This window comes from Scyliorhinus torazame, chromosome 29 (assembly GCF_047496885.1).
Source record: "Scyliorhinus torazame isolate Kashiwa2021f chromosome 29, sScyTor2.1, whole genome shotgun sequence".
Taxonomy (NCBI): Eukaryota; Metazoa; Chordata; class Chondrichthyes; order Carcharhiniformes; family Scyliorhinidae; genus Scyliorhinus; species Scyliorhinus torazame.
In genome coordinates this window covers 31,314,448-31,386,341 of record NC_092735.1, presented here as the reverse complement: position 1 = coordinate 31,386,341, position 71,894 = coordinate 31,314,448, and the positions used below count along the sequence as shown (strand labels likewise).

General features: G+C 49.6%; 2 protein-coding genes across 2 annotated transcripts; both read right to left on the bottom strand.

Annotated features, from left to right (window-relative positions):
* Positions 1–22,509: 22,509 nt before the first annotated feature.
* lin7b (lin-7 homolog B (C. elegans)) lies at positions 22,510–41,344 on the bottom strand. The gene is made up of 6 exons (XM_072492329.1): positions 41,262–41,344; positions 36,779–36,897; positions 35,234–35,305; positions 33,314–33,523; positions 30,959–31,122; positions 22,510–29,317 (listed from the first exon to the last, which is right to left on the bottom strand). The coding sequence occupies exons 1-6, from the start codon at positions 41,296–41,298 to the stop codon at positions 29,296–29,298; spliced, it is 624 nt and encodes a 207-aa protein (XP_072348430.1). The 5' UTR covers positions 41,299–41,344; the 3' UTR covers positions 22,510–29,295.
* An 8,037-nt stretch (positions 41,345–49,381) lies between these two features.
* LOC140403767 (neurotrophin-4-like) lies at positions 49,382–50,350 on the bottom strand. Its single transcript, XM_072491927.1, has one exon. The coding sequence runs from the start codon at positions 50,323–50,325 to the stop codon at positions 49,606–49,608; it is 720 nt and encodes a 239-aa protein (XP_072348028.1). The 5' UTR covers positions 50,326–50,350; the 3' UTR covers positions 49,382–49,605.
* Positions 50,351–71,894: the final 21,544 nt, after the last annotated feature.

Here is a 71,894-nt window from a genome sequence, read left to right as displayed (position 1 = left end):
TCTTTTTATTTACCCTTCCATATTCCTGTTTCAGACCCACCAGTCAAATCATGGAAATATGACAGGCGAGTGTAAAAGGTGGCGAGCAGTTCTAACTGATTCATCCACCTAATTAGCACCACCTTTTTAAAAAATATAACTAATTTTGACACTGTTAGGAGCTGTCGTCCGGTTACACATCGCTGGGTTCCCAATCGCGTTAGGCTTGATTTTGCAATTGACTAAACAACTCCCAGCCGTTCTGGAGTTGACGCACAAACACAAACTGATATTTCTGAATAAAAGAGACTTGCTGTTGGAAGTCTCCTTTGCTGTCTTGCATTCATCGGGACAGATACATGAATGCCAAATTTCAAAGGGAACAACAATTTATACTGCACCAGAAAAGGATGCAGTATAAATTGTTGCTCACTTTGAAATTTGACATTCTGGCATCTGCCCTGATCAGTACACTATCAGAGGGGCAGGATTGAGGGAATGCTGCACTGTCAGAGGGGCAGGATTGAGGGAATGCTGCACTGCCAGAGGGGCAGGATTGAGGGAATGCTGCACTGCCAGAGGGGCAGGATTGAGGGAATGCTGCACTGCCAGAGGGCAGGATTGAGGGAATGCTGCACTGCCAGAGGGGCAGGATTGAGGGAATGCTGCACTGCCAGAGGGCAGGATTGCGGGAATGCTGCACTGCCAGAGGGCAGGATTGAGGGAATGCTGCACTGTCAGAGGGGCAGAATAGAGGGAGTGCTGCATTGTCAGAGGGGCGGGATTGAGGGAGTGCTGCACTGTCAGAGGGGCAGTATCGAGAGAGCGCTGCACTGTTGTAGAGGGAGTACGTTGGATGCACTGCAAGATCAGAGGGGGTTTGAGGGAGTGCTGCACTGTCAGAGGTGCAGGACAGAGGGAGTGCTGCACTGTCAGAGAGGTAGGACTGAGGGAGCACAGCACTGTCAAAGGGGCAAGATGAGGGAGTGCTGCACTGCCAGAGGGGCAGGATTGAGGGCGTGCCTTACTGTCAGTGGGGCAGGACTGAGGGAATGCTGCACTGCCAGAGGGGCAGGATTGAGGGTGTGCCTTACTGTCAGTGGGGCAGGACTGAGGGAGTGCTGCACTGCCAGAGGGATAGGACTGAGGGATCACTGCACTGTCAGAGAAGCAGGACTGAGGGAGTGCTGCATCATTGGAGGGGCAGTACTGAAGGAATGTTGCCCTATTGGAGGGGCAGTACTGAGGGAGTGTTGTCCTATGGGAGGGGTAGTACTGAGGAAAAGCTACACAGTCGGAGGTGCAATACTGAGGAACGAGGTGCTATTGGAGGGCAATCCTAAGTGTGTGCTGCACTGTCAAAATGGCAGTACTGAGGGAGTGCTGCACTGTCAAAGTGGCAGTAATGAGGGAGTGCTGCACTATCACAGGGTCAGTACTGAGGGAGTGCTGCACTGTCAGCGAGGCCACCTTTCAGATGAGACATTAAACCAAGCCCCTGCCTGCCCTTACGAGTGGACCTGACAGATTGCACAGCATTTTTTCAAAGCAGAGCAAGGGGGTCCTCCCAGTTTCCTGGGACAATACTTATTCCCAATCACCATCTGCACAAAACAGGTCATTATTGCATTGCTGACTTTGGGGGCAGTTTGGTCTGCACAAATTGGCTGCTTCATTTCTGACATTATAACAATGGCAATGCTTCAAATGTACGTCACTGGCTGTAATGTGCCTTGAGACACCCCCTGGTTGTGGCAGGCGCTACAGAAATGCTAGTCTTTCTTTCGGGTCATTGGGGGAAGGATCGTACCACACGTGCAATGTTTCGAGGCAGCAAAGGATCAAGAGAAACAGCACAGGATGCAAGGCTGCTATGACAGAGGGCATGGGTGCTGTGCAATATGGTACTCTCGCCATCAGCCGGGCATTAGAAAAACGCCCCAACTCCATGCCGCCCGAGTCACCATTCTGTGGGGCCCAAAATCGGCAGTGCGTGGCAACAACAACTGGTACTTTTGCTAATGCATTAAACCCACGCTGCACAGGAGCACCATCGAGCAGAGGTTACCAGTCACAAGAGGAGGAATTATGACAGGTGAAGCTTGGGCAAGGCTGCAGGTTTCATCGCTGCGTCTTGAATTAAAAAACATTTTTTAGCGCACCCAATTCATTTTTTCCAATTAAGGGGCAATTTAGCGTGGCCTATCCACCTACCCTGCACATCTTTGGGTTGTGGAGGCAAAACCCACGCAGACACGGGGAGAATGTGCAAACTCCACACGGACAGTGACCCAGAGCCGGGATCGAACCCGGGACCTCGGCGCCGTGAGGCAGCAGTGCTAACGCCTGCACCAGCGAGCCGCCCCTTGCGTCTTGAATAAGGAGAGGCGGGCACGTCGAGGGAAGGGAATCTCAGAGCCAGCTGACGGTGCAGCCAACAATGGCGCAGCGGTCAAACATCCGGAGGGGCTCAGGCAGTTAGTAGGGTTGCCAACCCTCCAGGGATTGGCCTGGAGTCTCCAGGAATTGAAGGTCGATCTCCAGGACACAGCTGCGCGCAACCCTGATCATTGGGACATTAAGAAAGATTGCGTTTGTTTTGATCATTTTCTTTGAACATTTATTTTTACCAGATGTAAAGGTATTGAAAATGGGGGTTGGGGGGTTGTTTGGCTGGCAGTCAAGCCACATGCAAGTGGGTGATGAGGCTTTTGGCTGTGCGGTTGTTGTAGGAAGGCCATGGGTCACAAGGACGGATATGTCAGCTGACCAATAGATGGAGGGTGGGGGGCTGAAGGGGCATATCATGTGATAAAACCTCCAGGAATGCATTTAATCGCATTTGGGACGCATAGCAACCTGAATTTTAGGTGTGAAGGGAAGACTTCTTTTTTTAAATTATAAATTTTACAGTACCCAATTACTTTTTTCCAATTAAGGGGCAATTTAGCGTGGCCAATCCACCTACCCTGCATATCTTTGGGTGGTGGGGCCGAAACCCACGCAGACACGGGGAGAATGTGCAAACTCCACACACACAGTGACCCGGGGCCGGGATCGAAACCCAGGTCCTCAGCGGCGTGATGCAGCAGTGCTAACTACCGTGCCACCCAACAATGGAAAACTTCAGTGGGACGCTGTCTAATAGAATCAGTGGTGCAAAGAACGGCAGCCTCCCCTCAAGAGCTGGCACCATTTGTCACAACGTGAAAATGTTTAAGTCCTTCCTAGTAGTGCACAGAGTTATTAGTTACAAGTGTTTGTATGTTTAATAATGGGATTTCTGCATGGAATAGTCACTGTGCTTCCAACCCGTACCGTAGCTTGTTTATTCTTTCTTCATATGAATCAGAAGGCAGCATCATTCTAGTGTGGTGACACCACAATACCTTCCCACAAGTGTTCCCCTATGATTATGCCCCAGCATTCCCTATCATTAGCATGTTTTTGATTAATTAGACCACAATATTTGTGTAAAATTAAATACATAGATGGGGGGGGGAATGAGTAATAAGGGAATCAAAGTGAATGTGGCTTTCAAATTGTGTCTGCAATCCACTAGAGTGGTTTATAACATCAACTCAATGTCTTGACAATTACACACTCCCAACCAACCATTATTCACTGTCATACTGCAATCATATCCATCATGAAATAATTATTGCCCACTAAGACTTTCCTTAAAAGCCACCCGTTTGCCCAAATCTTTGGCCGCTCCTCTTAATCTCTCATTTGGCTCGGTGTCAGTTTAAAAAGAATTATCCCTGCAAAGTGCCTCGATATGTTTTTTTCTCTCGATCCTTGGCATCATACAGCACAGGCGGAGGCCACGTGACCTATCAGGCTCTTTGAAGGGGATAGATTCCACCGCCTCTGGGATAGAGAATTCCAAAGATTCTCTACCCTCTGCGTAAAGAAATTTCTCCTCATCTCAGTTCTAAGTGGCTTCCTCCTTATTTTGAATTTTTGCACCCTGGTTCTCGACTCCCCGACCAGGGGAAACATCTCACCAGCATCTATCCTGTCTAATCCTTTTAAGTATTTTGCAGGTTTCAATGCGATCACCTCTCCTTCTTTGAAACTCCAGAGAACCAGTTTGCCCGATCTCTGTTCATAAGGCAGTCTCGCCATTCCTGGAACCAGTCTGATGAACCTTCATTGCACTCCCTCTATGGCAAGAATATCCTTCCTGAAGTAAGGTGACCAAAACTGCACACAGGTGCGGTCTAACCAAGCTCCTGTACAATTGAAGCAGGACCTCACTGCTCCTGTACTCAAATCATCTTGTGCTAAAGGCTACCACATTCCATTAGTCTTCCGAATAGCTTGCTGCACCTGGATGGCCTACTCATGAACATAGAACATAGAGTGCAGAAGGAGGCCATTCGGCCCATCGAGTCTGCACCGACCCACTTAAGCCCTCACTTCCACCCCATCCCCGTAACCCAACAACCCCTCCCAACCGTTTTGGTCACTAAGGGCAATTTATCATGGCCAATCCACCTAACCTGCACGTCTTTGGACTGTGGGAGGAAACCGGAGCACCCGGCGGAAACCCACACACACACGGGGAGAACGTGCAGACTCCGCACAGACAGTGACCCAGTGGGGAATCAAACCTGGGACCCAGCGCTGTGAAGCCACAGTGATATCCACTTGTGCTACCGGGCTGCCCTAATCCTATTTCATGCTCCTTTATCCTGTTGTTCTGTTTTTCACAGACAAAATGAAAATAGATCCTAAGTTTGACCAATACCCAATGAAATTCTATTGAAAACAAATTAATCTGGTCCAACATTGCTTCTTGCAATCCTTCCTTTTACTTACTTGAAATATGTTGGTCTTTCTCTCCAGAACAACACAGATTGCAGTGGTGCAAGTGTTCAAAATTATGCAAGTTAGAATCAGTCTGTTGTCAGCAATTGGGAGGTTTGGACTCTAGAATGAGGTACAAGATTAAATAGAAGAGATTTAGAAAAGTGAATTTCTCCGTGACTCCTCCAGGATTATTTGAGCTCTTCGCCCTTTCAATCTAAGCGAGGATTGTATTTTGGACGTTAGATTGTCAGTAGATTTAAAATTCTCGCCGTTTTCAAATCCCTCCATGGCCTCGCATTGCACTACCCTCAGTTTTCCTCAGCTCCGCATCCCCCGGAGCTCGTCTAGCTAGACCCTCTTGGGCATCCTGGATTTTCATCGCTTGGATATTGGTGGCTGGCTATGCCTGCAGCTACCATGACCCTCTCCACCCTTTGCAATCCTCTCCTCTCAGACGCTCCTTCAAACCTCTCTGACCAGGTGGTTTTATTGGTAACCTCTCCTGATATTTCTGTAAGTTGCTCGGTGTTTTCTTTGATAGAGCTCGTTGGACATTTTACAATAAAGGTGTTATATAAAAGCAAATCGGCTTTGTTGTACACGGGGGAAGACGTTTAAGGAGCAGGAGTCGCAATACTTTGTCTGTGGCCGCCGAGGTGTTAAACCAGCCTAGATTCTGGACCTCATTTGAAACTCCTGGTGCTTCCTCACAATCCTCGAGCAGATTAAGAGCATCTGTACCACTGTCACATGTCAAAATAATATTGTCAATTTGACGTTCAAAGAATGTAAAGATATAAAAGAAGTTGATCTTGCGTAACCAGTGATCACTGAAGGATGTCCAGACTGCGAATTTGCTTTACATATTTCACAAGGAAGCCTATATCTAAACGATACAGCCGGAGATTATGGAATTTCAAGAGGCTGAAGTTAAACAAACACAAAACCTATCGTACAAGACAGCGCAAGATGCCTGCTCTAAGATAAGGTGCGAACAGAGATATATTGGCTTGTTTCCAATTTAGTTTGTGGAGCCTCACCGCTCACAGACTGATTTGAACTAGATAATAATGATCAAATGAATTATTCCAAAAGTCGCTCTCATTTGTTTTGAGAGTAATAGATATTTAAGGAGGGGCAGAAGCTGAATTTATTGGCAGGCGTACTAGTGAATCACTGAATGAGGGAGAGGTTTTGGGAGGTGGCAGGAGACCTGTGAATACAGAAAGGGCAAAAGACTACTTGTTAAAATCAGCCACTCCAATTGGGTCTAACAAGAGAGTGAGAGTAGCCTAACAACAAGGTTGCCAACTCTGATTAAATGTATCCCTGGAGGTTTTCGCAGGTGACCTACCCTCACCCTCCAGCCATTAGTCGGCCAACGCGGCCATCCTTGCGACACCACAGCCTTCCAACACCAAATCATAGAAGCCCTACAGTGCAGAAGGAGGCCATTCGGTCCGTCGAGTCTGTACCGACCTTCCGAAGGTACCAACCAGGCCCACACACACGCAACCCCACCCAACCTTTTTTGGACGCTAAGGGGCAATTTAGCATGGCCAATCCACCTAACCTGCACATCTTTTGGCTGTGGGAGGAAACCGGTGCACCCGGACGAAATCCACGTAAGATGCGAGAACGTACAAACTCCCACATGGTCAGAATTGAACCCGGTCCCTGGCGCTGCGAGGCAGCAGTGCCAACCACTGTGCCACCGTGCCGCCATTGGAAAGCAAAAGGACTCATTACCTAATTGGATAATGCTTGAATGCTAACCAACTGTCTCCTGCCCCCTGCCATTTCCAATACTTTTATCTCTGATGAAGGGAAATGTTCAAAGGAAATTACAAGAAAAAAGCAATCTTTTTTAATGTCCCGATGACCTTTCACCTGGGTCGCGCACACAAGTGTCCTGGAGATCGATCTTCAATTCCTGGGAACTCCAGGTCAATCCTGGAGGGTCGGCCGCCCTACCTAATAATGCTGAACCCGCTCATAATAAACCCGGTAAGGCTCAGAATCAAGGAGCTCAACTGCTAATGTCACATCATTTGGCAATGGTTTATATGTTTCCAATGGATATATAGCCAAGCGAGGTCGAGTAAAGTCCAAATCAATTACAGCTATACATTCACTTGCTGGTGTTGTTTCACTAAAGTGGATTAAATTCACTTGCGGAAAAGCTTAGCGAAGAGCATATGTCAAAGACACAATAGGCCATTAAATGCTGCGCCAGAACTTCATTGTCGGATGGACCAGGTATTGAGTGATACAAATTGAGCAGGAATCCTGCACGTTGGACAGCTAGCTAGTCAACACCTTACTGGACTGACCTGAGAGTTAAGAGCATCAAAGGCAGACACTGAGAATTGAACCACCAGAGTTTGAATCAGTGCCAAGGCATTGTTGCTGGGTGGGGCATTTGCTTGCTTCAACCTGATCATTTTGACAAAATCTGGAACTTGGGAATGATTCACGTGCTGCCCGTTTAAGAAGGATCCCCATTGAGACCATTCCAATCACTTTTGTCCCCCCAATAGATTCAGATTTAGATTTATTGTCACGTATACCGAGGCACAGTGAAAAGTATTGTTCTGCGTGCATTCCAGGCAGATGATGCTCCCTTCTACAAAAGCTTTACTTGGAAGCATGAAGTGGTCAGACATTTGGGACTGTGCTTTGCGGAGTCCTTTCAGGTCCGAGACAATGCTAAATCTCAAATCAATCCGTCCTCTGAGTTGGAGAAAATTAACGCACTGATCAAAAATGTTAGAGTGCATATTTGATTATCGAGCACCTCCAATTCTGACCTCCTGCAGGTTTCCATTGCTCCATCCTTGCCGGCCGTGCCTTCAGCTGTCTGGATCCTAAGCTCTGAAATTCCCTCCATAAACCTCTCTGCTTCTCCTTAGAATTGATCTCGAAGACAAAGCCTTAGATTAACCGTCTTAATATCTCGTGTGGCTCAGTGTCAAATTGTGTTTGATAACACTCCTGTGAAGCACCTGGAGATGATTTGCTCTCTTAAAGGTGCTTTGGAAATTAAAGTTGCTGGTGCCATATTGATGCCAACCCATGCTTTGAACATAGGAAGCTCACCCTGTGTCTATGCAATGGTCATACTGAATGGAGAATGAATGGGGCCGGTTTAGCTCACTTAGCTAGACAGCTGGTTCGTGATACAGAGCAAGGCCGGCAGCGCGGGTTCAATTCCCGCACTGGCTGAGGTTAGCAATGAAGGCCTCCCCGCCTTCTCAACCTTGCCCCCGCCTGAGGTGTGGTGACCCTCAGGTTAAATCACCACCAGTCACCTCACCCCCTCAAAGGGGAAAGCAGCCTATGGTCACCTGGGACTATGGCGACTTTACCTTCCCTTACTGAATGGAGACAACATTATTGCAGTCAGATACAGGGTCACCCATTTTCAGGAATACAAAATTGTTTACAATAAGTTTGAAGGCTACTTCCGTGTTTCCATGATAGTTGTACACTTTCTGAAGACATGCTAGCACAGGTTGCTGGGAGGAGCACATTTGCGGTGACGCACTTGCCTGAGGCCATATCAATACTCAGCGTTTATTGGAATGAAAACATCGAGAGCAGAGGAACAATGACATGTCCAAACATATTGAAATGTTGCTCTAACCCCAGAGTCACTAAGCTCTCAGGAGCACATTTTTCATCTTTATGAAATATTATGGGAGCCACATTTTGGAAAAGCCTGAATGTAAGTTTGTGAGGGTGGATTTTGGAGATACCAGTATTAAGCTGGAGGAAAACTCTCTCCTAACCCAAAGAAAACAGCAGGAAGAAAATAGAGAGGATAAGAGAGTGTGTAAGGATACGGAAGACGGCAATGATATAAAAAGAGGAAGCTAGGATTTGCAAGGCTGAGCAATAGAAAGACTGAGTGCAAGGGCACAAAATGACCAGGAATGAAGAAGAAATGCGAAATAGAACAACGTTGAATCATAGTATAGTTACAGCACAGAAGGAGGCCATTTGGCCAGTTGAGTCTGTGCCAGCTCTCTGCAAGAGCAATTCACCTGTCACTCCCCCACCTTTTCCCCATAGCCTTTTCTCTTCAGGAAACGATCCAATTCTCCTTTGAAAGCCACGATTGAGTCCGCCGCCACCGCACACTCGGGCAATGCATTGCTGACCCATCCAGGTGCATCTGCATTTCATTAGCGACTTTGTCATAGCAAACTAATCTCAGATCCTTTGTAGGCGCAATCAAACAGCAGGGGCTGGTTTAGCACAGGGCTAAATCGCTGGCTTTGAAAGCAGACCAAGGCAGGCCAGCAGCACGGTTCAATTCCCGTACCAGCCTCCCCGAACAGGCGCCGGAATGTGGTGGCTAGGGGCTTTTCACAGTAACTTCATTTGAAGCCTACTTGTGACAATAAGCGATTTTCATTTCATTTCATTTCAAGTAAAATCTGACGTTGAGCCGTATAAGAAGATATTAGGACAGCTGCAAGTGGGGGAAACATGGAGAAGAAAGGCATCAGTGAAGTCTCCCAAATCCCGCCCCCCCCCCCTTTATTGCAAAGGCGATGGTGTATAAAAATACAGAGAATTGGTGGGAACACTCACTCAAGGAGGAAGATACTTAACTTGCAGTGGGAGCAGTTCAAAGAGGGTTCACTAGATTGAGTCCGGGGATGAAGGGTTTGCCTTATAAGGAAAGACTGAGTAGGTGAGGCCTACACTCACTGCATTGGAGTTCAGAATAATTGGAGATTATCTTTCTGAAATTTGAGAGGGTGGATTCTGGGAGGATGCTTCCTCTTGTGGGGTAGATCAGAACTAGGGAGCACCATCCAAATAAATAAGGGGTCCCCTTTTAAGATGGAGATGAGGGGAAATTGAGTGGTTGGTCTGTAGTGGAATTCTCTTCCCTCAGAGGTAGAGGCTGGTCAATGAATATATTCAAGGCTGAGTTAGACGGATGTTTGATCTACAAGGGAGTCAAAGGAGCAGCCAGGAAAGTGAACTGATTCCTTAGGCCACCAATTATAATTGTTGCATTAGCTGTCAGGCAGAAAGGCTCTAAAAACAAGCAGTTGAGCACATTACATCAAGAACAATAAGAGGGCAACAGCAAAGGGAGCAGCTAGACAACACTGAAGACTGGCTTAACCAGAACGCCAACAACGATGTCTTCCATTGTTGCTTTGATCAGGAGGAAGTTTGGAATCGCAGTTGCCTACTCAACATGGGGAACAACACGGACTGTGATTTGAAGTGACGTTACAGCCTCTGGTGACTCAGCAACCGTTCCTTATTCTTTCAGGCGATGTGGGCGTTGCCAGCATTTGGTGCCCATCCTGACTCATCCTCGAACCGAGTGGCTCACCCGGTCCTTTCAGAGGGCAGTGGAGTCAACTACGTCGCTGTGGGTCTGGAGTCACGTGCAGGCCAGACCAGGTAAAAAAAAAAAAGGCAGATTTCCTGGCCCAAAGATTAATAGTCAACCGGATGAGTTTTCATAACAATCGACAATGATTTTACGGTCATTGTGACTGGAACAAAATTTTATTTTAAGGTTCTTTTTATTAATTAATTGAATTTAAATTCCACCAGCTGTTATAGTGGGATTCGAACCCCCATCCCCAGAGTATTTATCAGGGCCTCTGGATTATTAGCCCAGTGACAGGACCACTACACTGCCAGATCCCCACTAACTAATGTTTCGAGAGCATTTGTTACAACAATACATGATGTGATGCTGCAAAGATAGAAGGTTGGAAGGGGAAAGGCTGAGAAAAATTTATGAATTGTACTGAGGGAGTGCTGCACAGTCAGAGGTGCCAGGTGCCATCTTTTGGACGAGACATTGAGACGAGTAGCTATCTGCCTGCTCAGGCAGTTGTAAAAAATCAATGGCACTATTTTCAACAAGAGCAGGGATGTTTGCTCCACGGCCCTGGTCAATATTCATCCATGAATCAGAATCACAAGTAGATTATCATAGAATCTACAGTGCAGAAGGGGGCCATTCGGCCCATTGAGTCTGCACCGGCTCTTTTAAAGAGCACCCTACCCAAGCCCACACCTCATAACCCCGTAACCCTACCTAACCTAAGACAATTTATCTCTGTAAACCAGTAACTCCACCTAACCTAAGGACAATTTAGCGTGGCCAATCCACCTAACCTGCACATCTTTGCACATCATGGCACCATGAACTGAAACATTTGTGTGCCCCGAGTTCCACATTCAAAACCGTGAGGTCGACAACAGGGAAAAGCTTGGATGCCTTTTTCAACAAAGGGATGGTTACGCTAACTCTCATTGTTAAACCAGCGATTTCATGTAATAATGAACAGCCTACATATATACTCTAAACTCCAATCCATCTTGTACCACTGTTTCTGTGCTTTCTTCCCAAAATGTCATCCTTTCTTCCTGAAGACACCAACGACTTGCTGGACATAGCTCTACTTGTACCCTCAATATTTGATTCAAACATCTTCAATTGTCCTCTGGCAGGCTAGTTGACAACAAGGCCATAATTCTGTCCTCACCAGAGATCAACTGAGGGGCACTGCATACAGATCAGAACCAAATTTGATAGATTTATCTACGGTAAAAACTAGGGCTTACAGTTTAATAAGGTCTCCCTTTTAGCGAAGGGATGAGGAGAATTTTGTTTCTCAGGGTTGTTAGCCTGTGGAATTCTCTCCCCCAGAAAACAGTGGAGGCAGGGCCATTGAATTTATTCAAGGATGAGTTAGTTTTGATAGGGAAGGGAGTCAAGGGCGATGGGGTACAGGCAGGAAAGTAAAGTTGAGACCACAACCAAATCATCCGTCCACAATCTTATCGCAAGGCGAAGCAGGCTCAAAGGACCAAAAGGCCTACTCCTGCTCCCAAGTCCTGTGTTCCCTAACTTCAGAACTGAAATAACTCCTGGCTATGATCAGGTAACGCAGCACAGACCAGTGTTGTGATCTCTAAATAGACTGCAAACTTTTAAAGAAAAAAAATAAACTTCCAGGCAACTGAAAGAATGAAATGTCAAGATTTCACGTTTTACTGTAACAAATGATTTAATAGAACATGAATAAACACAATCTTCCTTTTATAGGCAACTTATTACTTTAAACTCAAAATAGACCCCCAACCCATTTAAGCGGTTAGCACAACTGAAAACCTCCTGCTATGGTTATATGCTATACTATACCTTAAGTGGATTGTTCATCCATGCATTAGTCTGAAATTCTCAACTTCTGCTGGCTTGCTTCCTTTTTACCCTCCCAGCTAGGTAACTTTCAAATCCAGAACTCACTTTCACTGTAACGTTACGCTGGAGATTCTTTCCCTCCAGCTATGCAAATCTTCCAGTTTCTCTCCAAATCCTCAAACAATCTCTTCAAACTGAGTGCTAGCTTCCATCCATGTGCTGCATGGCGAGCATCAGAATTTTCTCTGCTTAAAGCGCAGGGCTGGTTGCCTCTATCGCTGGTCTCCGCATCTCAGCTGGCTGCAGACCACTCCAAGATGCTGTTTCGCCTGTGATTGCTTCATTACCTTTATAGGGAAGCCTGTAACCTGATCCCCAAAATGCCCTCTTCCTCGCAGCAGTGTGAAACATATATCACAGTAGAAATGTTAATTAGCTATCTTTGATCCCAACTCCTTTTCATCTTGCATTTTAGTAAATAGACTATTTTCAGTACAATTGTTTATAACCCGGTACCTATAACACCTTCGACACTTTGGGAGACGCCAGGTCTACTGATTGATATGGGGCGGCACAGTGGTTAGCACTGCTGCCTCACGCGGCGAGGACTGGGTTCAATCCCGGGTCACTGTCCGTGTGGAGTTTGCACATTCTCCCCGTGTCTGTGTGGGTCTCACCCCCACAACTTAAAGATGTGCAGGCTCGGTGGGGTGGCCACGCTAAATTGCCCCTTACGTGGAAAACAAAATTGGGTACTCTAAAATTTAAAAATAAATAAATAAATGTTGAGGCATAGAGCTTATAGATTTAAACAGGATCATCAAATCTCGGGCTGTAGCAAAGAAGTAGTCAGGGTGCCTTTACAAGTGTTGAGAAAACTGTTGTTGTAATTTATAAATTGATGAATTGAACTTTTCTAGATGTGAACAGGAGCATAATGTATAATGAGGCAATTTGGTCTACTCTTGTCCTGTGAAATCTGCTCAGCCAGGTCATAAATATTCGTTCTGTTGAATCAGAAATGGATTCCAAAATGGATGCTGCACTTTCCCAAATAACTACCATTGCACTTCAAAGTAATTCACTGTACTTGAAGTGCTTGGAGGCATTTTGAGATGTGATAGAAATGCGACTTCCCTCTTCCTTGATCCAATTTCCTTCCAAATGCTTCAATGATGTTAGAATCCACTACATTAGGGGAGCTGCCTGTTTTCCAAATCAATGGCTGAAAGTTGATGACGTGTTTCTTAGCCCACAGATTCTCAGCAGTTTCAGAAAATGGTCCTTATGCCAGTTGGATTTGAAGGCTTTTTCCAAATGTGCTGCAGGCTGTTTAGTTACAAACTCGGCCATGGTCTTCTGTTATCTTTGCCTGGCACGGTGGCACAGTGGTTAGCATTGTTGCGTCACAGCGCCAGGGACCTGGGTTCAATTCTGGCCACAAGTGACTGACTGTGTGGAGTTTACGGGTCTCCCCGTGTCTGCGTGGGTTGCCTCCGGGTGCTAGGTTTCCTCCCACAGTCCAAAGACGTGCGGGTGAGGTGGATTGGCCATTCTCAATTGCCCCCTAGTGTCCAAAAGATTAGGTAGCCTTACTGGGTTTCGGGGATAGGGTGGGCTTGAGCAAGGTGCTCTTTCCAGGGGCTGGTGCCGACCCAATGGGCCTAGTGGCCTCCATCTGCACTGTGGGTTCTATGACTCCTGTCTTCAATCTATAAATCCTTTCATGTTAATTGCTACCTCCATCCCACTTTAAAAGGTTAATTTTTTCAAGCCCTCTGACTAACCCTTCTGGTCATCAATATCCATTTCGCTCTTAGAGTAGCTCAAGATGTTTTCTGTGTTCAAGCAGTACTCATCATATCCAAAGGGTTTTTGCTCCAAATTATTCATTGCATGGATGCAGTTCCCTTCATATATTAAAACCTTGTTGATATTCCCTTTTGTTTGTTCTCTCTCTCCATTCATTCCATAAGCTAAAGCTTGGGATAATCTTTATCTTTGGGGAGAAAAGGGTGCTAACGTTTCGAGTCTGGATGGTTCTTTGACAAGGAGTCATCCAAACTCGAAACGTTAGCTCTCTTCTCTCTCCACAGATGCTGCCAGACCTGCTGAGATTGCCCAGCATTTTGTTTCAGATTCCAGCATCCGCAGTAATGTGCTTTTATAATCTTTACCTACCTCCTCTGAATGCTTCCAACGGTTCCATATCTCTTTCCCAAGATTATTACTGAGGAGGTCTTGTGGTGCACTGGGTAGCATCCCTGCCCCGGAGCAGAAGCTCTGGTTTGAGTCTCGCTCCAGGACTTGATGGCCAAGGACGTTGCGGTCATCACATGGCGAAACAGGTTGAGTATCAAGCTATAAATTCTTCCAACACACACCAAAGACAGGTGAGTAAAGAGCAGGAGAGGTTCCTGGTCAATCATATGATGGACCCACATGGCAGATTGGTCAAAAAAGTAAAAGCCCATCGGATTCAGGGCAATGTTGTAAACTGGATATAAAGTTGGCTTAGTAACAGGAAACAAAGGGTGGTGGTCGATGGCTGCCCTTGCAAATTGAAGATTGTTTCAAGTGGTGCTCCACAGGATTCGGTGTTCGGACCCTTACTGTTTGTGTGATATATTAACGATTTGGATGTGAACATGGTTGGGGGGGGGGCATGATTGGGAAATTTGCAGACGTCACAAAGATTGGCCGAGTGGGGAGCAGTGTAGAGGATAGCTATAATCTCAAAAATGATATAGGTGGGTTGGTGGAGTGGCCAATGGAATTTAACACAGAGAGACAGGAGGTCATGCGTTTAGGGAGGTCGAACAGTTATAGGGAGTACACAATAAATGGGAATATACTAAGAGGGGTAGATGAAGTGGCGTACAGGTACACAGGTCCCTCAAGACAGCAGTTCAAGTAGACAAGGTTGTAAAGATTATTGGAATGCTCTCCTTCATTGACAGAGGTATAGAATATAAAAGGATATACGTTGGAATTGTACAAAACATCGGTGAGGCCACAACTGGAGTATTTTTTTTTTTATAAATGTTTTATTGAAATTTTTTTCCCAAACAACACAACTGGAGTATTGTGGGCAGTTCTGGTCACCAGATTACAGGAAAGACACAATTGCTCTGGAGAGAGTTCAGAGGAGGTTTACAAGAATGTTGCCAGGGCTAGAAAAGTGTAACTGCAAGGAGAGATTGAGTAGGTTGGGGTTATTTTCCTTGTAACAAAGGTGGCTGAGGGGTGACTTAATTAAGGTGTACAAAATTATGAGGGGAAGAGATAAGAGTGGACAGGATAAAATTGTTCCCTTGGTGGAGAATTCTAGAACCAAGGGACATATCTAAGTGGCAGAAGGTGTAGAGGGGACATGAGGAAGAACTTTTTTTATGTGAAGGGTAGTGGGAGTCTGCATGAGTTGGTGGTGGAGGCAGAGACTCTAAACTCCTTTAAAAACTACCTCGATCTGCATCAAGTGCTGTGATCCACAGGGCTATGGTCTGGGTGCAGGGGTGTGGGATTGAAATGGCACCTGGGTGTCAAAGAACAAAACAGCACAGGAACAGGCCCTTCGGCCCTCAAAGCCTGTACCGGTCATGATACCACCCTTTGCCAAGACCCTCAGCACTTCCTTGTGCCGTATCCCTCTATACCCATCCTATCCTTGTATTTGTCGACATACCTTTTGAACGCCGTTAATGTATCTGCTTCCACAACCTCCCCTGGCAACGTGTTCCAGACATTCACCACCCTCTGTGTAAAAAAACCTGCCTCGCACATCTTCTCTAAACTTTGCAACACCGACCTTAAACCTATGCCCCCTGGTGACTGACCCCTCCACCCTGGGAAAGAGTGCCTGCCCATCCACTCTGTCTATGCCACTCGTAATCTTATAGACCTCTATCAGGTCATCCGTCAACCTCCATCGTTCTAATGAAAAGTCTATTTAGCCTCTCCACATAGCTAACACCCTCCAGACCAGGCAACATCCTGGTAAACCTCCTCTGCACCCTCTCCAAAGCCTCCACATCCTTCTGGTAGTGCGGCGACCAGAATTGTGGGCAATATTCCAAGTGCGGCCTTACCAAGGTTCTATACAACTGTAGCATAACTTGTCAGTTTTTATACTCGATGCCCCATCCAGTGAAGGCAAGCATTCCATATGCTTTCTTGACTACCTTTTCCACTTGTGTTGCCACTTTCAAAGATCTGTGGACATGCACGCCCAGATCTCTCTAACTTTCTGTATTCCTAAGAATTTTGCCATTTACAATATATTTCCCCTCTATGTTAGACCTACCAAAATGCATTACCTCACAATTGTCTGGATTAAACTCCATTTGCCATTTCTCTGCCCAAGTCTCCAACCTATCCATGTCCTGCTGTATCCTCCGACAATCCTCAACACTATCTGCCACTCCACCAACCTTGGTGTCATCCGCGAACTTACTAATCAGACCAGCTACATTTTCCTCAAAATCATTTATGTATACTACCAACAACAGAGGCCCCAGCACCGATCCCTGTGGAACACCACAGTCACAACGTTCCATTCAGAAAAACACCCTTCTACTGCTACCCTTTGCCTTCTGTGACCAAGCCAGTTCTGTATCCATCTTGCCACGTCACCTCTGATCCCATGTCACTTCAACTTTTGTACCAGTCTGTCTTGAGGCACCTTGTCAAAAGCTTTAGTGAAGTCCATGTAAACAACATCCACTGCCCTCCTCATCGGCCTATAGTTTCCTGGATTATCCCTGGTACCTTTCTTAAACAGCGGTGCCACATTAGCTATTTTCCAGTCATTTGGGATCTCACCTGCAGCCAATGAGGATACAAAGATGTCAGTTAAAGCCCCAGCAATTTCCTCCCTGGCTTCCCTCAGTATTCTAGGGTAAATCCCATCTGGCCCAGGAGACTTATCTACCTTAATGTCTTTTAAAAGACTCAATACCGCCTCCTTTTCGGTGTCCTTGGGTTGGAATGGACACGATGGGTCAAATGGCCTCCCTCGGTGATGTAAATCTTGCGTGGTTCCACGGACTGTCTGTGTGGAGTTTGCACATCCCCCATGTCTCTGGGTGGATTTCCTCCCACAGTCCAAAGATGTGCAGGTTAGGTGGGGCTGCGCGGATAGGGCGGAGCAGTGGCCTAGGTAGGGTGCTCTTTCGGAGGGTGCAGGCCTGATGGGCCCAATGGCCTCCAATGGCACAGGAGGGATCCTAATGGCTCTGTACCATCCCAGATTTTCTCGTTAATTTTCCATTAACTGACTTATGTGGTGAAATATTATTTTTCTGACCCTCTGACCCGAGGGAACTGGCGCTTGTAAGGATGCAGTTGTAGAGATGTTGGGGAAAAACTCCCAAATCATTAAGGATTTATGCCGCAGAATTGCTATTCAGGAGAGTGCATGCGTGGATGGCATGAGTATAGAATCAGCCTGTGAGTCCCACATTGGTCCCACCACCCATTGAAGGGACCAAAAGGGTTAAGTTGGGAGGACAGGTTGCACAGATTGGGATTGTATTCCCCTGTGTACATACGATTAACTGGGTTATTGCGGTGTTGAAGATGATTAATGGAGTTAATAGGTCACAGAGAGAGAGAGAAATAAATTATTTCCTCTGGTAGGGGAGACCAGGACATAAATCTTTAAAAAAAATTTTTTAGAGTACCCAAGTATTATTTTCCCATTAAGGGGCAATTTAGCGTGGTCAATCCACCTACCCTGCACATCTTTGGGTGTGGGGCGAAACCCACGCAGACATGGGGCGAATGTGCAAACTCCACACGGACAGTGACTCATGGCCGGGATTCGAACCCGGGTCCTCAGCGCTGCAGTCCCAGTGCTATCCACTGCGCCTCATGCCACCCTCCAGGACATAAAATTAGTGCTAGGCAGTGCAGGGGTGACGTCAGCAACAATTCCTCAGATAAAGTGGCAGAACGGGCTCGAAGGGCCGAATGGCCTTTGTTTTTAAGTGACTGCCCAACACTCGCTGCCTTGATTCACAAATTAAGGATGGGCACTCGGACAAAGCAGCTGGAGAGCGAGTAGGAATCAGAGCCTTTAAGTGGGGAGTGGGAACAAAACCAATGAGGCACAAAATGTAACTGATGCAAGAAGCATCAGGAATAAGGTGGGTGAACTTAAGGCATGGATCGGTACTTGGGACTACGATGTGGTGGCCATCACGGAAACTTGGATAAAAGAGGGGCAGAAATGGTTGTTGGAGGTCCCTGGTTATAGATGTTTCAATAAGATTAGGGAGGGTGGTAAAAGAGGTGGGGGGGTGGCATTATTAATTAGAGATAGTATAACAGCTGCAGAAAGGCAGTTCGAGGAGTATCACCCTATTGAGGTAGTATGGGTTGAAGTCAGAAATAGGAAAGGAGCAGTCACCTTGTTAGGAGTTTTCTATAGGCCCCCCAATAGTAACAGAGATGTGGAGGAACAGATTGGGAAACAGATTTTGGAAAGGTGCAGAAGTCATAGGGTAGTAGTCATGGGCGACTTTAACTTCCCAAATATTGAGTGGAAACTCTTTAGATCAAATAGTTTGGATGGGGTGGTGTTTGTGCAGTGTGTCCAGGAAGCTTTTCTAACACAGTATGTAGATTGTCCGACCAGAGGAGGGGCAATATTGGATTTAGTACTGGGTAATGAACCAGGGCAAGTGATAGATTTGTTAGTGGGGGAGCATTTTGGAGATAGTGACCACAATTCTGTGACTTTCACTTTAGTAATGGAGAGGGATAGGTACGTGCAACAGGGCAAGGTTTACAATTGGGGGAAGGGTAAATACGATGTTGTCAGACAAGAATTGAAGTGCATAAGTTGGGAACATAGGCTGGCAGGGAAGGACACAAGTGAAATGTGGAACTTGTTCAAGGAACAGGTGCTACGTGTCCTTGATATGTATGTCCCTGTCAGGCAGGGAAGAGATGGTCGAGTGAGGGAACCATGGTTGACAAGAGAGGTTGAATGTCTTGTTAAGAGGAAAAAGGTGACTTATGTAAGGCTGAGGAAACAAGGTTCAGACAGGGCATTGGAGGGATACAAGATAGCCAGGAGGGAACTGAAGAAAGGGATTAGGAGAGCTAAGAGAGGGCATGAACAATCTTTGGCGGGTAGGATCAAGGAAAACCCCAAGGCCTTTTACACATATGTGAGAAATATGAGAATGACTAGAGCGAGGGTAGGTCCGATCAAGGACAGTAGCGGGAGATTGTGTATTGAGTCTGAAGAGATAGGAGAGGTCTTGAATGAGTATTTTTCTTCAGTATTTACAAATGAGAGGGGCGATATTGTTGGAGAGGACAGTGTGAAACAGATTGGTAAGCTCGAGGAAATACTTGTCAGGAAGGAAGATGTGTTGGGCATTTTGAAAAACTTGAGGATAGACAAGTCCCCCGGGCCTGACGGGATATATCCAAGGATTCTATGGGAAGCAAGAGATGAAATTGCAGAGCCGTTGGCAATGATCTTTTCGTCCTCACTGTCAACAGGGGTGGTACCAGGGGATTGGAGAGTGGCGAATGTCGTGCCCCTGTTCAAAAAAGGAACTAGGGATAACCCTGGGAATTACAGGCCAGTTAGTCTTACTTCGGTGGTAGGCAAAGTAATGGAAAGGGTACTGAGGGATAGGATTTCTGAGCATCTGGAAAGACACTGCTTGATTAGGGATAGTCAGCACGGATTTGTGAGCGGTAGGTCTTGCCTTACAAATCTTATTGAATTCTTTGAGGAGGTGACCAAGCATGTGGATGAAGGTAAAGCAGTGGATGTAGTGTACATGGATTTTAGTAAGGCATTTGATAAAGTTCCCCATGGTAGGCTTATGCAGAAAGTAAGGAGGCATGGGATAGTGGGAAATTTGGCCAGTTGGATAACGAACTGGCTAACCGATAGAAGTCAGAGAGTGGTGGTGGATGGCAAATATTCAGCCTGTATCCCAGTTACCAGTGGCGTACCGCAGGGATCAGTTCTGGGTCCTCTGCTGTTTGTGATTTTCATTAATGACTTGGATGAGGGAGTTGAAGGGTGGGTCAGTAAATTTGCAGACGATACGAAGATTGGTGGAGTTGTGGATAGTAAGGAGGGCTGTTGTCGGCTGCAAAGAGACATAGATAGGATGCAGTGCTGGGCTGAGAAGTGGCAGATGGAGTTTAACCCTGAAAAGTGTGAGGTTGTCCATTTTGGAAGGACAAATATGAATGCGGAATATAGGGTTAACGGTAGAGTTCTTGGCAATGTGGAGGAGCAGAGAGATCTTGGGGTTTATGTTCATACATCTTTGAAAGTTGCCACTCAAGTGGATAGAGCTGTGAAGAAGGCCTATGGTGTGCTCGCGTTCATTAACAGAGGGATTGAATTTAAGAGCCGTGAGGTGATGATGCAGCTGTACAAAACTTTGGTAAGGCCACATTTGGAGTACTGTGTACAGTTCTGGTCGCCTCATTTTAGGAAGGATGTGGAAGCTCTGGAAAAGGTGCAAAGAAGATTTACCAGCATGTTGCCTGGAATGGAGAGTAGGTCTTACGAGGAAAGGTTGAGGGTGCTAGGCCTTTTCTCATTAGAGCGGAGAAGGATGAGGGGCGACTTGATAGAGGTTTATAAGATGATCAGGGGAATAGATAGAGTAGACAGACAGAGACTTTTTCCCCAGGTGGAACACACCATTACAAGGGGACATAAATTTAAGGTGAAAGGTGGAAGATATAGGAGGGATATCAGAGGTAGGTTCTTTACCCAGAGAGTAGTGGGGGCATGGAATGCACTGCCTGTGGAAGTAGTTGAGTCGGAAACATTAGGGACCTTCAAGCAGCTATTGGATAGGTACATGGATGACGGTAAAATGATATAATGTAGATTTATTTGTTCTTAAGGGCAGCACGGTAGCATTGTGGATAGCGCAATTGCTTCACAGCTCCATGGTCCCAGGTTCGATTCCGGCTTGGGTCATTGTCTGTGCGGAGTCTGCACGTCCTCCTCGTGTCTGTGTGGGTTTCCTCCGGGTGCTCTGGTTTCCTCCCACAGTCCAAAGATGTGCGGGTTAGGTGAATTGGCCAATGATAAATTGCCCTTAATGTCCAAATTGCCCTTGGTGTTGGGTGGAGGTGTTGAGTTTGGGTATGGTGCTCTTTCCAAGAGCCGGTGCAGACTCAAAGGGCCGAATGGCCTCCTTCTGCACTGTAAATTCAATGATAATCTATGATTAATCTAGGACAAAGGTTCGGCACAACATCGTGGGCCGAAGGGCCTGTTCTGTGCTGTATTTTCTATGTTCTATGTTTGTAATAGCATTTTGGGAAGGATGGGTGGACGGCTGGTTCATGATGCAGAGCGACGCGGGTTCAATCCCCGTACCAGCTGAGCTTATTCACGAAGACCCCGCCTTCTCAACCTTGCTGCTTGCCCGAGGTGTGGTGGTCCTCTGGTTAAATCACCAGCAGTCAGCTCTCCCCCCTCAAAGGGACTGTTACGATGCCATTTGGAAATACGGCACGTTTATACATCATCGTGGTTATAATTACCTGCGCTGTGAGGCAGTGCCCTAAGCACTGCCAAACTCCACTGTGTGGAGTTTGCCTGTACTCCCCGTGTCCGTGTGGGTTTCCTCCAGGTGCTCCGGTTTCCTCCCACAGTCCAAAGATGTGCAGGGTAGGTGGATTGGCCGTGTTAAAATTGCCCGTGTCTAAAGGTTGGATTGCGGGGATAGGCCAGGGTAGTGGGCCTCATTAGGGGGCTCTTTTGAGGGGTCGGTGCAGTATCGATGGTCAAATGGCTTCCTTCTGCGCTGTAGGGATTCTACGATATGCCAGATCAATGCTGCGCCAAATTTGTTCCTTGTATTTAAAATAAGAGAAGCAGAAATACATCAGTTTGCATTTTCTGTCATTGCACTGATTTCCAGGCCTCCATTTGTGTCTCCACTGCCCCCTGCTGGCTGAATGCAGAAATCCCAGACATGTTAAATGCTCAGTCAGCTTCCAGAGACACCCTGACTTCATACAGGTTTGACTCTGGCTTGGCCCGAATGTCTGCACGCAATGGTTCCGTACCAAGATTCACAACAAGCCTGAACTGGCAATGTACATTTAACCAATCACCAATCATTTAAGCAGTATTTAGATGTGCACTTGCGGCGCCAAGGCTGTGGGCCAAGTGCTGAAAAATGGGATTAGGATGCTTTGGTGGTTGTCTGTGACCAGCACAGACGCGATGGGCCAATGGGCCTTTTCTGTGCTGTTGACCTCTATGGCACCCATCTCCTGCGTCAGATGGCTGGCTTCAGAATCTCATCAGACATCTAAATCTTTGGAAACCTGAAGCACTGATGTGCCATGTTTCAGGTTAAGACAGGCACTCGTCAGTAGTTCACGCAAGCATTTGGGGCAGAAATGCTTAGCATTAGAGCTCTTGAACACTCATGGAGACTGCACTTTAAATAATATTGAATGTAGTACCTCTGTCAACACCATTCAGCCGCCTGCAAAGGAAACATTCGACATTTCTTTTACAGTTTTAAATAATTATATATTATTTTTATTCGGCAATAAATTAGGCAGTAGCTATATGAAAGAATTATGGAAATGCTTAAGACTTGAGCAGCTTACAATATACATCAGTGCATATTACGCCAGTACATTAGTACATTTACAGTACATACAGGATTTACAGACACCCCCAGATCAGTCTCCAGTTAGCACACAAGGTATGTTCAAGATAGACAATATTTCACAACATTGAGTTAGGAAGGTATGGCCAAGCCATCCAGCTTGCCCTTCATTCAACCATAGGCGATGCACATCATGGGCATTTTTAAGAGGAATGAGGGAGGAGGTAACACACAGAAGCACGCACGCACGCCCACACATGCAAGGGAAGTACACAGTTTGTAAAAAAAACGATTGAAAATCCCACTTGCCCAGAGCAGCGGAGAGTTTCAGTCCCACCGGTAAGAACTTGACGTTTCATCGCGGGATGGCTGATAATTAATTTCACCTACCTTGCAGAACAGGTGATAGGAGGCCTGTGACAGACAGACATAACTTCACCCGTGTTTCAGGACCTCCTTTTAAGTTATCCTTGCTGCGACGGTGGGATAAGCACACTTCCTTGTCGTCTACTGACCAATGCACTTTTGCCCCGTAATATCTCCACCAGCACCACTCTTGCCCCTCTCCGGCTTATACCATTGCCTGTTAACAAAGATCCTGGATCCCGGTGGAAACTGAAGGAAGCACCAAACCTGCGCTTGTCAGCCAAGTAAACAATAAGCCAGTAATGAATTTTGGTTTTCTTTCCTTTTTCCCCCAAAGCGTACAGGTAACAAATGGTTAGTTTCAGAGCTTTTCAAGCACGAGACAGAACAAGGTCGATGACATAACCACTTTGTTGTTAATTCGAATATACAGCACACTTTTGTAAACATATATTAACATTTTAGCGATTAAGATAGTGAATATTTAGAAATGAGCATTCCTAAGGCCCCTCAACGGCCCAGCAGACGAGGGCACAACTCAGCATAGCGCTAAAGCCCTCAAGAGCTGAAGGCTCCGGGTTGGACCATGGATGGTGCTGGCTGACCTCAGCCAGGGGACACGGCAAAGGACAACATCCCAGGAGTAAGGGGGAGAGAGAGAAAAAAAGAAAAACGGTTGGTTATCTGGTGACATCCACTGGAGACGTGAATGATGACAGCAGGTGGTGATACACATCAGGTTCGGTTGTGATACGTTTAGTAACGAATAGCTGGCGCATAGTCTTAAACCAGGTACGTAATTACCCAGTAAGTATCTGAGGGTGCAAGTAGAACAACACCACGCCACTTTCAGGAGAGGGAAGGGTGCTTAGAATGGTGACGGAGCAAGGGAGAGATGAAATGAACATTTCTGAGAAGGGGTGATGACTCTGGGTGAATGGACTCCGCTAGCTCTTCAGCGATATGCCTGCGTGATGATGGCCCATTTCAAAGACTTGGGGCATTTGGAGTTGGGGGTTCAGGAATGGATTGAAAACAGAGGAAATGGTCTTGAACATTCTTGAATGCCTGATTGTCAACCCCAGGCACGGGTCTGTTTCTCAGGGTTATGCCACATGACCAATCGCGGAACCAGTAAATTTCTGGTGGTGATGTTCGGAAGAGCTGGAACCTCGAGGGACAACGTCTGCTGAACAGGCGGAGGAGGATCCTTCGGGAAGAGGTCCTGTGTTTCCTTTAAGCAGACAGCAGGGAGGCAACAGGAAACCAGCTCAAGTACTCTTTTCCCCAGTCACAATGCTCACGGAAATGGAGAATGCGAGGATCCTGCGAGCAACAAAGAGGAGAACAAAGGACAGCGAGACGTGGAGAAGCGAGCAGAAGGCCTGCCCTTAGGCAGATACCAAGACAGACTTGAAAGACAAAATGGGGGCTCCTCAAAACAATTTTTCATGCTTCAAAAATAAAAGTCCCACAAAAAATAAAAATGAGACACATCCCCTCTGTAAACACAAATCCCGGACGGCTATGCACGCTGCTTTTGTTGCAATCTATTGGGCTGCGGTCATTCCGACCTATCCAAGTCCTACGGCAGTCACTCGCAGGTTTGCTCATCCGTAGCAGCACATGGCGGACAGACACAACTTTCATCATCAAAGACTTGAAAATACATTTAGAGCACCCAATTAATTTCTTTCCAATTTAGTGCGGCCAATCCACCTACCCTGCACATCTTTGGGTTGTCAGGGCGAAACCCACACAAACACGGGGAGAATGTGCAAACTCTACACAGACAGTGACTCGGAGCCGGGATCAAACCTGGGACCTCGGCGCCGTGAGGCAGCAGAGCTAGCCACTGTGCCACCATGCCGCAGCACTGACTTAGAATAGTTGAGGTTTAAATTAAAGTAAAAAGGTGGAGGAGAGGCGGGTAAAGAGCCAACAGGACAAAGGGGAAGATGGTAAAAATGCTAGAGAAACTCGGCAGGTCAGGCCGCATCTGTAGGGAGAGAGAAAATGAGAGTTAACGTTTTGAGTCCGCCTGACTCATCAGAATTGCCAGACCTGCTGCGTTTTTCCAACATTGTTTCAGATTTCGGCATCTACAGTTTTGCGTATTAAAGTGAAGATGGGGGCTCGGATGTGGTTCAAAATAATGTTTTTACGTATTCCTAATATCTGATCAGCTTTATTCCAGTAATGCCAAGACTTACTTTAGCACGGCAATGAGCAAGTTAAAAAATAAGTCAGATCTTCCGCGAGACAGGTATCTCCCGGGGCGTAGTCTCAGGGTTAAAACCCGGAGGGTGGTTTGATCTGGGAGAGACGTGCCTGCCCGACGTTTCGAGAGTCCTGCAACATGTGGCATTTTTACAGAGCATGGGGCATGGGAAAACTGATCCAAAGACTCCAGGCCGTGACCAACCCGTTCAGGCAAAGCAGAGTCCGATTAAGCCAAGGGCAGCGGAGTTGGAGGGTTGGTAATAAATATGCCAGAACCGAGAGGCCAAGACTGAACTGACTTTCTCTTGAGAATAAAAGAAAGATGAAGGGGTGACCTGTAAGAGGTCGTTAAGATTATGCAGGGGTTTGATCGGAGAGATATTTCCACCTGTCTAGAAGTAAAACCTGGAGCCATTAACACAAGAAAGTCACAAGGTGCGAAAAAGTGGAACCCACTAACTTGAGCAGCAGTTGAGGTAAACAGTAGCAATGTATTTAAGGGGCAGCACGGTGGCGCAGTGGTTAGCACTGCAGTCTCATGGTGCCGAGGTCCCAGGCTCGATCCCGGCTCCGGGTCACTGTCTGTGTGGAGTTTGCACATTCTCCCCGTGTTTGCGTGGGTTTCGCCCCCACAACGCAGAGATGTGCAGGGTAGGTGGCTTGAACACGCTAAATTGTCCCCTTAACTGGAAAAAATGAATTGGGTACTCTAAATCTTTTTTAAAAGCAATGTATTTAAGGGGAATATGCATAAACACAGGAGAGAAAATGGAGTAGAATGAGATGCTGACAGAATGAGAGGCAGGTTCCTGTGGAGCATCAGCATGGACCAGTTGGACAAATTGGCCTGTTTCTATGCTGCACGTTCTATGTATAAATTGAGTCGTTCAATCCTGCCGTTTACTGTATGTTATAGCTTGCCCGTCCATACTCTGGAAGGACACATTCAATGGGCACATTCAATGTTCTAATATTAAAATAAAATGAATAGCAGCTGTCATGAAGGCTACCATGGTCAAAATGGGCTTTAGATCGCAATTGTGCTGTAATGAGGATAAAATACCAAAGGAATGTTTATCTAGAATGTCCCTGTGATGAATGCAGGGTTTTAGATACATTGGATTATAAACATTTGGCAACTTAGGGGTAAAAGCCTTGATTAGAGTGTGTTTGAGAGCAGTAGTGATGTTTATTTTAAAAATAATCTTTTCTTGCAAGACCAGAAAGCTTTTAGGAGTCAGAGGTGAAATTGACCACAGTAAAAGGCCTGGGCTAATGCACTGTTTGACTACGGGGGAGTCCCTGGGGAGTTAATTTTTCAGCTTGGGGAGCTGATGTCATTGTTGGGTGGAGCTACGGTATTAAGACATTCTGAGACAGCCTTTGAGTTGAGTTTTGATCTGGCTACCCTTTAGACCAAAGTAAAGTATTTTGCTCTCACAGTAGGATAATTAAAAAAGATTAATAGTATTTAGAGCGGTACAGATTTGTCCGAGGACAATCAAGGAGTTGAACAAACCAGTTCAAACAGCTTTTTGAAGATATCCAGCCAGAGTCTGCAGGGATTCTAAAGATGATCTGTTCTGGAAAGCAAGTATTACTCTGTGCCTTTGGGATGTAGAATGGTTGGAGAGCTGTATGTTTTTTTTCTTTCCTGATGTTTAATTGGGAATAGAGAGAATCATTAAGGGTATTGCATTTACTAGTGCTGTTTAAGAGGTAATTGTAAGCTATTTTTGGGTGTGATGCTAATGAGTTTAATATTGTGTTCATAATAAAGTTGTTTTTTTAAAACACCAAATCCCTATTTCTTTGTGCAATCACTCCTGGAGAGAAGTGTTCTTTCCACAGTTTTGCCAAATAAACTAAAATATTGGGGTTTCGGTCCAGTATCCTAGCCACTGTTGGGGTCTGGTCTGGGATCGTAATAGCCCCGAATTGCATTTTCTACTGCTCCAGAGTTTAAGCTGTGATCTTATCACTTTTCTTTTTTAAAAGAAAATATTGATTTGACAACTTGGATGGTGGCAGAACGATATCCCACTATATCCCCACTTTACCTCTTCTCTGAAAACACTGCTCATTGCCGTTTCTAATCTGACACCTGGGATTCAGTAACCACCGGTGTAGTGGGCATGCTGGTCACTACAGTAACCAGTCAGGAAGACGGAATACTGGGCATTGTAATAGCAGGATGGTCACCAGGGTACTAATAACCAGCAAGGACGGATAAGCAGGTGACAATTAAAACAATAGTATTTCAATAATATGTTAAAACCAAGATGGGGTTGGGGGCTGACAACTCTCAGGACTATCGCTGCTTAATAAAGGAATGTCAGACATAGAAACAGCCCGGATCAAGAAAGACTTCAAAACACACAAGTGTATCTGCCTTAAGTAGAGAACAGCTAAGACGGCAGAACTGCGTTCAAATCCCAAAGTCCTGAACTAAATTACGTTGACTATTGGAAATAAAATGAATAGCAGCTGTCATGAAGGCTACCACGGTCAAAATGGGCTTTAGATCGCGAGTGCGATGTAATGAGGATAAAATAGTCCACTTTCCAGTAGTCAACGATTTCTCATTATGAGCCAAGTTAAGGTCAATTCAATCATACTTCAAGTAAATTGCATCAATACATGTACCCACACGTAGACACAAATTAATGCTGTAACAATATGATTGTTAACCAGATACCTCTGCCAGAAGAAGCAGGGAGCGGGAAGAGAATAGATTCTGTAAACTATAGGGAATGAAATGTTTCACTATAATACCTGGCACATTCAAAGCTCATAAATAAGTCTTGCTTATCATTTAACATTCGAAGGTTACTCCATATATTGCTGTAAATCCCTTCAGAATTCCAAATTATTCAAATATTCCCACTGCCAATTCAGCAGAGGTTAACAAATTTCAGATAATCAAGGCTCATTCAGCAGCACCCCATCACATTTTTTTAAAATTTAGAATACCCCATTATTTTTTTCCAATTAAGGTGGTAATTTAGCGTGGCCAATCCACCTACCCTGCGCATCTTTTGGGTTTTGGGGGCGAGACCCACACAGACACAGGGCCCCCCCCACCCCCCCATCCCATCATTGACCCTGACTGTTGGATCTTCCCAACAATCCAGCAATGTAGGGCAACTTTGTATTGAGGGGAACACATTTAAATTGAACAAACACAATTTATGTCTTGTTTGCGTGTTCAATCGCAGCGTTCCAAAAATAATAGATGGTAAAAGTGAACTTTCAATTTCATTCCCAAACGCATCTTTTGAATCCAATTAAATATCTTACTGACGGAGGTCGGAGAGCTAAGAACCAAAACAGTGCTTTGGGCCTCAAAGGGAAAGACACCATCATGGCAGGGAAGAGGGACGGATAACAAACCAGTCAATTAACAGGACCTATGCACGACAGAGCTGTAAGTAAACGACAATTGTAGATTTTTGCTACTTGTAGTTCTGGACATTTATAGAGGTATTACCTTCGCTGAAAAAGCATCCGCTGCTTTTGCTACTTGCTTGCAAACCCACAATGTAATGAGATATAAAAACAGGAATTACTGGAAATGCTCAGCAGGTCTGGCAGTGTCTACGGAGAGAGGAACAGAGTTAATGCTTCGGGTCAACGACCTTAGTCAGAAGCTGATGAAAAGGTCGTTGACCTGGGAGGCGAATGCTGCTTCACTCCGCAGATGCTGCCCGCACTGGGCGAGCGTTTCCAGCATTTTCTGATTTGATTTCAGGTTTTCCAGCATTCGCAGTATTTTGCTTTGGTATGTGATGACATAAATTGCATTGAAATGTGTCATCGCACATGTCTGCAACACAAATGGTGCTTTTATGATGGCCCCCCCCCCCCCCCCGGCCAATGAAACCCCCCCCCCAAACAGGCGCTGAACATTTATTTGAGAAAAGGTGATGTCCCTCCCCAATTTAACTAAGCCCATTGCGATTCTCATAATCAGACCTACAGCACGGGGAGGCGGGGAGGTTGTGGGGGGGGGTCACCTGGCTACGCGCACAACAGCTGCAACACATGCTTGGTACCAGGCCCATCTCTGGAAACAGAAAATCGAACTGGCTATCCTCTGGATTCCAGCGACCTGCCAGAGAAAAAGACAAAAAAAAAAGCTGCACAGTGTGCTTCAGATAATAATTCTCCAAATACCAACATCTGTAGGTTAAACACTCCCTGTTCTATATCGAATAAGGATGTCTAAAATAGGAAAACCAAAAGAAAAATGTGAACCGCACACAGACCCCAAATAAGCTGTAACATTTGCATTATGTAAATATTGAGGCATCTCTGAATCGTTACAGCACAGCCAGTCAATCCGCCTCGTCTGCGCCAGCTCTCGGAATGAGCAAGCTACATAACCCAGGTAACAATGCATTTACAGTCAGAGAGGCAGGTTTTAAGGAGAGTATTTTGCAGAGAGGCAGTGAGGTGGAGCAACGTTGGGTGGGTGGGTGGGGTGGGGGGGGGGGGGGGGGGGGGGAGGAGGAGAGATTTTGGGGCTTATTAACTCCTCAGGTGGCTCGGTTGAATTTTGTTGGAAGCTTATTGTGGGGGTTACCAAGGAAACTGAGTTTGTGACAGGGACCAGAGACAATAGCTGTAATCTTCCCAATATTTAATTGAAGGAAAAGACAATATAGCTTCTATAACGCATGGTTCGTGTGATCCACTGGACTGGTTTCAATCACCGACCTGTAATGGTTAGAGGGGAATTCCCCCCCCCCCCCCCCCCCCCCCCCCCACCCAATATTGGCCCTGGGGTATTCTCATTTATTTTTGTCACTGCCTGTTAATGGTATTTTAATTTTAAAGATGAAGGGTCTGTACTCGTTGGAGTTTAGAAGGATAAGGGGGGGGGAACCTTCTTGAAACTTACAGGATACTGCGAGGCCTGAATAGAGTGGACTTGGAGAGGATGTTTTCACTAGTAGAACCGGAAGACACAATCTCAGATTAAAGCGACGATCCTTTAAAACGGAGATGAGGAGGAATTTTTTCAGTCAGAGGGCGGTGAATCTGTGGAACTCTTTGCCGCAGAAGGCTGTGGAGTCCAAATCACTGAGTGTCTTTAAGACAGAGATAGATAGGTTCTTGATTAATAAGGAGATCAGGGGTTATGGGGAGAAGGCAGGAGAATGGGGGTGAGAAAAATATCAGCCATGATTGAATGGCGGAGCAGACTCGATGGGCCGTGTGGCCGAATTCTGCTCCTACGTCTTGTGGTCTTATAAGGGCACTGTTTAATTAATTCTAAAGAAAAAGGCGTCCACTGCTATGTTCAAGGCCGGTTGTCCCTGGAGAGGTAGCACGCGGTGTCCAGTGTTATGCTTCCAGGGCACCGTGGGGGCTGAAGGGCATAATTAACCCCCCAGAATGACATTTTCATTTAACTATGTAAGGTTCCTTAAATTCTAAAGCGAGAGACTACTGGAATACTGGGGTAGTAAGTAGGAAGCAGGCATGTGGAATGCTGCATTCTGTAAATAAACCTTACACCAAGGAAAGTATTAGCGTCTAGTTTCATACTGGATCACTGGCCTGGGACTTGATTAACACAACCAGGAGATTAATCGGCTGCTGTGGGTCAGGGTAGAGGGTGGGAGAAGGAAGGCAGGATTGACGGGCGCTCGTCAATTTGAGTACGCCGCGTTTGTGACTTTGCCTCTCACGTTATGAAGCCAGTAAAACATGAAAAAACAATTCCCGCTGCCTTCCTGAGACCTACGAGTAGCTGTTGTGTTGCTGCCTGCGGCGAGCTGTCCTCATCTTCTCAAAGCGTGCCTCCATCTCTTCCAGGACTTTGGGTGTGTATCGCACCACCAATTTCACCGTGCCCTGAGCAGCTTTCAACAACTCCACTGCCTTCTCGTGCTGCTCCCCCTCCACACTCTGAATGCAAGGAGGTGAAAAGATTTTATTAAAATATATTTATACAAGCCAGCACATACTCAGTAGAGGAAGAAAGATACCTTGTAATCTCCCTGTACTAACTGCTAAATAGCCAAGTAAATTACCCTGCAAGAAATAAAAGGTATTTAAACACATCTGATTTGACTGTTTAGCCAGGAAAGGATTGGCTGTGCGCACATACTGCCAGAAGGCGGTGCGTAAACATGCCGGAGATATACACAGGTGATAAATCCGAGCTCTGCTCTTGCTGCTCCAGAGAATAGACTGGCATTACTACATCGCCAATCCACTCTAGCCACTTTACCATAGGTCCCAGTTGGCTAAGGTAAGTCACGTTACTCTGGCAACCCATCAGAGGAAAGAAATCACAAAGGAAGCAATGAGATTTACAGCATTCTTTGCGAAGGCTGCAAAACAGAACCAAGCCTGTTGTATGTTCTGTCCAGAAACATGGTAACATGGGTGGCACAGTAGCACAGTGGTTAGCACTGTTGCTTCACAGCGCCAGGGTCCCGGGTTCGATTCCCGGCTTGGGTCACTGTCTGTGTGGAGTCTGCACGTTCTCCCTGTGTCTGCGTGGGTTTCCTCCGGGTGCTCTGGTTTCCTCCCACAAGCCCCGAATGACGTGCTTGTTAGGTGAATTGGACATTCTGAATTCTCCCTCTGTGAACCCGAACAGGTGCCGGAGTGTGGCGACTAGGGGATTTTCACAGTAACTTCATTGCAGTATTAATGTAAGCCTACTTGTGACAATAATAAAGATTATTATTATTACAATGAAAGTGTCTGTTAGACTGGCAAGCAAAGCCCGAAGAGACGAACCAAACCCAAGGTTGAACTTGCGTCTCTCCAGTCTTTAAGCTGTTGTATAAAGCTTTACTTAGACCCAACGTAGAGTAACTGCATTCGATTCTGGGCAGCACACTCACGAAAGGGTACATTGGCCTTGGAGGGTGCGATGCCAATCAATCTGAATGATACCAAGGCTAACATTGACTGAGCTGGTATACCTTTGAGTATTGAAAATCAAGGGATGGTCAAGTTAAGGTCTTTAAGATGACTAAAAGGGTTTGTTGATCGGGTAGATTAAGAGCAACTATTTCTTCTTGTTGCTCAGTCTAGGGGGCAGAATTTTAATATTAAAGCGAGGTGATAATAGAATCATAGAATTTACAGTGCAGATGGAGGCCATTCGGCCCATCGAGTCTACACCGCCCCCTGAAAGAGCACCCTACCTAAGCCCACGCCTCCACCCCATCCCCGTAACCCAGCAACCCCACCTCACCTTTTGGACACTACAGGTCAATTTGGCGTGACCAATCCACCTAACCTGCACATCCTTGGACTATGGGGGGAGACCGGAGCACCCGGAGGAAACCGACGCAGACACGGGCAGAACCCAAGCCAGGAATTGAACCAGGGTACCTGGCGCTGAGAAGCAACAGTGCTAACCACTGCGCCGCTGTGCTGATATCAGGAAATATTTGCTCACATAGAAGGAGGGGGCAAATCTGGGATTCTCGCTTCTAAAAAAAAAAAGCTTTCGTTGCCGGGGTTCGATTGAAATTTTCAAAATTGAGATGAATATAGTTTTGGGCTCGCATCTGTGATTTTTGTGTTTTGTGTCTCTTTGCTACAACCATTACCATGCCCACCTTCTTTTGTTCCATAAAGTCTTTGTGAAGTAATCCCTCCCACCTCCTACTCTGTCACAGACCTTTCACTGTGGTTTAGCCCCATTTCCCCCCACCCTTTCAATCACATTTCTACCTTCCTTCAGTTCTGAAGAAGTCATATTGGATTCAAAACATTAACTCTGTATCTCTCTCCACAGATGCTGCCCATCCAGTTGAGAATTTCCAGCACTCTGTTTTTATTTCAGATTTCCAGCATCCTGAGTATTTTGCTTTTATTGCTACGTTTTTCTTGGTTGGGGGGGGCGTTATCAAGGATCACAGAACAAGGTGGGCAAGTGCAGCTAAGTCACAGGTCAGCTGAGTGAATGGCGGAACAGGCCGAATTGCTCGCTCCTGTTCCTGTGACGTTCAGGTGGATTCTCTGACCAGCAAAGAAGGAACCCACCCGTTGACCCTTTGGCCAGCTTCACCCAGTGGCTGTCACCAGTCACGTTCATCAGAAATAAATGCAGCAAGTAGACCTCAGCACTCACCACTCCGTTAACCGAGAGTAACTGGTCGCCCCGTTTAAGGCCTCCGTGTCTGTCTGCTACTCCTCCAGGGATAATTCGGGATATGTAGATTGGGGAGTTCTGCTCCTTCCCGCCCATTATGTTGAAGCCAAGTCCTTCTTCTGTTTTGGGAAGTTCGACAACTCGAGGGTGTGCGTGCCCCTCACTGGCTGCGAAGGCCGCAACTGTTGCCTAGGATAAGGATGGAGGGAGGGAAAGAGAGAGCGAGAGAAGGGCGAGAGGCGAGCGGAGAGAGCGAGCGAGAGGAGAGAGAGCGAGCGAGAGAGAGCGAGCAAGAGGAGAGCGAGCAAGAGGAGAGCGAGCAAGAGGAGTGCGAGCAAGAGGAGAGGGAGCAAGAGGAGTGCGAGCAAGAGGAGAGCGAGCGAGAGGAGAGCGAGCGAGAGGAGAGGAGCGGAGAGCGAGCGAGAGGAGAACGAGCAAGAGGAGAGCGAGTGGAGAGGAGAGTAAGGATAGCGAGCGAGAGGAGAGCGAGCGGAGAGGAGAGCGAGCGAGAGGAGAGCGAGCGGAGAGGAGAGCGAGCGGAGAGGAGAGCGAGCGAGAGGAAGCGAGCGAGAGGAGAGCGAGCGGAGAGCGAGCGAGCGGAGAGCGAGCGAGAGGAGAGCGAGCGAGAGGAGAGCGAGCGAGAGGAGAGCGAGCGAGAGGAGAGCGAGCGAGAGGAGAGCGAGCGAGAGGAAACCGAGCAAGAGGAGAGCGAGCGTGTGAGGGGAGAGCAAGATGAGAGCGATTACCATCCTTAAGAGTTACAAAGCCAATGCACAGATTGGACAGGGCAAACCCTTAATCCATCTCAGTGCCTATTCCAAAAACCAATTCAAATTGAAGCCAATGCATCGTCTCTACAAGAGAGACATACAAGATCCAAAGCTGACGGGAAAAGGCTTCGCACCTCATCCTGGGCTTGATCTGACGCTTAACTGACACAGTTGAAGTATTTCCTCTGCCAGGAAAGAATAATTTTGTATTTACTACAAGACACATGTCAGGAGTGTGATGAAATACTCTTGCTTGGGTGAGTGAAGCCAATAGCACTCAACAAAGACAAAGTAACCCAGAAGACCAACATGCCATCCACCACTGACACACAGTGGCAGCAGTGTGTCTAACATATGCAAGATAAACTGCAACTACTCGCCAAGACTCCTTCAAAAGCACCTTCCAAACCTACAACCTCTACTGCCGACAAGGACAAAGACAGCAGATGTATGGGAACCCCACCTTCTGCAAGATCCCCTCCAGGTCATCTACCATCTCGACTTGGAAACGTCTCCCCGTTCCTTCATTGTCGCTGGGTCAAAATGCTGAAACTTCTGCTCCTAACAGCACTGCGGGTGTACCTACGCCAGATGGACTGCAGCCACTCAAGAAGGCGGCTCACCACCACCTCCTCAGGGGCAATTAAGGGTGGGCAATAAACAGTGGCCCAGCCAGTTTATAAACAGTGGCCACAGCCCAAGAATGAATAATTCATCTTTTAAAAATTGATTGGCGATAATTTCCTTTAGTACAAGAAGCTACAGCAAGCGGACAGAATCTGACAACTTCAGGCAGGTCATTCAGAAGAAGAACTCCTTAACATAAAGGGTATTAGAAATCTGGAAGTCTCTCCCCCAGGAATCTGTTATGGCTGAGGGTCGGTGGAAACTTTCAAATCGGAGATTGATAAATGTTTTCATCAAATGATTTGGAACTCGGTGAACTAAACTGAGTTAAGGTTCAGATTGACTGTGATCTGATTGAATGGGGGAAGTGGATCAAGTGACCTTTTCCAACAGTCACAGGTTCGCTAATACCAGCATTTAATGTTCTCATTTCGCTAATACTTTGTTGCTTGTGCTCAATTACAATTTGCAATACGCCCTGGGTTTACCAGCTTGTGCATACCTTGGCTGTTGCATGCGCTCTGATCTCGGGGCTGCCGTTGATGTCGAGTGTTTCGTAAAGTTGTTCGTATACCTAGAACGAGAAATAGACCATCCATTATTTGGGCCTCCCATACCCCTGAAGCCCGCAAACCCCCATGTCTGTGACACGCAAGTGTGCAGTTCCCAGCATACCAGAGAACGTAGCAGCTTCTTTACTAAAGTACTCCCACATCGCCCTGTGTCGTTACGGAACAGCGCAGTGCTCTCAAAAATTAGTGGAATAGACTAATAACTATAATCAGCCCCAATACAAAAGGACAGCCACTGGTGGATTATAATCTAATGCCGTCACATCTCTCGTGGCATCTTCATGCTTTAATTATACCAACAGGACTGTTAATCAAGTGTGGCGGGAAGTGTATTAAGAGAAGCAGGCATGTACTTATAAGCCAGACTTTAAAAACTATTACGAGCTGATCTCCCAAGAATTTTCACTCAGTGTCAAGATCCAATGAGTTTCAGGTGAGATGTGGGTAAAAGGCGAAGGAGAAGTTGAACAAACCCTGTGGACATTTTGTTGATTGCCCTTATATGTCAACTTTTCTACATCCACATTTATTTAATTTTTCCAATTAAGGGGTAATTTAGCGTGGGCAATACAGCTACCCAGCACATCTTTGGATTGTGGGGGTGAGACCCACGCAGACACGGGGAGAATGTGCAAACTCCACACAGACAGTGACTCAGAGCTGGGAACGAACCCGGGTCGTAGAGGCAGTAGTGCTAACCAGTGTGCGCCCCCCCCCCCCCATTTATAACAGGAACTACACTACAAATGTGAACATGTCAGAAGTATAATTGCACCTGACCAGCAGTGATCGTCCTGCAGCATCTCCACTGGCTGGAAGGTGTAATTGCAGTGTGACGTTTACATAGGCAGCTCCCATTACAAATGTAAGTGCGGGAATTTACAATAGAAAATTTGATATAAATGCGTGGCACAAATGCGAGAACAGACAGTAATATTCTGTAGACAGAACAGCTTCCAGCGGCAGTATTACTGGTTGGCCTCCATTTATGTTGTAAAAGGGACATTTACGACCAAGTGTATTCTTTAGCTTAAGTTTGGGAGGGTGGATGTTGGGATCTTTTAGATAGATATTTCAGGTAAGAAAAAGGCCAACAGGATCAACTGGTCTGTGCTAGTGTTGATGCTCCACACAATGCACCCCACACACCTCTACTTTATCTCACCCTATTCCTGACTCACTCAAGTGTTTATCCAGCTTTGTCCTGAATGCATTGATGCAATTCACCTCAAGTACCCCATGCAGCAGCGAATTTATCAATCTCGCAACTCTCTCTTCGTACAACTTTAAATGTTAGAAAGTTTAAAAATAAGATTTTAAACAGATGCCAGAATGAAACCTGCAAATAAGCTTCTTTCCTTCAAAAGTTTGATGCACACAGAAAGGGCCACAAAGTGTTATTGGTTACCAACGGTGAGCTTTTACAAGCCCATGGCTTTAGGGAGCAAAGTCAGAGACATTAACTGGACACCTACCTCTCGGATGGCCGAGCAGAACTTGCTCTGAAGAACTCGCTGCAGCGTCTGCAGTTTCTGCGGTGGGACGTTGCCACTCCGCTGTAACTTCTCCAGCAGCTCGATCGCTCTGGCAACATCTGGGAGACACGGAAAGCAGGAATCATGAATCAATCAGCTCGGCAGACAGTGCTCAGGGCCGGGTTACTTTCCCTTCTGGCAAGAATTCTCAGGTTCCTGTCCCCTGCCCACCCCAGGCAAGCGGGTATGGGGGTCCCTTAGCTCACTTGCAGCAGCTCCTAAACATACCAGCGCTAGCGTCCCCTCGAGGTGGACACAAAAGATCACATGGCATCACTTAAAAGGTTGAGGGATTCTTTCCGGGGTCCAAATCAATATTTATCATTCAATTAATATCTCTAAAACCTGTTTGTTTAAAAAAAAAAATCAGGCTGTTGTCTGTGGGAGCTTGCTGTGTGCAAATTAGTTGTAAAGCACTTTGGGCCACCTGTGAAAGAAGCTATATAAATACAAGCTCTTTCTCCTCTACACGTTTTGTGGGGAAGTAGCGAACGTTTAAGATGATGTCAATCGAGCCTGCATTGTCCTAGATACTTGAGGTTTGCGAGTGGTTTCAAAACTGCACTCATCTAAGCAATTGAAGAGTACTCCATCACACTCCTGACCTGTACCCTGCAGATGGCGGACAGGCTTTAGGGAGTCACTTGCTGCAGAATTCCTAGTCTCCCACCTGCTCTTGTAGCCATAGAATTCGTATGGCTGGTTGTGATGACTTCCAGGGTGTTGATGGTTGGGGAGAATTTAGCAATAGAGATGTTGTTGAATTCCAAAGAAAGGTGGTAAGACTTTCCCTAGTTGGAGGTGGTCATTACCTGGCAGGTATGTGACACGAATGTTACCTGCCATTGATCAGCCGGAATGCTGTCCAGGTCTTGCTGCAGATGAACACAGACTGTTTCAGTATCTGAGTTGCAGTGAATGATGCTGAACATTTCTGACCTTATGATCTTGGGAAGGTCATTGATGAAGCAGATGATGATAGTTGGGCCGAGCGCACTAACCTGAACTCCTGCAGTGATGTCCTGGGACTGAAATGATTAGCTTTCAACAACCACAACCATCTTCTTTTGTGCTAATAATAATAATCTTTATTATTGTCACAAGTAGGCTTACATTAACACTGCAATGAAGTTACTGTGAAAATCCCCTCGTCGCCACACTCCGGCGCCTGTTCGGGTACACAGAGGGAGAATTCAGAATTTCCAAAGTACCTAACAGCACATATTTTGGGACTTGTGGGAGGAAACTGGAGCACCCGGAGGAAACCCACGCAGACACAGGGAGAACATACAGACTCCACACAGATCTAAGTCCAGCCAGTAGAACATCTTCCTTCCCGATCCCCATTGTTTCCAGTTTTGCAAAGATGTGCAGGCAAGGTGGATTGGCCATGATAAATTGCCCTTAAGTGTCCAACAAGGTTAGGTGGGGTCACTGGATTACAGGGATAGGGTGGAGGCGTGGGCTTAAGTAGGGTGCTCTTTCCAACAGCCGGTGCAGACTCGGTGGGCCGAATGGCCTCCTTCTGCACTGTAAATTCTATGATGTCAAGGGCAGTCACTCTCACCTCTGAACTCAGCTCTCTTGTCCACATTTGGACCAAGGCTGGAATGAGGTCTGGAGCTGACAGAGCCCAAGCTAGGCAATGCGAGCAGACTACTTATAACTAAGCCCGGCAGTGATACCTTCCATCACTTTGCTGATGAATAAGAGTAGACTGATAGGCAGTTAATCGGCCTGGTAGACTTGACCTGCTCTTTGTGGACAGGACTTACCTGGCCAATTTTCCACATTGTTGGCTAGATCCTAGTGTTGCAACTATATTGCAACAACCTGACTGGTGGCGCAGGGAACGCAAGTCTTCGGTGCTACAGCCAGGATGCTGTTTGGGTCCATGGCCTTTTGTGTATCCAATTCATACAACGGTTTCTTGATATTATACATATGCTGGGCTCCCCCACCGGTGAGGATCAGGATATGGGGACACTAAAGTTGAAAGCTTTCTCTTATGCACTGCACAGATGGTGGTTTTAAAGCAATATCAGATGAGAGACCAAGAATTGGGGAGGAAAATAAAAGGGAAGGATTCTTGGACAGGATAGCAGAGAGCGAGAGCTTTACTCTGTCCCTAATCCATGCTGCGTCTGGCATGGGAGAACAACGGGTAACTACAGTGGAAAAACTGGGAGCACTGATCTCCTCCCACATCAATAACCACTGTTGGTAAAAATATATATACTTGAGGCAACACCGTGCATATCAGGAGGACGTGGGATGTTCCCATTGAGTGAATGTATAACAAGTTGCTGATTTCAATCACATCACGAGGGAGTGACACTATATCTGGTCAGAATGACAATTTACACAGCAGCAGGTGTGTAGGTTCAGCCGAACTCCCAAACCAGGTCAGTCAGAAAATTCACCTGTAAAAGCCTCCAGATCCAGCTTGGTTATCAGAGTATACATCCTTCATTTCACTGTACAAGAATGTAACAAGGCCACAGTGCTTTGTTAAGACATACTTGCATTTATATAGAACCAGTAATGATCACTGATGTTATTTACGGAAAGACAGCAGTCCCTTTATTGGTTTGAAAGCACCATCCACTCCACCCTTTATGGTTTGCCAGCATCCACACACACCCCTCCCCCCTCTACTGGTTTGCCAGCATCGCCCCTTCCACCCCTAGTTATACGGTCCACAATCCCAAATGTTTCCTTTGTTCTCCCCGCCCCAAAGCAGTTGGTCACCCTGCTGGACAGGGGTGATGCCCACTCCGGAAAGAAGGACAGCAGGGTGGTACAGCGGCTAGCACTTCAGCCTTACAAGCGCCAGGGACCCGGATTCGATTCCGACCTCGGGTGACTGCCCGTGAGGAGTCTGCACGTTCACCCTGTGTCTGCGGATGCTCCAGTTTCCTCCCACGGCCCAAAGACACGCGGATTGGCCGCACCACGTTGCCTGCAAGTGGGGAAGAGGAGTGGGTCTGGGGGGGGGGCTCTTTCAGAGGATCAGCAAAGACTCAATGGGCCGAATGGCCTCCATCTACACTGGAGGGATTCTATAGTTCCAAGTTTTTCATACCCCAGGCCCCAGCATCTTTTGCCAAAGTCTTTTGACTTGCTCCCCTCGCCCTGTGCCACAAGTTAATGGGATCAGCTCCCCTTCATAGATCATAGAATTTACAGTGCAGAAGGAGGCCATTCGGCCCATCGGGCCTGCACCGGCTCTTGGAAAGAGCACCCTACCCAAGCCCACACCTCCCCCCTATCCCCATAACCCAACCCAACACTAAGGGCAATTTATCATGGCCATTCCACCTAACCTGCACATCTTTGGACTGTGGGAGGAAACCGGAGCACCCGGAGGAAACCCACCCACACACAGGGAGAATGTGCAGACTCCACACAGACAGTGACCCAAGCCGGAAATCGCACCTGGGACCCTGGAGCTGTGAAGCAATTGTGCTAACCACTGTGCTACTGTGCTGCCCCACGAGGGCAGCCACCGAGCACAGTTCCCCCTGCAGCTGCTGCACAGAGAGAGCAGCCCAAGAACTGGAGTCATGTCCCTCACACACCCTGGCCCCGCACACAACCCCCAATACAAACCCCACCCCCTCACAGACCACGCCCCCTCACAAACCCCACCCCACAGACCACACCCCCTCACAAATCCCACCCCGTCGCCCCCCATACAAACCCCGCCCCCTCACATACCCCACCCCCTCACACCCCACCCCATCACATACCCCACCCCCTCACACACACCCATACAAACCCCACCCCCTCACAGACCACGCCCCCTCACATACCCCGCCCCCTCACACACCCCACCCCACAGACCCCACCCCCTCACAAACCCCACCCTGTCGCCCCCATACAAACCCCACCCCCTCACAGACCACGCCCCCTCACATACCCCGCCCCCTCACACACCCCACCCCCATCACATACCCCACCCCCATCACACACCCCCATACAAACCCCGCCCCCTCACAAACCCCGCCCTCACACACAACCCCCAATACAAACCCCGCCCCACAGACCACGCCCCCTCACAAGCCCCGCCCCACAGACCACGCCCCCTCACAAGCCCCGCCCCACAGACCACGCCCCCTCACCCCCCATTAAAAACCCCGCCCCCTCAGAGCCCCCATACAAACCCCGCCTCTTAGACACCGTCCCCCTCGCAAAATCGCCCCCCCCCACATGAATATTCATCACTAACCCCACCCATTGATCGCTGCCCCCGTCAGTCATCGGGCAGCCGCCTCCGATTGGCCGAGAGGGCAGCGGTCCCCGGATTGAAATGCCGGCAGATTTATGATTGTTTTTTTTTGCTATTTCTCTTTAAACAAAAACCGCAAACCCGCTCCGGGCCGGGCGCGCCCCCGGTGCGGGGACCGCAGCCGCCGCTCACCTCTCTCCAGCGACAGAGACTCGGCCAACGCCGCCATGGTGAAGCCGGTATCACCTGACCAGCAACCGCGCGGGGTGGGGGAGCACGTCACCGCCCCTGGCAACGCCGGCGCCCCCTGGCAACGCCGCCGCCCCGCCCCTGGCAACGCTGTTGCCGCACCGCCCCCGCCGAGGCCCCGCCCCTCCCGCATCACCCTGCAATGCCCGTCCTCGGCCGCAGGGGCCGCTGTTACCTGGATTGCTCCTGTCCTTCCAAACAGCCCATTGATGGGTTAGTTGTCCTTTGGGGGGGGGGGGGTTATCCGAGGTTGTCCTATGATGGGGATGGTCCTCTGGCGGGGGAGGATGTCCTAGGTTGTCCTATTAGGGGGGGGAATGTCCTAGCTTGTCCTATGATGGGGATGGGGGTTGCCCTCTGGTGGGAGTGGGGGGGATTGTCCTATGGTGGGAGTGGGGGGGGGGATTGTCCTATGGTGGGGGGGATGTCCTAGATTAGCCTACAGTTGGGAGGGTCCTCTGGCGGGGGAGGATGTCCCAGGTTGTCCTATTGGGGGGTGGTGTCCTATGGTGGGGGGGATGTCCCAGGTTGTCCAATGATGGGGTGGGGGGGGGGGGGTTGCCCTCTGGTGGGGGGGGGGGGGAGTCCTCTGGTGGGAGTGGGGGGGATTGTCCTATGGTGGGGGGGATGTCCTAGGTTATCCTAGAGTTGGGGGGGGGGGTCCTCTGGTGGGGGAGGATGTCCTTGGTTGTCCTATGGTGGGGGGGATGTCCCAGGTTGTCCTATGATGGGGGGGGGGAGCCCTCTGGTGGGAGTGGGGGGGGGATTGTCCTATGGTGGGGGGATTTCCTAGGTTGTCCTATTGGGGGGGGGGTCCTAGCTTGTCCTGTGGTGGGGGGGATGTCCTAGGTTATCCTACAGTTGGGGGGGGGGGTCCTCTGGTGGGGGAGGATGTCCTTGGTTGTCCTATGGTGGGGGGAGGGGAGAATGTCTTAGGTTGCCCTGAGGGCATTGGGTCCATATTCTCTCAAGTTAAGAAGGACGAGCGGGGATCCCAATGAAAGGACATTTGATCCCAATCAAAGATCCTGAAGGGGCCTGACAGGGTCAATAGAGCCAAAGGGTTTTACAAGTGCAGAAAGAGACCCTTCAGCCCGTGGTGTCAAGCACCCATCTGTTATCACCCCGTCGTCCATGGCTATGTGCGCTACAGCGCTTCTAACGTTCCCCTTCATGCTTCTTAAATGTTGAGGGTTCCCGCCTCTATCACCCTTTCAGGCAGAGTTTCAGATTCCTACCACCAAAAAGGATTCTCCCCAAATCCCCTCTAGAGCCCCTGCCTGTTACCTTAAATTTATGCCCCCTGGTTATTGATCCCTCTACTATAATAATAGTATAATAATCTTTATTATTGCCAAAAGTAGGCTTACATTTATATTGCAATGAAGTTACTGTGAAAATCCCATAATCGTCACACTCCGGCGCCTGTTCGGGTACATTGGCGGAGAATTCAGAATGTCCAATTCACCTAACAAGCAAGTCTTTCGGGACTTGTGGGAGGAAACCGGAGCACCCGGAGGAAACCTACGCAGACACGGGGAGAACGTGCAGACTCCGCACAGACAGTGACCCAAGCTGGGAATCGAACCTGGGACCCTGGTGCTGTGAAGCAACAGTGCTAACCACTGTGCTACTATGCCACCTAAGGGGAAATTTTTCTTCCTGTCTACCCTCTCTATGTCCTTCCCAATTTTGCACACTTCAATCATGCCCCCCTTCAGTCTTCCCTGCTCGAAGGAGAACAACCCTAACCTAACCAAGCACTCCATACCTGAAAAGCTCTAGCCCAGGAAACAGCCTGATGAATCTCCTCTGCACCTTCTCTAGTGCAATCGCATCCTTCCTACAGTGTGGCGACCACAAGTGTACACAGTACCCTAGGAGTGGCCTATCGAGCATTTTATACAGCTCCATCATAAACACCCTGCTTTTATAATCTATGCCTCGGCTAACAAAAGCAAGTATCCCATACACCTTTTTAACCACCTTATCTACCTATCCTGCTGCCATTCAGGGATCTATGGACATGCACGAGGATCTGCTAGCTCACTACAAGAGTAACTCACCCGTCATTGCAATGAGGTTAGGTGGATTGGCCATGATAAATTGCCCATAGTGACCACAAAGGTTAGGAGAGGTTATTGGGTTACGGGGAGATGGTGGAAGTGAGGGCTTAAATGGTTCGGTTCAGACTCGATGGGCCGAATGGCTTCCTTCTGCACTGTATGTTCTATGTTCTATCTATGTCCCTCTACCCGCCCCTTTCCGCTACAGTTTAGATCTGCCTTTCGGTCATTATCCAATCCCCGTTTGAAACTGGCAAAGTGATTTGGCTTCCAGCACACTGTCAGGCAGTGCATTCTAGACCCTAACCACTCAGTGCGTCAGAATGTCACTATTGGTCCTGTAAGTCTGTGACCCACTGCTTCCCCACCCTTCCCCCAGTGGGGATAGTTTCTCCTGTCTACTCTGTCCAGACCCCTCCTGATTTTGAACACCCGTGACAAATGACTTCCCAACCTTCGCTTTAGGATTGCTCTGGAATCTCCGGGAATTACAGACCGTCCTGGGGGATCCATGAGAAAAATCGCAGGGACGTGGGAAAGGAATTGGGTTAAAAATATCTGGAATAGGAACAAACTGTTCGACAATCATGAAGCACGATGACCAATGGTGGGTGCGTGGGGGTGGGGCAGTTAGCAGCGGAAGGAGGTCAGGGGATGGCATCTCCAGGGATACGTCCAACCACCTCTCTTCCCCCCAATGAGAACAGTCCCAGCTTCACCAATCCCCGTAACTAAAGTCTCCCGTCACACAGGTTGCTACGCTAAGCACAGTTGGCAGCGTTGTGTGGTGCACTGGGTTCCGATTGCTGGGAAGGATGCAGCTAGATAATTGGTTTATGGAGAAATCATGGCGGAAGGTGTTAAACTGCGTTGTTGATACAAATCATAGAGGAAACATAGAATCGCTACAGTGCAGGAGGAGGCCATTCACAGGGCTAAATCGCTGGCTTTGAAAGCAGACCAAGGCAGGCCAGCAGCACGGTTCAATTCCCGTACCAGCCTCCCCGAACAGGTGGCGGAATGTGGCGACTAGGGGCTTTTCACAGTAACTTCATTTGAAGCCTACTTGTGACAATAAGCGATTTTCATTTCATTTCATTCGACCCATTGACTTTAGGGTGAAAGGAGGGAAGAGGTTTAGAATCGTAGAATCCCTACAGTGCAGAAGGAGGCCATTTGGTCCACCGAGTCTGCACTGACCCTCTGAAAGAGCACCCCACCCAGATCCATTCCCCCTCCCTATCCCCGTAACCCCTCCTAACCTTTTGGACACTAAGCGCCAATCCACCTAACCTGCGCATCTTTGGACTGTGGGAAGAAACCGGAGCACCCGGAGGAAACCCACGCAGACACGGGGAGAAAGTGCAAACTGTACACAGTGACCCAAGCCAGCAATCGAACCCGGGTCACTGGCGCTGTGAGGCAGCAGTGCTAACCACTGTGCTACCGTGCCGCCCTTAATGTTTGTGGGGAGGATAAAGACTTTGATGGGTCTTTTTGGCCAAATAGCCTGTTTCTATTCTCTGAACCAGCTGCAGGAAGACCCTGCGGTTTAATCTCCATTGAAAATGCAGATAACAAGCCGACAAGTCATAGAGAATGTCTAAACTCCCACAGCTAGTCAAGGTTTCAAGTTTTGGACAACTTTCATTGACCTAAAGATGAAGAGACATCGGAACGGGGGCGGGATTCTCCAAGCACCGCGCCAGGCTCGGAGAACCCCGCAACCGCGCCCCGCCGCCCCGATGCCGGCACGCGATTCTCCGTTCTAAAAAGGCAGAGTCCCACCGGCGCCGGGCGCAGCCGGCGGGAACTCTGCGCGCAGGGTCGGGGGGCGGCCTGGTGGGGGGCGGGGGGGGGGGGGGTGGCGGCGGTGCCTCCGATGGGGCCTGGCCCGCGATTGGGGCCCACCGATCGGCGGGTCGGCCTCTCGCTCCCCGGGCCTATTTTCTTACACGCCGGCCCCTGAACTCCCGCGCCATGCTGCGTCGGGGCCGGCGCGTTGAGGGAGGCCAGTGCGCATGCGCGGGTCGGCGGCGCCACTGCGCGTGTCATCGTTGACGCCGGCGCAATTGCGCACGCGCGGATCCTGTGGCGCACAGTGAGCGCCGGAATGGGAGGGTGGAGAATCCCGCCCCCACCCCCCCCCCCAAGTCCAATTCTGGAAGGGCTGACAAATTTGGGCCTGATTTTAGGCAGCGGGGAAGCCAGCCAGAGGGTTGCTACACCAGTCGACAGATGTGCACGATCGATGAGGATAGGGTCGGCTTTGAGAAACACCCCGATTCAAATTCTTTATCTTGTTTTCAAATCCCTCTGGGGCTTCAACCTCCAGCTCCCCCCCCCCCCACACACCCCCCCCCCCCCCCCCCCAACCCTCCGAGGCCTCTGCCCTCCTCTAGTCCTGGCCACTTGAGCACCTCTGTGCCCTCACCTGCCAGGCTCCCTAAGCTCTGCAATTCTCTCCCGGGACCTCTACCTCTCTCTTTCATCCTTTACCTCTTTTGGCCAAGCTTCGGGTCATCGGCACGAATATCTCCTGTGGTTTGGTGTCAAGCGTTGTTTGATAATGCTCCTATCAGGCACCTGAGGTTGTTTCTTGATGTATAAAAAGTCGCTGTGCTGCCTCAGGTGTGGAATGATCAGCTGGGAGGAACGGTTTTGCCCTCGCACATCAGAGGGGATGTACTAGAAGGATGCGAACATATTGGATAGAGTGCAGGAGAGATTGCACAGGCATGGGAAAGCTCAGTTATGAGGGCAGATTGGGGAGGTTGGCGCAGCTCCCCTCGGAGAGAAGGCTAAGAGGAGATTTGATAGAGATGTTTAAAATTCACGATGGAGCTGGACAGAGTAGACGGGGAGAAGCTGCTCCCGAGGATCGAGAACGAGAGGGCACACTTTTAAAGCGAGTTGCGAAAGAAGCAAACGTTGATGTGAGGAAAAATGCTTTTTCACACAGCGAGTGGTTGGGGTCTGGAGTCCGCGATCGGGAAGTGTGGGGAAGGCAGGTTCAATCGAGGCGTTCCAGGGGGCATTGGATGAGTATTTGATTCGAAACAACGCGCGGGGGTGCGGGGAAAAGGCCGGAGAACGGCACTGAGTCACGATGCTCGTTTGGAGAGCCGGCGCAGACACGATGGGGCGAATGGCCTCCTCCTGCCTCGGAATTCTGTGTGAGGGTGAGTCTAGATGCATCGGACATTTGAATTGGACAATTCTACCCGTGTGGATGAATGTTCTCACAAGCATGCGGGTCAGGTACCGAATATGCCGGCTCTCGGTTGGCAATATTGCCAGCCACCAGAGGGCGGCGGAGGGCTCCCTTCCCTCTGAAGGCACTGACATTTGGCCAAAACCTGCCCAAGAAACCATATTTGCACCCTTTCCTTTGTCACAAACAGGGCCCAAGGCAAGGCTAGGCCTCTCCACGGTAACACATGGCTACGTTGAAGATCGAACTGACTACAGCCTCGTTACTCTTAAGAGAGAGGACTCGGGGTGGGGAGCGGGTGACCTAGAGGAGGTCCTTAAAATCCTGACAGGATTTGATCGGGCAGACATGAAAGAGGTCTTTCCTACTGGTGGCCCAGAATCAGGGGCCTTGAGCATATGATGGTCACTCATCAATCCAAGGGATTTTGAGGAGAAACCCTCGAGTTTGGAACTCAACGCAGGTTAAGTGAATAGTGTAGAAGGTGTTTGAAGGACAGCTGGTTAAACAACTGACGGAGAAAGGAATAGAAGGTTTTACTGATGGGGTGAAGTGAAGAGGGGATGGGTGGAAGATCGGGGTGGCGCATAAACGGCAGCATGGAGCAGATGGGCCGAATGGCCTGTAAATTCTACGCGCGTCAATATGAAAGAGGATTTCAGGGAGAGGTTTGCTGGCTGGTTGGCCGACTCTACTTGTGATACTCCTGGAGCTTTGAGAACATGAATTCCCACTCCCCCCCCCCCCCTCTCACTGGAGCAGACCCCCACCCCATTTAATATTATTTAAATGTACAAGTGCCTGTGGAAGTATTTGAGTCGGAAACATTAGGGACCTTCAAGCAGCTATTGGATAGGTACATGGATTACGCTAGAATGACGGGGTGTAGATTAATTTGTTCTTAATCTAGGACAAAGGTTCAGCACAACATCGTGGGCCGAAGGGCCTGTTCTGTGCTGTATTTTCTTATGTTCTATAAATGGCCTCAAGGAACATGTGAAGAAAATCCACAATTATTTTCAATGCTACTATGATGCCCCCCCCCCCCCTCGCCCCTCAGCCTAACTGAAGCCATCGCCCAGGAGATTAATCATTTGGGGGGTGGGGGAGAAAAAGGAAGACCTTTGAAAACGTCATCCAATGCCCACTTTCGCCTCAGAGTCAGAGAGGCTCTGGGCCTAATCCAGGTCTTGAGCACAAGGAGACTGACCCCTCCAGTGCAGCACCGAGGGAGCACCGCGCTGTCGGAGCTGCGGCCTTTCTGAGACCCAACTAAACCGGGGGCTCCCTCTGCCTCCTCCAGAGAAGGTAAAAGACCCAGCGGCCACTATTCCGGAGAAGGGCAGGGGAATTCTCCCCGGTGCCCGGGACAATATTTATCCCTCAAACCAACACCCCACAAAAACAGAATATCCTCCATGATCGGGTTGTAGTCCACGGGATCTTACTGTGCACAAATTGGTCGCTGTGTTTCCTACATGGCAACAGTGACTATGCCTCAAAGGTATTTTATTGGCTGTCAGGCACTTTGCGAAGTTCTGTGCAAGATTCTTCCTCAGTCAAATGCTTTTTGAGGGCTATTGGGAAAGGCAGCAGCCAACTTGCGCACGGCAAGCTCCCACGATCAGCCAAGAGATAATGGCCAGATTTGTGAGGCTGATTGAGGGATTGAGGCATTGACCAGATAGAACGCCCCGTCCTTCTCTTCAAAATAGTGCATTTGAAGTCTTGACTTGGCGCCTTCCCTCAAATTCAGCACCTCTGACAATGCAACACCGTCCTCAGTGCCGCATTTGGAGTTTCAGACTAGATTTCATGCTGAAGCGGGATTGGAACCCACAAACCTGCGACCGAGAGGCAAGAATGCCATGTGCTGTCCCTCAGCCGACATCCAGAAGGCCTGTGTGTTTGCGATAGGCGAGACATTTGCTTCCCACCTCGAGGATTCGGATACAAATGTAACTTCCAATTGATCTTTGAATTGAAGCTTTCAATGCCAGAATCAACTGTGTGCTGTTGGTCCCAAATTTCCTGGGTCTGCACAGGATCAATGCATTACTTCACAACACGATACAATCATTGATTCATAAGCTCAACATAATTTACAACGGTGTTACAGGATATATATATATACAAAATCTCAGCAGCAATTGATGAGTCACTCGGATTTAGACCATCGAGCAAGCATTCTATGATTCTATGGTATGATCCACTCCACATTTACAATAGAATTTGCCATGTAAACATGTCACATGGTAATTACAACCTCCTGCCAGTGGTGGTGCCAATGTCCCTCCATTTTGAGTCTGCATGGTGAGAGAACCACTTACGTTGCAACCAACCCCTACCTCTCTGAGCCTCAAAAGTAAGGATAGAATTTACAGTGCAGAAGGAGGGCATTCGGCCTATTGAGTCTGCACCGGCCCTTGGAAAGAGCACCCCGTTTAAGCCCACACCTCCACCGTACCCCATTAACCCCACCTAACCTTTTTGGACACTAAGGGGCAATTTAGTATGGCCAATCCACCTAACCTGCACATCTTTGGACTTGTGGGGGGAAACCGGAGCACCCGGAGGAAACCCACCCGGACACGGGGAGAACGTGCAGACTCCGCACAGGCAGTGACCCAAGCCGGGAATCGAACCTGGGACCCTGGAGCTGTGAAGCAACAGTGCTAGCCACTGTGCTACCATGCCACCCAGGGCCGATGCTGCGTCTGTTAACCTCTAACCTGAAGATTACTCGACCCAGGAAGGCACCCTGATGATACCAGAACACGGGGTACGTGAAGAATAATATATTTCAGATACAATAAGTTAATACAAACAGTAGCAATATGTAAATTCAAGATTAATAAATACAATTGTTCAAAGTATAAACATAATTTTTTACATGCAATCCATAAACTTAGTGAAATAATTTATATATTTTATATATTTACAAACATATAGATAACACCAAATAAAGGGAGGGGGTCAAGGGGGGAGGGGGTAGAAAGTGGAAGTGTCAGATTCTTCCAGTTCGATTGATCAATGTGCACACACATGATGTGTCTATCCGTATCCAACGCCAACCGGCTCGCTTTTGGGTATCCATGGTGAGTGCCCGCACATACGATTGCTTGGTTTTGCACTCGGAAATCCAGTGTCTCTTGTCGACGCCCCGGCAGCCCCCCTGGGCGGTGGTGGAGCGCTCGTTGCATTTCGTCTCGTAGAAGTACTGCTTGAGGGGGCCGGTGGAGGTGGGCACATCGATCATGACGGTCACCATCATGCCGTGGACGTCGACGGCCGCGCGCCGGTCCGTCACCCAGCGGCTGAAACTGTCGCAGACCGAGAGGTCCCCGCGCCGCGAGGGGTCAACGCCACCGGCCCCCGCCTGCCTCTTGGCCCGCCAAGTCCGGTTGGCCACGTCGGCTTGGCTCAGCGACTCCTCCATGATGAAGAGCAAGGGCGGCACGCCGGGTGGCCGGACGGCCAGGGTCACCCGCGGGGAATAAAAGTCCCACTCCCTCCCCGAGGCGTCATCGCCCAGATCCTGGATGTCGGCGACCATGTCGTCGAGTAGATATTCCCTGCCGGCCGCCTCCTCGTCACTCAATAGGCTTTCCCGCACGAGCTCATCCTGAGGGGATCTGCGGTTTAATAGAGTGGAATTTGATTGTAGGGGAGCAGCTTTGATGCTTCCAAGATGCAAAACGACCATGGTATAAAGAAGGGTGATCATTACTCTGCCCACCTCACAATCCTGCAGAGAGAGAGAGAGCGAGAGAACAAGGTTCAGATATTAAACAACGTGAGGGGTGGGGTTCAATTAGGAGCAGAGCTTTGCACAGTCTGCGCGCCCATAAGTTACAAAAGATCACAGGTGACCAAATGCTTATTTCAGACCCCACAGCAGTGCGATTGGCTCTTAACTGACCGTCTGAAATGGCCACTCAAAATGGCCACTCAAAATGGCCACTCAAAATGGCCGCCGACCCTTGGTCATGTGTCCTGAGGCTCAGTTTTGTGCCAAAGAATCGGACCTGCCAAACACACCCACAACAGCCAGAACACAAGAAACACTCACCCAATTCGTCTAGATTTGAACCCTGACCCGAGAGCTGGTCAGTGCCAAACGCACCAAGCGGGCCACCCTAAACAACAAAACTTGCACCTTGGGTGTTAGAACGTGCTTTATTCATTTACTAGGTGTGCTACTATGGCAACCCGGTCGTGCACTCACTCGCTAAGCTGCTGTTGAAACTCAGTTTCCAGTAATTCTTTTGCTCAATGCTGTTTGGTGATTGTGCCACAGAGAATCCTAGAATTCTGACAGTGCAGAATCATCGAGATTGCCCATCGAGTCTGCACCGACCCCCGGAAAGAACACCCTCCCTAGGACCAGTTTACCACTCTATCCCCAACCTCCACGCGAAGGGGCAATTTAGCACGGCCAATCCAACCCGCACACCTTATGGACTGTGGGAGGAAACCGGAGCACCCGGAGGAAACCCACGCAGGCACGGGGAGCACGTGCAGACTCCGCACAGGCAGTCGCCCGAGGTCGGAATCGAACCCAGATCTCTGGTGCGGTGAGGCAGCAGTGCTAACCATAACACAGCCCCGAGAGAGAGACAAAACGTCCAAGAAAACATCATGTGGCAACTTCAAAAAGCAACCTTCCAGCTTTACTCTGCAACCTGCTGCCATTGGTAACAGGAGGAGGCCATTCAGCCCCTCGAACCTGTTCTGTCATTCCATGGCTGAATCGGGCCTCACCTCCATTTACCTCCTTCAGACACTTCATGAATAATCTACACATCTGAGCCCTGTGGTAGGCTATATTAGGGGTATCGCAGTACCTAGGTGGGATGTACCTTATACTGTAGTATGAGTGGTGGAGCCTGCCTGCTGGTTCCGCCCAGCAGGCGGAGTATAAGAGTCTGTGTTTCACCCACAGCAGTCATTCTGTACCGGAGCTGCTGGGGTAACTCCTTGTTCATTAAAGCCTTCAATTGGACTACAATCTCGCTTCAGTAGTGATTGATCGTGCATCAATTTAATGAACAAAATTGAAGAATGGCTGCTCTCCGCATCAAGCCAGAGTGTCTACAAATTAACCCCCTCGCGGCAAATGCAGCAGCAACTTTTAAACATTGGCTGGCATTGTTTCAACGGGTACATCAGGACGGCCCCGACTACCCCCACGGAGGAACAGAAAATGCAAGTCCTCCACTCAAGGGTGAGTCCAGAAATCTACAAGCTTATCGTAGACGCGGACGGTTTCGAGGACGCAATGACTTTGTTAAAAGAGCACTACATCCGCACTGTGAATCAGGTATACGCTCGGCATCATTTAGCTACCAGACGGCAGATCCAGGGGAATCACTGGATGATTTTTACCGCGCATTGTTTTTTTAAAAAAAATATATTTATTCAAAATTTTCAACAACCCCCCCCCCCCCCCAACAAGAAAAAGAAACAAAAACACAACAAGCAGAAATTATACATAGGATGTCCCCCAAATACAATAACCCCCCATATAACAGTAAAAAACACAAATAGGGAAACCCCCCCACCTTAACCCAAACATCACCCCAAAAGAACCCCCCTCCTCCCCCGCCCCGGGTTGCTGCTGCTGCTGACCTCCACCTAACGCTCCGCGAGATAGTCTAGGAACGGTTGCCACCGCCTGAAAAACCCCTTGCACAGACCCTCGCAAGGCAAACTTTATCCTCTCCAGCTTGATGAACCCTGCCATGTCATTGATCCAAGCGTCCACACTAGGGGGCTTCGCATCTTTCCACAGTAACAAAATCCTCCGCCGGGCTACCAGGGATGCAAAGGTCAGAATACCGGCCTCTTTCGCCTCCTGCACTCCTGGCTCATCCGATACCCCAAATAATGCCAATCCCCAGCTCGGCTTGACCCGGGCGTTCACCACCTTGGACATAGTCCTCGCAAACCCCATCCAGCGCCAGGCACGACCAGAATGTATGGCCGTGATTTGCTGGGCTTCCCGAGCACCGCCCGTCCTCCACCCCAAAGAACACACTCAACCTCACCCCTGTCATATGCGCTCTGTGAACAACTTTAAACTATTAGGCTGAGCCTGGCACAAGAGGAGGAAGAATTAACCCTACTCAGGGCATCAGCCCACAGACCCTTATCTATCTCCTCCCCAAGCTCCTCCTCCCACTTGCCCTTTAACTCCTCCATCGAAGCCTCCTCTTCCTGCAGCTCCTGGTAACTCGCCGAAACCGTGCCTTCTCCAACCCATACACCCGAAATCACCCTGTCCTGAATCCTACGTGCTGGAAGCAGCCGGGATTCCCTCACCTGCCGCCTCACAAACGCCCTCACTTGCATGTACCTCAAAGCGTTTCCCGGGGGTAGCCCAAACTTCTCCTCCAGCGCCCCCAGGCTCGCAAAAGTCCCATCGATGAACAGGTCCCCCATTCTTCTAATCCCTGCCCGATGCCAGCTCCGAAACCCCCCATCCATCCTTCCCGGGATGAACCGATGATTCTCCCGAATCGGGGACCAAACCGAGGCTCCCACCTCGCCCCTGTGTCGTCTCCACTGCCCCCAGATCTTCAACGTCGCCGCCACCACCGGACACGTGGTGTACCTTGTCGGCGAGAGCGGCAGCGGTGCCGTCACCAGCACTCTCAGGCTCGTGCCCACACAGGACGCCATCTCTAGCCTCTTCCACGCCGCCCCCTCTCCCTCCATTACCCACTTACGGATCATCGCCACATTGGCTGCCCAATAATAGCCGCACAAATTTGGCAGCGCCAGCTCCCCCTGTCCCTGCTACGCTCCAGAAACACCCTCTTCATCCTCGGGGTCTTATTCGCCCACACGAATCGAATCCCATGATGCTCCTGCTTACCCATTTGAAAAAGGCCTTGGGGATCAAAATGGGAAGGCACTGGAACACAAAGAGAAACCGCGGAAGGGTCGTCATTTTTACCGACTGCACCCTACCCGCCAGTGAGAGTGGCAGCATATCCCATCTTTTAAAATCCTCCTCCATCTGCTCCACCAACCGCGTCAAATTGAGCTTGTGCAGGGCCCCCCAACTCCTAGCTACCTGGATCCCCAGGTACCGAAAGCTCCTTTCCGCCTCTTCAGCGGTAGCTCGTCTATCCCCCTTCCCTGGTCCCCTGAGTGCACCACAAAGAGCTCACTCTTCCCTACGTTGAGTTTATACCTGAAAAGTCCCCAAACTCCCTAAGGATCCGCATGACCTCCGCCATCCCCCCCACTGGGTCCGCTACATACATCAGGTCATCGGCATACAACGACACCCGGTGTTCTCTCCCCCCCGAACCAATCCCCTTTATTTCCTGGACTCCCTCAGTGCCATGGCCAGCGGCTCAATTGTCAGTGCAAACAACAAGGGGGATAAGGGGCACCCCTGCCTCGTCCCCCGGTACAGCCGAAAGTACTCCGACCTCTGCCGGTTCGTAGGCATACTCGCCACCGGGGCTCGAAATAGCAACCTGACCCAACTGATGAACCCCTCCCTGAACCCAAACCTCCGCAACACTTCCCAAAGATACTCCTACTCCACCCAATCAAAGGCCTTCTCCGCGTCCATAGCTGCCACTACCTCTGCTTCCCCCTCCACCGAGGGCATCATAATCACATTGAGGAGCCTCCGCACATTTGTATTTAGCTGCCTACCCTTCACAAATCCCGTCTGGTCCTCATGGATCACCCCCGGGACACAGTCCTCAATTCTCGTAGCCAGCACCTTTGCCAGTAACTTAGCATCAACATTGAGGAGCGAGATCGGCCTATACGACCCACATTGCAATGGATCCTTGTCCCGCTTCAGAATCAAATAAATCAGCGCCCTGGACATAGTCGGGGGCAAGGTCCCCTCCTCCGTCGCCTTATTAAAAGTCCTCACTAGCAACGGGCCCAACAGGTCCACGTATTTCCTGTAAAATTCAACCGGGAACCCATCCGGCCCCGGGGCCTTCCCCGCCTGCATGCTCCCCAATCCTTTAACCAGCTCCTCCAGTACAATCGGCGCCCCCAAACCAGCCACCTCCTCCTCCTCCACCCTCGGGAACCTCAGCTGATCTAGGAATCGTCGCATCCCCTCCTCCCCCGCCGGGGGCTCAGACCTGTACAGATCCCCATAGAAGTCCCTAAATACCTCGTTTATTCTCACCACACACCGTATTCCCCCCTCTATCCCTAACTCCACCAATCTCCCTCGCTGCCTCCCTCTTATGAAGCTGATGTGCCAGCATCCGACTCGCCTTCTCCCCATACTCAGACGCCGCCCCCTGCGCTTTCCTCCACTGTGCCTCTGCTTTCCCCGTGGTCATCACGTCGAATTCCGTCTGGAGGTTCCGCCGCTCCCTGAGTAGCCCCTCCTCGGGGGCCTCTGCATACCTCCTGTCCACCCTTAAAATCTCCCCCACCAACCTCTCCCTCTCCCTCCCCTCTCTCTTCCCCCCCGTGGGCCCTAATGGAGATTAGCTCTCCCCTGACCACCGCTTTCAGCGCCTCCCAGACTACCCCCACCTGCACCTCCCCGTTGTCGTTGGCCTCCAAGTATCTTTCAATGCACCCCCGCACCCGCCCGCACACCCCCTCATCCGCCAACAGCCCCACATCGAGGTGCCACAGCGGGCGCTGGTCCCTCTCCCCCCCCAACTCCAGCTCCATCCAATGCGGGGCGTGGTCCGAGATGGCTATTGCCGAATATTCCGTTCCCTCCACTTTCGGGATTAGGGCCCTACTCAAGATGAAAAAAATCTATCCGGGAGTAGGCTTTATGGACGTGGGAACAAAAGGAAAATTCCCTGGCCAGCGGCCTGGCAAACCTCCATGGATCCACTCCCCCCATCTGCTCCATAAACCCCCTGAGCACCTTGGCCGCAGCCGGCCTCTTACCCGTCCTGGACCTAGAACAGTCCAGTGCTGGGTCCAGCACCGTGTTGAAGTTCCCCCCCATTATCAAGCTTCCTACCTCCAGATCCGGAATCCGACCCAGCATGCGTTTCATAAATCCGGCATCAATTCGGGGCATATACGTTCACCAGCACCACCCGCACCCCCTGCAACTACCACTCACCATCACATATCGACTTCCATTATCCACTACAATATTCAGTGCCTCGAACGACACCTGCTTCCCCACCAGTATTGCAAGCCCTCTGTTCTTCGCATCCAGCCCTGAATGAAAGACCTGCCCTACCCATCCCTTTCTCAGCCTAACCTGATCTGCCACCTTCAGATGTGTCTCCTGGAGCATAACCACTCTGCCTTCAGTCCCTTTAAGTGCGCGAACACCCGGGCCCTCTTGACCGGCCCGTTCAGGCCCCTCACATTCCAAGCTATCAGCCAGATCAGGGGGCTACTCGCCCCCCCCCCCTTGCCGACTAGCCATCTCATTTTTTAGGTCAGCCACGTGCCCGCGCCTCACGCACCCTCCAGTCCCCCAGGCGGCGGACTGAGTAGCTCTCCCTCCCAGTCAGGGCAATCCGATCACCCACCAGGTCTCAGGGACCATGGGTTCAGTATCTGGAGGGATAGAGGTATTTGTAGGTTGGTTCCTCGTTATCTTTCGGAGCAGCCATGTCAACAATTTGATACCCCAAGATACTCAGTTTTCAAATATCTGCAAAGCAGAGACTTTATCCTTAAAAATACAACTCCGCATCTCAACTCTTCTGGCTCCCTGCTGCAAAAAAATCCTGATTCTCTGTTTTTCACAAGGCTCCATATTCCTAGCCCTGCAGGGGGCTACCAGGGACCCGGCGTGAAACTAGCAGCTTTTGCTGCAGCTACGGGTCCCCGCACGTCTGGGTCAGAGGCCGCGCAGTGCTCCATGGCGGCCTCAGACCGCAGAGCTGGACCTCCTGAATAGTGCGCCCGACCCGGACCGTGTGAGGCTGCCCCTGCCGTCCAATCGGCCCAACCCCGACCATGGAGGCCGCGGACTGAGTCCGCAGCCGCCAGGCGAGTTTCCCGAACGGCTGGGACCATGGTTTCGACATCGGGGTGCAAAGAACCCAGCCCCTGATCTCTACGGAACCTAAGCTACTACTCCACAGATTTTAAGACACCTTAGGTTCTAGATATAGATATAGTGTGAATATAATTAGAATTCTTGGGAAAAAGACTATGAGGTGATTATTGATGAGGAGACCTGGGGTAACATATGGGAAAATGCCAATAGAATCTCACGTCTGTGATAGAATGATAGACTCAGCTCAAACTATTACACCGTCTGCATATCACACAAAGCTTGGTGTACTTAGAGAGCTTAAGAAGATATTGGGTCTGGCCGTAGAATTGGATCCTCTGTTCCTAATTCTGGGGCAGATGGCAGAATTTTATATTTTTTGTTATATTTCAGAGCCCCCAATTCCTTTTTTTTCCCAATTAAGGGGCAATTTAGCGCGGCCAATCCGCCTACCCTGCACATCTTTGGGTTGTGGGGGTGAAACCCACATGGTGAAAGTGCAAACTCCACACGGACAATGATCCGGGGCCGGGATCGAACCTGGGACCTCGGCGCCGTGAAGCAGCAGTGCTAACCACTGCGCCACCGTGCTGCCCTACATGGGAGAATTATTGACGCTATTGGAAAAAGGCTGCGTAAAAACCTGACCTTTCCGGCATGGATTAGCAATAAGCATCCTTCAATTCAAAGTTGGCATGAAATTATCATGGAATGTATCCCAATGGAGTTCCTAACTTTATAATAATAATTTTTATTATTGTCACAAGTAGGCTTACATTAACACTGCAATGCAGTTACTGTGAAAAGCCCCTAGTCGCCACATTCCGGCGCCTGTTCGGGTACACAGAGGGAGAATTCCGAATGTCCAATTCACCTGACAAGCACGTCTGTCGGGACTTGTGGGAGGAAACCGGAGCACCCGGAGGAAACCCATGCAGACACAGGAGTACGTGGAGACCCCGCACAGACAACGGCCCAAGCGGGAATCGAACCCGGGCCCCTGCCGCTGCGAAGCAACAGTGCTAACCACTGTGCTACTGTGCCGCCCAATTGCCGTTCTAAACCGGATTCCAAAAAGTACGGGACCCGTATCTCAGACTTTTATAGTTTCCATAATGCCTGACTTGCTCCTATAATGTTTTCCATATGTAGCGCCGCCTTGAACTCGCTCCACGTGAAAGTGTGCATCATTTCCCCATGTTTTCATTGCTTTATCCTCCTCTCCCCCATTCCCTCGCTAGTCTGTTGATTGTTTTTGATTGTGTAAACGGAGGCACCGGGTTTAGTGATTAAGTTGAACCAACGATGCACCAGTTTTGAGGGCTCATTGCGTTCTGTGTAAAAATGGAAACACTCCAATAAAAATACATTTAAAAAGAAACTGTTGCACCCAAAGGAACCCATGTCGTCGCTGCATAGTCCGAGGTACAAAATACGCAACAACTGGCGTTTCGTTAAGTGTCAGTTGGGGGCCACCTCGCCTCGGAGTCACAGGGTGCTGGGTGCAGGCCTCCCCATGCAACCCCCCCCCCCCCCACGCCCTCCGCCCCCTGCGTCTCCCCGATCTCCTTTGTCCCCCACCCAGTGTCCTGGCCAATATTAATTCCTCAGTCAACGCCATAAAACCAGATTACCCGGCCACTGTCACATTGCTGTTTCTGGGATCTTGCTGTGCACCCTTTAGCGGCTGCGTTTGCCACGTTACAACGACGACTGCACTTTAAAAGTGCTTCATTGACTGAAAAACGCCTCGAGGTGCCGACGGCCATGGAAGTCGCCATATCGGTGCCAATCTTTCATTGCGTTTTACTGCTGGATTGACCCCACTAAGATACAGAAAGATTCCCGCTTTCCCAAACCGCTCGAAAGCCGATCGGGTACTTGAGAAGCGTAGGCCCTGCAGTGATGTCGGGAACGCCGCCACAAAATTCCGCACAGCAAGCTCCCACAAATGTTGGCTGAGGGATGAATATTAGTCCAGGAATATTGGGAAGAACCCCCCCCCCCCCCGCCCCGGTTCTTCTCCGGAATACGTGGGATCTTTTGAGGCCCGCCTGAGGGGGCAGACCAGGACATTGGTTTGACATCTCACCTGTGCGGCACGCGCTCGCTGGGGCACTCGGCTGAAGTGTCCGGAATTAGCCTTGAACCCATCGATGGTGCCCTTGAGGATCTCATCAGCATTAATACTTTATTCACTCAGAAAAGGAGAGCTGTCTTGGATACATTGACTGTCCGAGCCTCGCTAACCCGCGGGCAGCGCGGTAGCACAGCGGTTAGCACAGCTGCTTCACAGCTCCAGGGTCCCGGGTTCGATTCCCGGCTTGGGTCTCTGTCTGTGCGGAGTCTGCACATCCTCCCCGTGCCTGCGTGGGTTTCCTCCCACAGTCCAGAGACGTGCAGGTTAGGTGGATTGGCCAGGGTAAATTGCCCTTAGTGTCCAAAAAGGTAAAATGGGGTTACTGGGTTAAGGGGATGGGGTGGAGGAGGTGTGTGCTTTAGTGGGGTACTCTTTCAGGGGCCGGTGCAGACTCAATGGGCCGAATGGCCTCCTTCTGCACTGCAAATTCTATGATTCAAACCCCTGACCTTCAGACAATGGATACAATCCATGATCTTGTTTGTTCAACGGCCTCTGCCCAATTGTAGTCTTGACTAGCAGCTGTGTGGTTACCATATTCCATTGTATTTACAGCACAGAACAAGGCAATTCAGCCCAACTAGTCCATGCTGGTGTTAATATTCCACACCCGCCTCTTTCCTCCCCTTTCATAGAATCATAGAATTCACAATGCAGAAGGAGGCCATTCGGTCCATCGAGTCTACCCCAGCCCTTGAGTGAGCTCCCTACTTAATCCCACACCTCCACCCTATCACCGTAACCCCACCTAACCTCTGGACACTAAGGGGTCATTTAGTACGGCCAATCCACCTAACCTGCACGTCTTTGGACTGTGGGAGGAAACCAGAGCACCCGGAGGAAACCCACTCAGACACGGGGAGGACGTGCAGACTCCGCACAGACAGTGACCCAAGCCGGGATTCGAACCTGGGACCCTGGTGCTGTGAAGCAACAGTGCTAACCACTGTGCTACTGATTGGCATATCCTTCTGTTCCTCCCTCCCTCTATCCATCATCCGCTTAATGCATCCACGTCATTCACCTCAACCACACCTTGTAGCAACGGGTCCCACATTCCGCGCTCTGCGGAAAGAGGTTGTCTCCTGTCTCCAACAGGAGAGGATTTAACCATCGCCCCGTGACATTCAATGGTGTTACCATTGCTGAATCCCCTACTATCAACATCCTGGGGGTTCCCATTGATCAGAAACTGAACCGGACCCAGCCACATTAATACTGTGGCTACCAGGGCAGGTCAGAGGCTGGGAATCCTACAGCGAGTAACTCACCTCCTGACCCCCCCCCAAAAAAACCTGTCCACCATCTACAACAGTGTTCTTCAAACCCGGGGGCGCGCCCCGAGAGTGGGTCGCAGGCGGGTGTCAGGAGGGTTGCGGGGCCGCCCTTCGGGGTGCTCCCGATCGCGTAAATCCCCGCGCAGCAGCCGGCTTTTAATAACGCCAGCTGCAAGCGGCCTTTAAAATGGCCGCGAACATATAAAAAAATCCGCCCACGTTGCGCATGCGCGCACGATCATCGGAGCACACGCGCTGTGCGGCCGCAATTTTTTAAACGGTCGCAGCTTTTTGTTTTACAAGTTCGGGGTTTTTTTTTATTCATTTAATTTTATTTTTTTTCATTTATTTTATTCATTTAATATTTTTTTTACAAGCTCGGGGAGGTTTTATTTAATAAAATTTTACGGGAAAAAATGCAGAACTTTGGACAGATGGAGACTCCATGCATTCCGACACCAGATGGCTTCACCTTCACCCAACAGGTTCCATTGGAGGAGCGTGTACGAGGGCCAAAGGGACCCAAAACCATTTCCTCCATTTTTATGAGCAGCAAACAAGGTAAGAGAAAATGGTGGGTCGTGAAGGTCGGCCGGCGTGGGTCGCGAAGGTCGGCCGGCGTGGGTCACGAAGGTCGGCCGGCGTGGGTGGCGAAGGTCAGTCGGCGTGGGTTGTGAAGGTCGGCCGGCATGGGTCGTGAAGGTCGGCCGCCGTGGGTCGCGAAGGTCGGCCGGCGTGGGTCGCGAAGGTCGGCCAGCGTGGGTCGTGAAGGTCGGCCGGCGTGGGTCATGAAGGTCGGCCGGCGTGGGTGGCGAAGGTCGGCCGGCGTGGGTCGCGAAGGTCGGCCGGCGTGGGTCGCGAAGGTCGGCCAGCGTGGGTCGTGAAGGTCGGCCGGCGTGGGTCGCGAAGGTCGGCCGGCGTGGGTCGCGAAGGTCGGCCAGCGTGGGTCGAGAAGGTCGGCCGGCGTGGGTCATGAAGGTCGGCCGGCGTGGGTGGCGAAGGTCGGTCGGGTTGGGTCACGAAGGTCGGCCGGCGTGGGTCGCGAAGGTCGTCCGGCGTGGGTCGCGAAGGTCGGCCGGCGTGGGTCTCGAAGGTCGGCCGCCGTGGGTCATGAAGGTCGGCCGGCGTGGGTGGCGAAGGTCGGCCGGCGTGGGTCGCGAAGGTCGGCCGCCGTGGGTCATGAAGGTCGGCCGGCGTGGGTCGCGAAGGTCGGCCGGCGTGGGTCGCGAAGGTCGGCCGCCGTGGGTCGTGAAGGTCGGCTGGTGTGGGTGGCGAAGGTCGGTCGGGTTGGGTCACGAAGGTCGGCCGGCGTGGGTCGCGAAGGTCAGCCGGCATGGGTCGTGGAGGTCGGCCGGCGTGGGTGGCGAAGGTCGGCCGGCGTGGGTGGCGAAGGTCGGCCGGCGTGGGTCGCGAAGGTCGGCCGGGTTGGGTCGCGAAGGTCGGCCGGGTTGGGTCCCGAAGGTCGGCCGGGTTGGGTCGCGAAGGTCGGCCGGGTTGGGTCGCGAAGGTCGGCCGGCGTGGGCCCCGAAGGTCGGCCGGGTTGGGTCGCGAAGGTCGGCCGGGTTGGGTCCCGAAGGTCGGCCGGTTGGTAAATATGGATCCCCGGAAAAAAAGTTTGAAGAACACTGATCTACAAGACACAAGTCAGGAGTGTGATGAAATTCTCTCCACTTGCCTGGATGAGTGCAGCTCCAACAATACTCAAAAAGCGCGACATCATCCAGGACAAAGCGGCCCCCCTGATTGGTACCCCTTCCACAAACATTCAAAGCCTCCACCATCGACGAACAATGGTGGCCGTGTGTACCACCTGCAGATTCCCCCATAAGCCACTCAACATCCTGACTTGGAAATATATTGGCCGTTCCTTCACTGTCGCTGGGTCACAATCCTGGGACTCCCTCCCTAACAGCACTGTGGGTGTACCTACATCACATGGACTGCAGCGGTTCAAGAAGGCAGCTCACCGCCACCTTCTGAAGGGGTAAATGGGAATGGGCAATAAATACTGGCCTGGCCAGCGACACTCACACCACATGAAAGAATCAAATCAAATCCCCATTTGGGATTTATTATTGACTACCTTTTGCCTGTGGCTGGGTCTCGCCCTCAAGTGGAAACATCACATTTCTCTCTGCAATTAGCCCCCCCCCCGCCAAGGGAGAATTACATGTCCAGTGTGACAAGTCCTGGAGAAATGGTAAGTCTCGCTCTGAGGGTTAACACACCAAATTCCACAAATATTTCCAGTTCGTTAATCGAGGCGCAATTCAGCGAACTCCTGCTCAAGTGGGAGCATGTCCTTGTTTGTATTAATGTTGCATTTAGTCACGGCATCCCAGCTCATTCAGAAGAAGGCAATCTTACACAACGCCCCGGTTTTCATTGCGATAACGCGCCTGCATTTGGATGGCGCCTCGTGTGATACCACAGGTGTTCCAAAGCACTTTGCAGCCAATGAGGGGCTTTCCAACGGGCGTGCAAGGTCGTGAAGTTCAGAAACACGGCTGCCCGTTGATGCACAGCGCGATCCCACGAACAGCGGTGTGATCGTGACCGGATTCAGCGATGTTAACTGAGGGATGATTGTCCCCAGGACTCTGGGGTGACTCCCCTGCCCCCCCCCCTCAACCCCCCCCAACCTTGCTCCTCTTCAAAATGTGCCACGGGATCCACTTGAGAGTTTAGCCAGGACGTATAAAGTGCGTGCAGGCGAGAGACTATATGCGATGGGGTAGGATCCTGGCCTGTCCCCTCCCCTTTCTCCCCTAACCAAACCGCCCATTGCCCCACTCACCATCTCCTCCCGTGCATGAGGAAGAGGCACAGAAGGACCCCCAGCACAAGTGTCGGTCCTGCAGGAGAGGAGCGACATAAATCGGCGGTTAACTCAGCAGCTGGTACGTCACTGAACTCTTGTTCAGACACAGCCTGGGCCCCTTTCGAGTTTAATTCCCTCTCTCTGCCACTCCCCACTTCCAATGAGCATTTGAACAAAGTGCCCAGGGACAGGGTTAAACGAAACACCATCTGCATTATGGAACCATGCAAAAAACATGGGACAGTGGGGGCTCCATCCTCCGCAGGACACTGAAGCCTTTAGAATAGGAGACACTCGCTGCAGAAAAAGCAGAGTCTATTAACCCACTGAGAATGCCAAATCTGTTCCCGCAACCATCATTCCCTCTCTGATTCCACCACCCCCCCACCCAACCAGCGACTGACATTTATTTGCATCCTGCATTCGGAATCTGGGTGCAAAGCCCTGAGCTGCCCTGGGGAGAGGCTTCTGATCAGAACACAGCTTTACCTGCAAGATGCAGCGCCACCCACCAGGTGGCGGTGTTGCCCACACAAACCCCAGGGGCAACACTGGGGTTCGCTTGCCCCCCCCATCTCCCAAGTGCCTCTGGCCGTCAGGAATTTCTTGCTCGCCAGCTGGAAGCCGCCCTCGCCCCCTCCCAGCTGCCCTGCCAATCAGCGGCTGAGCGGTTTTCCGATAACGTGCCGGTGGTCAGTCGCTGGGACCACTCGGAGGGCGGGAGCGGGAGGTCGTTTTGGGATTTTGTTTTCAGGAGAAGCGGTAGTGGGCCGACATTTCGGTTGTCGTGGGGGGGGGGGGGGGTTGTCGCGGCAACAGTTTTGGCTTTGCCAGGGCCTCGGCCGTCCCACATCGGGAACCGGATATGCTCGCCGTGGATTTGAAAACCGCTTATTGTCACAAATGAAGTTACTGCGAAAAGCCCCTAGTCGCCACATTCCGGCGCCTGTTCGGGTGGGCTGGTCCGGGAATTGAACCCGTGCTGCTGGCCTGCCTTGGTCTGCTTTCAAAGCCAGCGATTTAGCCCTGTGTGCTAAACCAGCCCCTCAGGATTTCCTGAGGGCTGTGCACCCCACCAGTGAGAACCTTCAATTATCACAAACAACTGGGTTAAAACCGCCTGCCGCTCTCTCTCTCTCTGGTTTACCTGCAGTCTGTGTGCTGCGGGGCCTGACACATTCCTTGGCTCTCGCTCAAGAAACAGCATGGGAATAGGAGCAACGGGATTTGCGATTTGCCTTTTTTATGTCACCGTGGGGATCAGACTCACTCGCTTACACGTTCGCCTCTGAATCATCCTCGTCCCGTGGGGTCCAGTCCGACCTCCGCTGGCGCGCGAGGCGCAGCCTCGAACTCCCCCCGGCGCAGTGCCGAGGGCGGGCTACACTGACCGAGGTGCCACATTTCGGGTCGGACGCTAGGCGACCTCTCCCCTCTCGGGTGAATGTGGAAGGGCGCCGTGGTGTTATTTCAAAGCGCGGGGAGGTCACCCTGGGCAATATCCACCCCTCGCTAACATCACCAAAACAGGGGATCTGCCCAGTGTCGTATTGCTGTTCGCAGTAACTTGCTGCGTGTAGATTGGCTGCCCCCTGTCCTGGATTAAAACTGCGAAGGGCTTCGAACACTCTGCGCACGAGAGGAAAGTTATATAAAACCCAAGCCTTTTACTTTAATCAGCAAAGGTGTACAACCGGCCACGCATTAGTTCCTTGCCTCAATCCAGTTTTCTCTGTGTGAGTAGGGGGTAGCAAAACAGACTGTCCTTCAAAAAGTACTTCGCTGGTTGGAAGGACCGTTGGGGCATCCTGGGCCCAATCAATGCGAGTTACGGACACTAGGAGGTGATAGCGAGCTACGGATTAGCGCAATGCCAGACCCACAAGCTACCCATCTCCATTTACCCTTTGAGGGCAGTTAAGAGTCAGCCACAGTGTTGTGGGTCTGGAGTCACATGTAGGCCAGACCGGGGCAGATTTCCTTCCGAACCAGACGGATGCTGATGAGAATCATCAATGGTTTAACTGAAACAGGCTCTCAATTCGGACTATTTTCATCAATTAATCAAACTTATTAACAATGGGATTTGAAAGCTTGTCTGCGTGGGTTTTCTCCGGGTGCTCCGAGTTTCCTCCCACAAGTCCCAAAAGACGTGCTTGTTAGGTGAATCGGACATTCTGAATTCTCCCTCAGTGTACCCGAACAGGCGCCGGAGTGTGGCGACGAGGGGATTTTCACAGTAACTTCATTGCAGTGTTAATGTAAGCCTACTTGTGACACAAATGAAGATTATCATTATGATAGAGAATTAAGATTGGGCTTCTGGATTACTTGTCCAATGTCTTTACCGATAAACCATCCCCCCTCCCCCCACCCTCTGTCACCCCTGCCCACTGTTGTAAAAACAGAGTTAATCAAACAGGTTTGTATATTTATGAGTTGTCCTTACTGGCCACGAGGCTCTTTCCGAAACAAAAACTTGGGAGTTCCGGTGCAAAAGATGGGACCGAGCGCAGGAACGGCGAGGAAAATTCACAAGGCAGTGCAGAATGAAAATAAAGAGCTCAGTCCGTGTGACCAACCGGACCCCCCTCCACAGCACCACGGAGACTCCCCCGAGGACTCAGTCTCCCAATGAGGGAAAGGGGCAGGGATGGATGAGAGAGAAATGGTTGGGAATTCTGTGCGAAGGCTCTCCCTCATTGCCGAGCACTGCATTGTCCCGACAGCTATTCACAGCCGAATAGAGAAGTTCGGATCGAGGTCATGAAATACCAACAAAAATACTGGGAACTCTCAGCGGGGAGAGAGAAAAACGGATAACGCTTCGAGTCCACGTGGCAGCATTAGGCCCGAAACTTTAACTCTGTATCGTTCTCCCCGGAAAGCTGCCAGGCTGGCTGAGATGTCCCAGCATTTTCTGTTTCTATTTCAGATTTCCAGATGTTTTGCTTTTATTGGGGTCGTAAACGTCGCGCCCGGACTCAGCTCCCCAAATCATACCTCCTGGGACCTGGGTCTGAATACTTGGCAAACCAATGGCTCAGAATGTTCCTCCTTCAAGTGAATCTGAGGCACTTTCAGGGGGGGGTGGGGGGTGGAGGAGAGGGGGGGGGGTTGTCAGCCGAGCTCCAAGAGACATAGGTTCCAGATCCCTCTCCAGGGAGTCCAGCACATCGCACAGCACCGTGTGAGGCGCTATCGGTCATATTAAACCGAGAGCGATGGCCGCCCTGATTGTGAGAATCCCACTTCACAATCTTGGCGAAGACAAGATCAGACAGATCACCTGGTCACTTATCAAATCCCGCGGCTGAATTCTCTACCTCAATTGATACATGAGAACAGTGATTACCCTCCGAAAAGTACTTTGTGGGTTGGAAGGCCCATTTGGGACATGCTGTGGTTGTGACAGGCTCGATGTAAATGCAAGTATTCATAGAACATAGAACGATACAGCGCAGTACAGGCCCTTCGGCCCACGATGTTGCACCGAAACAAAAGCCATCTAACCTACACTATGCCATTATCATCCATATGCTTATCCAATAAACTTTTAAATGCCCTCAATGTTGGCGAGTTCACTACTGTAGCAGGTAGGGCATTCCACGGCCTCACCACTCTTCGCGTAAAGAACCTACCTCTGACCTCTGTCCTATATCTATTACCCCTCAGTTTAAAGCTATGTCCCCCTCGTGCCAGCCATTTCCATCCGTGGGAGAAGGCTCTCACTGTCCACCCTATCTAACCCCCTGATCATTTTGTATGTCTCTATTAAGTCTCCTCTTAACCTTCTTCTCTCCAAATAAAACCACCTCAAGTCCATCAGCCTTTCCTTATAAGATTTTCCCTCCATGCCAGGCAACATCCTGGTAAATCTCCTCTGCACCCGCTCCAAAGCCTCCACAACCTTCCTATAATGCGGTGACCAGAACTGTACGCAATACTCCAAATGCGGCCGTACCAGAGTTTTGTACAGCTGTAACATGACCTCCTGACTCCGGAACTCAATCCCTCTACCAATAAAGACCAACACTCCATAGGCCTTCTTCACAACCCTATCAACCTGGGTGGCAACTTTCAGGGATCTATGTAAATGGACACCTAGATCCCTCTGCTCATCAACACTTCCAAGAACTTTACCATTAGCCAAATATTCCGCATTCCTGTTATTCCTTCCAAAGTGAATCACCTCACACTTCTCTACATTAAACTCCATTTGCCACCTCAGCCCAGCTCTGCAGCTTATCTATGTCCCTCTGTAACCTGCTACATCCTTCCACACTGTCGACAACACCACCGACTTTAGTGTCGTCTGCAAATTTACTCACCCACCCTTCTGCGCCTTCCTCTAGGTCATTGATAAAAATGACAAACAGCAACGGCCCCAGAACAGATCCTTGTGGTACGCCACTTGTAACTGAACTCCATTCTGAACATTTCCCATCAACCACCACCCTCTGTCTTCTTTCAGCGAGCCAATTTCTGATCCACATCTCTAAATCACCCTCAATCCCCAGACTCCGTATTTTCTGCAATAGCCTACCGTGGGGAACCTTACCAAACGCTTTACTGAAATCCATATACACCACATCAACTGCTCTACCCTCGTCTACCTGTTCAGTCACCTTCTCAAAGAACTCGATAAGGTTTGTGAGGCATGACCTACCCTTCACAAAGCCATGCTGACTATCCCTGATCATATTATTCCCATCTAGATGATTATAAATCTTGTCTCTTATAATCCCCTCCAAGACTTTACCCACTACAGACGTGAGGCTCACCGGTCTATAGTTGCCGGGGTTGTCTCTGCTCCCCTTTTTGAACAAAGGGACCACATTTGCTATCCTCCAGTCCTCTGGCACTATTCCTGTAGCCAATGATGACATAAAAATCAAAGCCAAAGGTCCAGCAATCTCTTCCCTGGCCTCCCAGAGAATCCTAGGATAAATCCCATCAGGCCCCGGGGACTTATCTATTTTCAGCCTGTCCAGAATTGCCAACACCTCTTCCCTACGTACCTCAATGCCATCTATTCTAATAAGCCTGGGTCTCAGCATTCTCCTTCACAACATTATCTTTTTCCTGAGTGAATACTGACGAAAAATATTCATTTAGTATCTCGCCTATCTCTTCAGACTCCACACACAACTTCCCATCCCTGTCCTTGACTCTTACCCTAGTCATTCGCTTATTCCAGACATACCTATAGAAAGCTTTTGGGTTTTCCTTGATCCTACCTGCCAAATACTTCTCATGTCCCCTCCTTGCTCGTCTTAGCTCTCTCTTTAGATCCTTCCTCGCTACCTTGTAACTATCCATCGCCCCAACTGAAACTTCACACCTCATCTTCACATAGGCCTCCTTCTTCCTCTTAACAAGAGATTCCACCTCTTTGGTAAACCACGGTTCCCTCGCTCTACGCCTTCCTCCCTGCCTGACCGGTACGTAATTATCAAGAACACGCAGTAGCTGATCCTTGAACAAGCTCCACTTATCCAGTGTGCCTACCACTTGCAGCCTACTTCTCCAACCTATCCCCCCCAAGTCACGTCTAATGGCATCATAATTGCCCTTCCCCCAGCTATAACTCTTGCCCTGCGGTGTATACTTATCCCTTTCCATCACTAACGTAAACGTCACCGAATTGTGGTCACTGTCCCCAAAGTGCTCTCCTACCTCCAAATCCAACACCTGGCCTGGTTCATTACCCAAAACCAAATCCAACGTGGCCTCGCCTCTTGTTGGCCTGTCAACATATTGTGTCAGGAAACCCTCCTGCACACACTGTACAAAAAAACGACCCATCTAATGTACTCGAACTATATCTTTTCCAGTCAATATTTGGAAAGTTAAAGTCTCCCATAATAACTACCCTGTTACTTTTGTTCTTATCCAGGATCATCCTCGCCATCCTTTCCTCTACATCCCTAGAACTATTAGGAGGCCTATAGAAAACTCCCAACAGGGTGACCTCTCCTTTCCTGTTTCTAACCTCAGCCCATACTACCTCGGAAGATGAGTCCCCATCTAGCATCCTCTCCGCCACCGTAATACTGCTCTTGACTAGCAGCGCCACACCTCCCCCTCTTTTGCCTCCTTCTCTGAGCTTACTAAAACACCTAAACCCCGGAACCTGCAACATCCATTGCTGTCCCTGCTCTATCCATGTCTCCGAAATGGCCACAACATCGAAGCCCCAGGTACCAACCCATGCTGCCAGTTCCCCTACCTTATTTCGTATACTCCTGGCATTGAAGTAGACACACTTCAAACCACCTACCTGAACACCGGCCCCCTCCTGCAACGTCAAATCTGTGCTCCTGACCTCTATACTCTCATTCTCCCTTACCCTAAAACTACAATCCAGGTTCCCATGCCCCTGCTGAATTAGTTTAAATTCACGCCAGTTCTGGTGGGTGTGAGCTTTTACATCCAGGAGGTTGGGCCGATAAGATGGAATAGTTTATTGTCAGGTGCGTAGGTGAAGCTGGGAGAGGTTAGGTGGTGGAGATTATCCTCAGCAAATACTAAAGGACAGCATCCGAACCCCCTTAGAGCATGGGGTTAGATCGAGAGTGAAGCTCCCTCTACACTGTCCCCATCAAACACTCCCAGGACAGGTACAGCACGGGGTTAGATAAAGAGTAAAGCTCCCTCTACACTGTCCCCACTGAACACTCCCAGGTCAGGTACAGCATGGGGTTAGATTCAGAGTAAAGCTCCCTCTACACTGTCCCCATCAAACACTCCCAGGACAGGAACAGCATGGAGTTCGATACAGACTACAGCTCCCTCTACACTGTCCCCATCAAACACTCCCAGGACAGGTACAACAGGGGGGTAGATACAGAGTAAATCCCCCCCTACACTGTCCCCAGCAAACACTCCCAGGGCAGGTACAGCACGGGGTTAGATACAGAGTAAAGCTCCCTCTACACTGTCCGCATCAAGCACTCCCAGGACAGGTCCAGCACGGGGTTAGATACAGAGTAAAGCTCCCTCTGCACTGTAACCATCAAACACTCCCAGGACAGGTACAGCAGGGGGCTAGATACAGAGCAAAGCTCGCTCTACACTGTCCCCATCAAATACTCCCAGAACAGGTACAGCACGGGGCTAGATACAGAGTAAATCACCCTCTACACTGTCCCCATCAAACACTCCCAGGACAGGTACAGCACGGGGTTAGATACAGAGTAAAGCTCCCTCTACACTGTCCCCATCAAACACTCCCAGGGCAGGTACAGCACGGGGTTAGATACAGAGTAGATCTCCCTCTACACTGTCCCCACCAAACACTCGCAGAACAGGTACAGCACGGGGCTAGATACAGAGTAAAGCTCCCTCTACACTGTCCCCATCAAACACTCCCAGGACAGGTACAGCACGGGGTTAGATACAGAGTAAAGCTCCCTCTACACTGTCCGCATCAAGCACTCCCAGGACAGGTCCAGCACGGGGTTAGATACAGAGTAAAGCTCCCTCTACACTGTAACCATCAAACACTCCCAGGACAGGTACAGCAGGGGGCAAGATACAGAGCAAAGCTCGCTCTACACTGTCCCCATCAAACACTCCCAGAACAGGTACAGCACGGGGCTAGATACAGAGTAAATCACCCTCTACACTGTCCCCATCAAACACTCCCAGGACAGGTACAGCACGGGGTTAGATACAGAGTAAAGCTCCCTCTACACTGTCCCCATCAAACACTCCCAGGGCAGGTACAGCACGGGGTTAGATACAGAGTAGATCTCCCTCTACACTGTCCCCACCAAACACTCGCAGAACAGGTACAGCACGGGGCTAGATACAGAGAAAAGCTCCCTCTACACTGTCCCCATCAAACACTCCCAGGACAGGTACAGCTTGGGGTTCGATGCAGAGTAGATCTCCCTCTACACTGTCCACATCAAACACTCCCAGGACAAGTACAGAACGGGGCTAGATACAGAGTAAAGCTCCCTCTACACTGTCCCCATCAAACACTCCCAGGACAGGTACAGCACGGGGTTAGATACAGAGTAAAGCTCCCACTACACTGTCCCCACCAAACACTCCCAGGACAGGTACAGCATGGGGTTAGATACAGAGTAAAGCTCCCTCTACACTGTTCCCATCAAGCACTCCCAGGACAGGTACAGCATGGGGTTAGATACAGAGTAAAGCTCCCTCTACACTGTCCCCATCAAACACTCCCAGGGCAGGTACAGCATGGGGTTAGATACAGAGTAAAGCTCCCTCTACACTGTCCCCATCAAACACTCCCAGGACAGGTACAGCACGGGGTTAGGTACAGAGTGAAGATTCCTTTACAATGTCCCCATCAAACATCCCAGGGCAGGTACAGCACGGGGCTCGATACAGAGTAAAGCTCCCTCTTCACTGTCCCCATCAAACACTCCCAGGACAGGTACAGCACGGGGCTAGATACAGAGTAAAGCTCCCTCTGCACTGTCCCCAGCAAACACTCCCAGGACAGGTAGAACACGGGGTGAAATGGCTGTTTAGCACAGGGCTAAATCGCTGGCTTTGAAAGCAGACCAAGGCAGGCCAGCAGCACGGTTCAATTCCCGTAGCAGCCTCCCCGAACAGGCGTCGGAATGTGGCGACTAGGGGCTTTTCACAGTAACTTCATTTGAAGCCTACTTGTGACAATAAGCGATTTTCATTCATTCATTTCATTTTCAAATGCAGACCAGCGAGGATCAAACTGAATTACAGGACAAGCTGAAGGGCCTCCTTCAGGCTATTTTTTCATTCCTTATCTGTGGAATCAGTGAGTGCGTCAATAAACTGGTCTCCCAGGTCGAGATTAGCAAGGAGGGCACAAGACACCTCAACTCACAGATAATTACTGTCTTTACTAAGACTAAATCAACCATGACATTGTTTAACTGGTTACTCAGCAGGGTAAAGGTTATTCACTGTATAATTATCAGGAGATTCTTTTCATTCAGCAGGGGAAGGGTTACACTCTCTGTCAACTGTTATAGCTGCATAAAATGATCTTGCCATTACTGTGACGTGAGGGTAACAACCGTGATCTGCTGGTGATGGGATTTAGCAGAATAAA

Excerpts from the sequence above, each read along its gene's own strand:
- lin7b (XM_072492329.1), bottom strand. The coding sequence starts at position 41,298 with ATGGCGGCGTTGGCCGAGTCTCTGTCGCTGGAGAGAG. Across the intron at positions 35,306-36,778 it reads TCTGCTCGGCCATCCGAGAG|GTATACGAACAACTTTACGA; the intron begins GTAGGTGTCCAG and ends TTCTCGTTCTAG. Across the intron at positions 29,318-30,958 it reads CAGCAACACAACAGCTACTC|GTCGCTGGAATCCAGAGGAT; the intron begins GTAGGTCTCAGG and ends TTTCTCTGGCAG.
- LOC140403767 (XM_072491927.1), bottom strand. The coding sequence starts at position 50,325 with ATGATCACCCTTCTTTATACCATGGTCGTTTTGCATCTTGGAAGCATC.